General features: G+C 31.8%; 2 protein-coding genes across 2 annotated transcripts; one reads left to right on the forward strand and one right to left on the reverse strand.

Moving 5' to 3' along the window:
• Positions 1 to 5,435: 5,435 nt before the first annotated feature.
• Positions 5,436 to 6,131, reverse strand: LOC130818453 (secreted RxLR effector protein 161-like). Its single transcript, XM_057684625.1, has one exon. The coding sequence runs from the start codon at positions 6,129 to 6,131 to the stop codon at positions 5,436 to 5,438; it is 696 nt and encodes a 231-aa protein (XP_057540608.1).
• Positions 6,132 to 23,766: 17,635 nt separating this feature from the next.
• On the forward strand, positions 23,767 to 34,639 carry LOC130817614 (aspartyl protease family protein At5g10770-like). Its single transcript, XM_057683422.1, has 4 exons — positions 23,767 to 24,220; positions 29,421 to 29,744; positions 32,486 to 32,943; positions 33,890 to 34,639. Exons 1-4 carry the CDS (start codon positions 23,980 to 23,982, stop codon positions 34,403 to 34,405), a joined length of 1,539 nt encoding a protein of 512 aa, XP_057539405.1. The 5' UTR covers positions 23,767 to 23,979; the 3' UTR covers positions 34,406 to 34,639.
• Positions 34,640 to 72,089: the final 37,450 nt, after the last annotated feature.

Below are 72,089 nucleotides of genomic sequence, written 5' to 3' on the forward strand. Positions count from 1 at the left end.
TGATAAGCAGCAAATACGTTTTTTTTCACTAGTGTGCAATTTCGTTAGTTTTCAAGGCATAAACATTATCATGTCTAAGGGCAATAATAAATTTATCTCCGGTGTTAGGGTTTTTAACAACACATGTTTCTTTATCAAAGATTACTTGATTACCTTTATCATATAGTTGAGACACACTTAGCAAGTTAAATTTTAGCCCTTCAACCAAATAGACATTATCCATAGTTTTAGAGGGATTCTTACCAACTTTTTCAACACCTAAAAAGTTTAATCGAGCCATTGCATCTTTATCTCCTAAGGTGATCGAGCCATTGCATCTTTCTTTAATTTCAGAAAATAAAGAAACTTTACCACTCATATGTCTCGAGCATCTACTATCTAAGATCCACTTTTGCTTTTCCTACAAAACAAAAAATAAGCTTTCTCAACTTTACTTGGCTATCTAAGTGACAAATTTGGGACCACATTCGGGGTAGACCATGTTAGGTGGTCTTGTCCCTTTAGGAACCTATATTTGCTTTATCTGTCCACGTAATTGAAGAGGAAAGGAATTCTTGATAATATATTTGTCCTTACATCTGTACGGACGTGCAAACTTAATATGTCCTTCTTTGCAACAATATGAGCAAGTAGCTGTACGTCTATGTTTGTATGCTCTCTTAACAAATGTGGTTTTACTCTTATATTTATGTTTAACATTATTATAACCTATACCACGTTTATCATTGAATCCTTTTTGGCGTGTAAGCATTTTTTTGTAAATTTAGATTCAGAATTGTTTAGTTTAGTTAATGCTTATAAGTTTTTCTTAGATTCATGTCTCAGAGTCTTGAGCTTGAATTCAAGATCATTGTTTTCATTCTTAAGATCAATAAGCTTTTTCGTCTGGCTGATATTCTGTTCTTTCAAGACTTTGACAGTCTCTTCAAATTTTACCGTTTCAGCCTTTAGCGATTCATTTTTCTTTATAAGGTCTTCACTACCTTCAGCATAGTGACGTATTCTATTTTGCTAAAATATCTTTCTGATCTTTTAAGATCTTTTCACTTTGAAACATGTCAAAGAGAGCTTTAACTAATTCGTCTTTTGAACAAGAGTTAAGAAAGTCAAGTACCTGCTTATGATTTTGATCTTGATCATCATCTTTGTCATCATTAGCTATAAGACATAAGTGAGCTTGACTATCTTCACTTTCAGGTTCGGTTGATCCTTCGGAATCACTCCATGTAGCAACCATTGCTTGTTTCTTCTTGTTTTTCTTGTAGGATTCCCTTTTCTTCTTAGGGCATTCCTTTACAAGATGTTTTGTAGATCCACACTCAAAGCAAGCAAGTTTGTTAGTTTTAGAATTAGAGTTAGATTTTGAAGATTTACCTTTGTTTCTAGATTTAAATTTCTTAAATCTTTTGCGCATCTTCATGATTCCTTCTAGACCTCTAGTGATCAAGGAAAATGGATCTTCCTCATCATCACTTTCTTTATCATCTCTTGAGGATTCGTGATGTTTCTTTTCCTTTAGAGCAAGATTCTTCATGGATGGTATTACATCACTTTCTCCATCATCATGTAGGGTAAGTTCGTGCGTTGTGAGTTTTCCAAGGAGATCGTCAAGTGATAGAACTCTCAAGTCTTGAGCTTCTTCAATGGCGGTGACTTTTGGACCCCATTTGGATCTTGGAAGACACCTTAAGACCTTCTGGACTTTTTCTGCAATAGTAAAAGTTTTACCAAGAAAATTCAAACTGTTAGTAATCAATGTAAAACGAGTAAAGATTTCACTAATATTCTCATCCGTTTTCATCTTGAACATTTCGTATTGATGCATAAGGATGTTAATCTTTGTCTCCTTCACTTAACTTGTTCTTTCATACGTCACAACTAACTTATCTCATATTTCCTTAGCACTTGTGCATGAAAAAACTCTATTGAACTCGGTACCATTCAAAGCACAACACAATTGATTCATTGCCCTATAGTTCTTGGAAATGGACTCCAAATTACTTTGTGAATATTCGGATTCGGTTTTTAACACATCATTTCCTTGAGCGTACTGTTTTCATGGGTACCTTAGGTCCTTTAGTTATGATGTCCCAAAGTTCCATATCTTGATCAATCACAAACATGTTCATCAAAGTTTTCCAATCAGAGAAATTTGTTTTACAAAACAAGGGAGGCCTAGAGCATGATCGACCTTGAGTAAACAACCCTTCTCCTATCGGATCCATCACAAGATTTTAATCTTTATATGTGAAACTCAGCTCTGATACCAATTGAAAGTTGATAGGAGGTCGAATACTCTTTAGAGGGGAGTAAATAGAGAGTATGGTCCTTTAAAATTTTTGACTGGAAGGTTGTTTTAAGAGATTGAGTGACCTTTTAAAAACTGTTTTCTGGGAAAGTTTTAAGTCGATTTGTAAAACTATAACTTATGTGCAGAAAATAAACTTAAACAATAACACACGATATGTTAACGAGGTTCGGTTCTAAACAACCTACTCCCCGCCTATGGGTTCTCTTTCAACTCGTAGTATTTTAATGCCTTTTATTAATAGACTTTAAGACAAACTAGAAGATCTCACTATCTTCTCTCACCACGTTCTTCCCCTTGAAAAAACGTCTTATAAGTCCGTTTAATAAAAGCAAATCCCAATCTCTCAATAGAGAAGAATTACAACTCTTTTGAATGTTTAAAGAATACTAGATCTTAAGTCCACAGGAGAGAAAATTGTAAGAAAAGGTGCATTTTTAATTCTTGAACGAAGCCTTGTATTTATATATGTCACACCTCAACATATCATTGAAGAGCAAGAAAGTTTCATCCTTCAATTTCGTTGATGTGGATATTTTGTGCCAGTCTTCAAAACCTTGAGGTTTAAATCAAATTAACGTTGCATTAACAGCTTATATAATTTCGTCATTGTGTGTTGTAATTTGTTTTTGATAACCAATGTTGTGCTGCCACATTAGAACTCATACAAGATAATGAAAACTAAGCAAAAACCAGATAATATAACGTGTAAATAATTATTCAAATTAATTCTAATTTTTAGCACTAATTTAAATTGTCATTTCCTATTATTAGTATCAATTTAAATTATCATGTTATTTATAGTAAACTCTTTAATTAGCTTAACAATTTATTTTAAATTCAAATAAACACATATGCTAAATTCAAATTCAAATATGAAATATCCAAACGTTTATAATAAATCGTATAATAAAACTTAATTTCAACATTTTGACCTATTAAAATATTTCAAAGATAATTTTAATAAACCTTGACCTATTAAAATATTTCAAAGTTAATTACAAAACTAACCTTGTTATAAACATAATTATTTTAAAGACATTTAAACGTATTTCAAGGCTTATAAATTTAACCATAAGATAAACTTAAGCCATTTAAGCATATTTCAATATTTCGGACTTAAAATATATATATAACAATTATTCACTTTATATCAATATGATTTTAGACTGACTTAAACAACTAAATATAATTACTTAATTTATTTGTTTAATTAATATATGTTTTGAATTAACATCATTTAAGAGAGTTGAGTCTTCACCACTGATTATCGAACAGCCATAGGAAGCCTTCAATACCTCAAATTTACACGTCCCGACGTCGCATTTGCTATTAACAAATTGTCTCAATTTCTTCATACTCCAAGAACAACACACTGGGCTGCTCTTAAAAGACTTCTTAGATATCTTACAGGTACTCTCGAAAAAGGTCTCAATATCTTCAAAGACTCTCCAGTCTCCACTCATATTGCATGCCTTTTCGGATGCCAATTGGGGCGGCAACGAAGATGATTATACGTCAACAATGGTCACATTGTTTTTCTTTGTCGCAATCCACTCACATGGAGCTCAAAGAAATAACATTTTATATCCTAATCCTCCACTGAGGCAGAATATAAAGCAGTAGCTACAACAGCATCGGAGTTTATTTGTTTACATAATCTACTTAGTGAAATGGGTGTGCATCTGTTGGGTTCGATGGATGCTTAAAGCGGAATTTCAGGAAACACTTCCCTAACATCTATCTCAGGATCATAAACATAATTAGACATATGAATCATATAAAAGGATTAGTCTATATTACCTTTGTAGCGTGAAATCCACGAAATTAACGCGATAAGATAATATGGAGAGCCTCAAACATTGCTCCTCTATTCAGTCTACCAGAATCAATTGAATACCAACGTTTGCTAGAACGGAAGAGTATTGTTTCTCTTGCTTTTACTGGTTTTTGTTTCTGTGTGTGTGTATGAATAATTGAGAGTGAGAGTTTAAATTAAAAATATCATTAACACTCACACCCCCATTATCCCCACTTCTCCACTACTAGCATTATATCCTCATATAATACTAGTAACCTAGGTCAAAAGAAACCGATTCTTTTGTTAACCTAATTGGATCGCAAGCCCATAATCCTAATGGGCCCGAGTCATTTATCGTTCAATTGATTCTTTTGTAAGACCTTATAGGATTAATTATATTAGTTGTGGTCCAATTATTATTGACCCACCAATTATATTTATTCTCTAGCAAGCAAATATAATTACTAATAATAATTAACTTTATTATCTTCATAAATATCCTATATATTTATATTTAGTAATTGTCGGAAATGTCTACGGACATATTCCTTCAATCTCCCACTTGTCCGAAGACAATTGCACAATTATAAATTCCTTAAGCCACTTAATGTGAAATTTGACAACACAGTGTTATTTCTCAAATTATGTTTCTTGATCTCTGAGTTCGAATTGTTCAACTAAGGATTAACCATTTAATCTTATTCCGCATGGCCATGCAATTTTCAATTCTCGCTCATCAAGAGGCCTACACACCAATCCTATCACATAGGAGGACTTATTCAGTCTTGTATGACCATAACTCCCACTCAATTCTTAGCCCACCTGATCACTGCCTTTATAGCCTCCTTTTACAGCACGACGTTTAACAGCGTCAAGGTTAAACTAATTATTTCGTAGTGATTAAGACATACTCATGTCTAAGGAATCCACTAAATATAAGGATTCGATTCTGCCCTTTCGAATCAGATTAGGTCAAGTCTCAATGCATCAGGTATGCATCCATGTAATCGATTAAACATCTCTATGTTTCCATAGCTCATGGAACCGAGCTATCAATTAATTACATGCTAATCTTTAATAAACCACTTATGTCCAATTTAGTGATTTAGATTAGGGACATTATATAAATTGTGATTTCAGTTCACTTATAGGGTTCCATTATCGAAACGTTTCCAATAATCCTATTGAAAACACAAATTATATGGACATTTTATTTAATACTAAACCAAGCAATTAAATAAGAAACAAACTATTTATATTATTAATAAACATTCCAAACATATGATAAACATAATTCTTTATAATTGTAAACATGAAGTAAACAACCTAAAGACATTCTCCTATATGCTTAAGCCCCATGGACCTAGTATGACACTCATGCTTCGGCTGAGGGAGTGGTTTAGTCAACGGATCTGCTATGTTATCCGTGGTATCAACTCTACTTATTATTACATCCTGTCTTCCAACAATTTCTCGAATAAGATGGAATTTTCTTTCAACATGTTTAGATTTTTGGTGAGATCTAGGTTCCTTGGATTGAGCAATAGCACCTTCGTTATCACAATACAACTTGATGCCATTCTCAATGCTAGGAACTACACCCAGTTCACTACTGAACTTTTTAATCCAAACAGCCTCTTTTGCTGCTTCAGCTGCTGCTATGTACTCAGCCTCTGTTGTAGAATCTGCAACTGAACTCTGCTTGGAGCTCTTCCAGCTCACAGCTCCTCCATTCAGACAAAATATGAAACCAGATTGGGATCGGAAGTCATCTTTGTCAGTTTGGAAGCTTGCATCAGTGTATCTAGTGACAAACAACTCATTAGCTCCGCCATATACCAGAAATTTATCCTTTGTCCTTCTTAAGTACTTGAGGATATTTTTCGCTGCTATCCAGTGTGCATCTCCTGGATTGGACTGGTATCTGCTGCACATACTCAAAGCAAATGCAACATCTGGTCGAGTACATATCATAGCGTACATGATTGATCCTATTGCAGAAGCATAAGGAACATTATTCATACGCTTGAACTCTTCTGAACTCGATGGGCACAGAGTCTTGCAAAGTTTAATGCCATGTTGCATAGGAATAAACCCTCTTTTGGAGCTTTCCATTTTGAACTTTGTGAGAATCTTATCTATGTAAGTCTCTTAATTTAGTCCAATAAGTCTCCTCGATCTATCCCTATAGATCTTTATTCCCAGTATGTACTCAGCCTCTCCCAGGTCTTTCATGGAGAAATGACTTTTAAGCCATTGCTTGACCGACTCAAGTATGTTTTTGTCATTCCCAATGAGGAGTATGTCATCTACATACAGGACCAGAAAAGTGATATTACTCCCACTTAACTTCTTGTATACACAAGATTCCTCTTCATTTCTGAGAAAGCCAAACTCTTTGACTGCCTCATCAAATCTAAGGTTCCAACTCCTTGATGCTTGCTTCAATCCATAAATGGATCTCTTAAGCTTGCATACTTTCCTTAGATTTTTCGGATCTTCAAAACCTTGTGGTTGTGTCTTGTACACATCCTCTTTTAAGAACCCATTCAAAAAGGCAGTTTTGACGTCCATTTGCTATATTTCAAAGTCATGAAAGGCAACTATCGCAAGGATTATCCTAATGGATTTTAGCATGGCTACTGGAGAAAAAGTTTCATCATAGTCTATACCATGAATTTGTTTGAACCCTTTTGCTACCAACCTTGCTTTGAAAACACTAATGTTTCCATCCTTGTCTGTTTTCAGTTTGAAAATCCATTTGCATCCAATGGGTTTTACCCCATCAGGCAAATCAACCAAGTCCCAAACTTGATTTTCAGACATGGAATCCATTTCAGATTTCATGGCTTCAAGCCATTTTTCGGAGTCAGGACTCTCCAAAGCATCTTTGTGACTAGTAGGCTCTTCTGATTCTAACATGGTTATTTCAGAGTTTTCTGTCAAAAGGAAATCAATATATCTTCTTGACGGAATTATTGTCCTACTAGACTTACGTAGGGGAACAACAAGAGAAGTTTCTGCCTCATTAGGTAGAGTGACTTCGCGTGGATTTTCTCCACTTGGGGCGGTAGGAGGTAAGTGTGTTGAATGCATTTCCTCCTGGGCATTATCATGCTGGGGCGCCTCTGATGAGGTGTTAACCTTATCCATTTGTTGCTCATCTCGAACTTCTTCGAGATATACATTACTCCCACTTGTTTTTCTAGAAATAAATTCCTGTTCTAGAAAAACACCATTGCGAGCAACAAATACTTTGTTTTCGCTTTGGTTGTAGAAGTAGTATCCCTTTGTCTTTTTTGGGTAACCCACAAAAAGACATTTGTCAGATTTAGGTGCTAGTTTATCAGATATTAAACGTTTTACATAAGCTTCGCAACCCCAAATCCTTAGAAAAGACAACTTCGGAACTTTTCCCGTCCACATCTCATATGGTGTCTTTTCCACTGCTTTGGTAGGTGCTCTATTAAGTGTGAATGCAGCTGTATCCAATGCAAATCCCCAAAATGAAATAGGAAGATCAGCAAGACTCATCACTGATCGAACCATATCTAATAGAGTTCGATTCCTCCTCTCAGAGACGCCATTTAATTGTGGTGTTCCTAGTGTAGTCAATTGTGAGAGTATGCCTCGATTTTTCAAATGATCATCAAACTCGTGAGACAAGTATTCACCACCACGATCGGATCGTAATGCTTTTATTTTCTTCCCAAGTTGGTTCTCTACTTCATTTTGAAATTCCTTGAACTTTTCAAAGGACTCCGACTTATGTCTCATGAGGTAAACATATCCATATCTGCTTACATCATCAGTAAAGGTTATAAAGTAGCTGTAACCACCCCGAGCCATGGTGCTCATAGGTCCACATACATCAGTATGTATGAGAGCTAAGAGGTCATTGGCCCTTTCACTTGTACCTGTGAAAGGTGACTTTGTCATTTTTCCCATCAAACAAAACTCACAAACACCAAATGATTCAAAATCAAATGATTTTAGAATTTCATCTTTATGAAGTTTCTCTATGCGTTTTGAACTTATGTGGCCTAATCGACAATGCCATAGGTAAGTGGGGTTTGAATCATTTGTTTTACGTTTCTTGCTGTCTATGTTATAGATGTGAGTTTCTAAGTCTAGCACATACAACCCATTTAATAATTTAGCTGAAACATAGAACATATCATTTAAATATGCAGAACAACAATTATTCTTAATAGTAAATGAAAAACCTTCCGTGTCCAAAACCGGAATTGAAATAATGTTCTTGGTGATGGCAGGAACATAATAACAATTATTTAGTTCTAAAATTAAACCAGAGGGTAATGTTAAAATATAAACTCCAACAGCTAAAGCAGCAACTCTTGCTCCATTTCCGACTCGGAGATCCACCTCACCTTTGCTCAAGCTTCTACTTCTTTTTAGACCCTGCACATTACTAGTAATGTGAGACCCACAAGCAGTATCAAATACCCAAGAAGCCGAAGTCGCTAAATTAATTTCAATAACATATATACCTGAAGATAAAGCACCAGACTTTTTCTCTTCTAGATAGACGGGGCAGTTCCTCTTCCAATGGCCAATCTTGTGGCAGTGGTAGCACTCATGTAGTGCTGCTACTTTAGCCTTTGGAGTAGCCTTTGGTCTGGGAGAGGCATTAGTGGTAACTACCTTACCATTGCCATTCCGTTTAGGAACCCCTTTCTTCTTGAACTTTTTATTCTTTCTGACCATGAGCACATCTTTCAGTGCGGGTTCAGAAGGTAAGCTCCTTTCAGCTTGAATAAGCATACCATGCAATTCTGGCAAGGTTGCTTCCCCTCCTTGCATGTAAAAATTTAATCTGAAAGCATCAAAAGTTTCTGGCAAGGATCTGATCACAATATCAGTGGCTAGCTCTTTGGGATAAGAAAAACCCAACTTTTCCATGACTTGAAAATGCCCTATTAAGGCGAACACATGGGGTCCGACGGGTTTTCCCTTGCCCAGTTTGCATTCTAAAAGTTTACAATTAGCTTCAAATCTCTCTAATCGAGCATTCTTTTCGAACATTGTTCTAAGTTGCTGGATTATTGTGTAGGCATCAAGATTGTTAAAACGTTTTTGAAAATCATGTTCCATGCAAGCAAGCATCAGACATGTTACTTGCACAGAATTGGCCTCGAGATTTTGCCTAGCTCTTTTCTCTGCAACTGTTGCAGTTTCTGGCAGGGGTTCAGGGAGTGGAGTGTCAAGAACACTTTCCCTTCCTTCAGCTCTGAGAACAATTCTCACAGCCATTTCCCATTCAAGGAAGCTGTTTGCATTCAATTTGTCTTTTTCCAAGACACAGCGCAAGTTAAAAGCAGGAGTGTTGTTGTTAGTTGAACCAGACATGATTTCTACAACAATGTAATAAAGTAAAATTAATAGTCTATCAATAAGCAGTAATTAAACAAGTTTAATAATTTATTCAAAATTTTAAAATCCCCTTTTGAATAAATAACAACTAAGATCCTCTCCCACTACAGTTAAACGGACTTTGGCCCTGCCTTTAACTATAGTAGTTAAGGTAAGTAAACGTTTTACTAATTATAACTAATTATAATTCTTAGTAGATAGATTGATAATACTTGTTCAATCCTATCTCTTAGTTTCAAAATCCAAAACTTTGTTTTTGATGATTTTGTTGAGTGAAACCAAACATGAACCTGTAAATTTTCAAAAAATATTTACCCCATATCCCAAGAATTATGAGCAATACCTCGCTTTGGCAGAATGTATTATTCATTATCAAAGGCTTATAGGTGTTGTTTGGAAAAACAATAAAACTCAATATTATTTATGGGGATTCAAGTTAATTAACATGGTTAATATTAAGTGAACACATAGCATATTTAACCAATACATTAACTTATGCAAGCAAAGACCAAAATAAAATAAACGTTCAAAGCAAATAAAAGCATGAATAAAAGATGATCTAGTATGGCCCCTAAAAAAAAACTTCATGAAGCTTCCATGAATTTCCATTGATCACCTTCCTTGAAACTCCTTTCATTTGTGATTACATAATTTGAATAAAAAAAATTACGATACGCAGATCGTATTTAATTACATTCCAAACAAACGATTCGCAGATCGTATATAATTACATTCAAAACAAACGATTCGCAGATCGTATATACTCTTCTAATTTTATTTATAAACTTTGTTTTGGGCCATACTAGTCATAACATGTCAAAATAATATCAAATATTATAATTGGCAATAACAATGTAATATATCAAACTAAATGGTCATAACAATTAGCATATAAAATACCCTTTATGTTTAGTCAAACTTAACTAATTTAAGTGAGACTATTTAAGAGCAAATAATATATATATATATATATATATATATATATATATATATATATATATATATATATATATATATATATATATATATATATATATATGTTTAGTCAAACTTAACTAGTTTAAGTAAGACTATTTAAAGGAAAAAAAACACTTTAATCTATTTAAGGCTCATTAAAAGATATTTGCACATATGAAATTCAAAAAAAAAATAAAAGGTAGGTGGTCACCTTCATTGGGTCACCTTCATTTTACTTTCATGCTACAGGAAGAAATAATACAGATCCCAGAAAGGAGCCACGCAGCCGCCAGCAGCCGCCAGCAACCCGCCTCCCTCCGGCCATTATAGCCACCTAGACAGCCCGTGGTCTACGCTTCATCTCTGGTTATTGTTCTTTTTTTTTTTGATGTATTCGAACAAATTCGAATTGATATACCATTTTTGTGCATGAATTGCTTTAAATTTCAGGAAAAACAAGTTTTTCGCATTTAAATCTCAATCCAATTGTACAAATTTTGTGTTTTAACAATTAAAATTGAATTGGGGAAAAATTAGGGTATAAGCATTTTCGATCCAAAACACTTGAATACCATTACGAGAAACACAATAACAATGAACAAATTTTGTGTTTCATTTCATTGTTTGGATTTCGTGAATAATCAAAGCCCCAAGACAATTAACACAAAATATCGAATTTTCATAAAAAAAACTGATTTTTTTTTTTTTTTGATGAATTCGAACAAATTCGAATTGATATACAATATTTGGCATGAATGGCTTCAAATATCAGGAAAAACAAGTTTTTTTTTTTTTTTTTTTTTTTTTGCATTTATTTTTCAATCCAATAGAAAATGAATATTATAAATAACTTCCAAACAGTTAACATAAAAAAACTGATTTTCATGCAAAAAAATGGTTGTATATTGTTCCAAATTAATATAGATCATATGAATATTATTAATTAGGCTTAACTGATACCACTGTTGGGTTCGATGGATGCTTAAAGCGGAATTTCAGGAAACACTTCCCTAACATCTATCTCAGGATCATAAACATAATCAGACATATGAATCATATAAAAGGATTAGTCTATATTACCTTTGTAGCGTGAAATCCACGAAATTAACGCGATAAGATAATATGGAGAGCCTCAAACGTTGCTCCTCTATTCAGTCTACCAAAATCAATTGAATACCAACGTTTGCTAGAACGGAAGAGTATTGTTTCTCTTGCTTTTACTGGTTTTTGTTTCTGTGTGTGTATGAATAATTGAGAGTGAGAGTTTAAATTAAAAATATCATTAACACTCACACCCCCATTATCCCCACTTCTCCACTACTAGCATTATATCCTCATATAATACTAGTAACCTAGGTCAAAAGAAACCGATTCTTTTGTTAACCTAATTGGATCGCAAGCCCATACTCCTAATGGGCCCGAGTCATTTATCGTTCAATTGATTCTTTTGTAAGACCTTATAGGATTAATTATATTAGTTGTGATCCAATTATTATTGACCCACCAATTATATTTATTCTCTAGCAAGCAAATATAATTACTAATAATAATTAACTTTATTATCTTCATAAATATCCTATATATTTATATTTAGTAATTGTCGGAAATATCTACGGACATATTCCTTCAGCATCTTCCTTATATCTCTATTATATACTGTGATAATTTAGGAGCTAATAATCTCAGTGCAAATCTGGTATTTCATTCTCGAATGAAACATCATGCCCTTGCATTATCACTTCATTCGTTAACAAGTGCAAAATAAGTGTCTTCGCGTTACTCATGTCTCTACACGCGATCAGCTTGCCGATGCACTCATTAAACCTCTTAACCACCCTCGCATTAATCTTCTTATGTCCAAGATTGGCCTTTCACAATCGATTGTCCATCTTGAAGGGGCATATAAAGAATAATATCTCAAGATATTCAATCAATGATATTATTTCAATCAATGATATCAATATATATATATATATATATATATATATATATATATATATATATATATATATATATATATATATATATATATATATATTAGTACAAAATATTGTATTGTATAATCTTATATGGAATATAATCATGGATATTAAGAAATAATCTTCTATAAGAAATCATTTCACCATGTATATATATGCTGTACGATGCTCAATGGTAATATACACAACTGTTCTATATTTTATTCTCCTTCTAAACTAGACTTAATTTGGATATGTTCAGTTGCTTCTCTTCTTTACCAAACTAGACTTAATTTGGACTTTCACATTGGTAGTTGCATGGATTGGGCTATAATAGATTTGATGAGTGAATCGAGGATAGTACCATATGATCAATCTAACAATACAAGATTTTAGTGTTATATGCTATACATTTCAATATTATTTTTTATCAAATGATCCGAGTCATCAGCTAGGTAGATTCAAACCTAAATTTTTCATTTTAGTAGAAAAAACGAGAAAAATATTTTCCTAAAATCAATTTCTCTAGCCTTCAAGTTCGTCCATTTCATTTTAATTTAGACGTTTTCTAGTTTTATATGAGAACTTTTTAGTGAAAATAAATTGATTTAAATAGGACATAGAGTGCATACAAAAAAAAGGAGATATAGAACATTGTGAAGAGATTTTTTTTAAATGGTTTCAAGAGAAATCATCATTGATAAGTTGAAGTTGTAATAGGATTTCAAGTGTATTCTCATTAAAAATAATTTCAACAAATTGTACCGAAGGCTCGAAGATGCGACCCGCTGCCAAAGGTGAATCACAAGTTAATCTAATTTCAAATACCACTAAACAACAACATTCACATTTCACATAAATTCTATTAAAAGAATTGTAAAATGACAAATGACAACTCGTTAGACCTTTGACGTTAATGATAGCATTTTAGAACTTTGTTAAATATCATAATTTAACGGAACTTTTATTTGATTGCTTGGCATAAAGTTATCCAATTGGTAAATTTTTTTTGAAAATTTATGATTAAAAATTAAACATAAGTTAAAACTGTTAAAATTAACTTTGATTGAACTTAAAAATAAACATCTTTTATTTATTTTTTAATATATAGATATATTTAGATTTTATATAAGGAAATCGAATCATCTATGCAGGAGTTTAATGATATTTTGCAAATCTGCAAATTAATAAAATAATTATCTCTTTAAAAATGGAAATTTGACAATATAATTTAGTTAAATATTCTATATGAATATTAAATATTAGATATTCTATATACAATTGCAAACCTTTTCAATTAAATTAAATTTATTTATAAATAAAAATTTAAATATCCGTGCATTGTACGAGTTTTTATGCTAGTAATTTATAAGCTTATTATCATTAATACTTTATGATAGCAATTACAATTAATGACTATTAAAAGGAACAAAATTAATGATTGTTCAATTTGCTTAATCCTATGTCTCTGTCTTTCTCCATTCTCTGTTTTCGAAAGTGTTGCTGCTGCACGCTTGAAACATTGTTTCCGGCTGCCGGCCTAAGTCCCACTTCTGCCATTTTTTTGCCTTGCTGGTTGTAGTGTTGTACCATTGTCGTCGGTCGAGCGTGTATGAATTAAGTAAAAACTATTAAAATTGAATTATAATATAGAATTTAATTAAGCTTTGTATTGTGAATTTGAGTATGATTTAATTTGGATATAATTTGAATTTACTTTAAATTATGAAAATTTTAATTTTATTTGTGTATGGTTTGGCTATTATTTGTTTTGAATTAGAAATTTATTTTTCTTTAAATTATGATAATTTCAATTAAATTTGCTTTAAATTATGATAATTTCAATTTGGAATTAGAATTTATGTTTGTAGTTGTGTATGATTTCATGGATTGTAAGTCATGAATGAAATTAAAACTCATCATTGTAATTATAACTTTAATTAACTGATAAAATATCAAATTTATTTTAAAATTTGTTGTATTGATTTTAGGATGAAATCATTAAAAAATTCGCCAAATATATATTTGTTTTAAAGTAAAAGAATGAAGATTTTATGGAGACTCCTCAAACTTCAAATTCATTTCAAGAACCTTTTTAACACCAACTTACTCTTCACGTCAATCACCAAATTCTACCCCAATTCCTACACCAAGTAAAGAACCAGCACTACACCAATTTGTAGATCATTGGATTGACTAAGTGAAAATAATATTTTCTCTCTTGAATGTGATCCGTGATTAAGGGGAGAATTTAAGACTTTTATGTAGATGATAAGGAGATACTGATTCTTGAATACATTTGAAGAGTGTCAACAAAAAGATCATCATTTCCTGATATTTATGATGATTGTCTATTTTCTTAATGTAGATGAACACATGAACTAGATTGTGAACTTGAGGGCTAGGTGATCAAGAAATGCTCTAGAGTTAATTCTTGTATGATGACTCAACTACTTTAAGTGATGATAATTCAAAACACATATTAAATTACACAAATAAATTTAGAAATTATATTTAATTGTTTAAGTAGGTCCGAAATCATATTAAATATTACGGATATTTTATGATATATCACTGAGTTTCTTCAAAATTCACCATATACCACACGAAATGTTTTAATTCACCATATACCATTGAGTTTACGTTCGTTAGCACGGAATACCATTAATGACAACTGCTGTCAGTGTACCGTTTGTGGTTTACTACCAGTATGCCCTTACACATTCAACTGGCGCCATTGTTAGGCTTGACTTCCCCAAAAAAATCAAAAAATGACATCCTTATTTCCGAGGCAGGAGTCTTAGTGGTATGGTTCTTCTTGGTGGTCGAGTTGCTAACCTTTGAAAGATGTGGGGTTTCACTGGCTCTCGAACTTTCTGCAACCTGTGATTCCTTCTTCAGTTTTTTCACATTAACAACAAACAAACGGAATACATTTCCTAAACCAGGCAACGCCTATATCCTTCCCTCTGAAACAAGGTTATCTACTTTATCAAAAAGGTGTCTATGAAAGCTCTTGATAATCATTCTTGAACTTCGCAATTTTTTATCAACTGAAGAATTGTACTTATCTTAATGTGTAAGCTAAGATACTCATCGAGATGAACTGAATGGAACAATCCATAAGAAAGAATCTCCTCAACCAACTTGAACAGTTTTTGCACTAAAACAAGACTTTTATCTTAGGTTTGATCATGCAACAAACCCATAAGATGCAATAGTGGTTCAAGAAGTTTATCTACAAAATCACGAAAAGCATTTTTGCGACAAGGATGCAACCTCAAGAACTTGGAGAATGGCTCCAGCACCAAACAAGAAGATTCTGTGACCAAGTCTCGCACACCACTATCTTGGTAACTTTCTGTGTACAATCTGATTAAAAGTTCAAGCAGTGAGCTAACAGCCACTGCCCACACATCCAGATTTTCATTCAACAATCGGCCACGGAAAGAAAATAGCAATTTTAAGCAGTCATTCATAGTCTTAAATAATTGAATCTTTACAGAAGTAAAAGTGAGTTCTTTAATTTCTATATCAACAGAATTAGATGAATGCAAAGCACTCCTGGCCATAGATGCAGTAACCCTTAATATATCCCGTGACAAGCTCAACAGAACACACATTCTTTCTTATTCCTTCAAGCAAAATTTGAGTATCTCCCAGCACCTACAATCTAAAACAAACTTTGACACCTTCGAATCCTTGTCTCCAGCTCTAATGTTCTTTTCGGAAGTAATCAGTAACGATTGAATCCATTTACTAATGTGTGCTATCAACCTTGAAATACTCAAGGTGTTGAACTCCTCAACATCATTGTCCCATTTAGTGATCCTTGAACTCACAAAATTGTGAGTTAATTTACCACAAACGGCACACTGACGTCAGTTGTCATTAATGGTATTCTGTGCTAACGGACGAAAACTCAATGGTATATGGTGAATTAGAATATTTTGTGTGGTATATGGTGAATTTCGAAGAAACTCAGTGGTATATCATGAAATATCCGTAAATATTAAGTGATTGGTTGATAAATAATTTAAGTCCAAAATATATTGAATTTAGTTTAAATTTAAATGACTTAAGTTAATTGTATTTGGATAAGGTTGTATTTGAATTTGAATTTGAATATTGACGTGTATTTAAGATGTTTCACACGTTTTGTTATTTGAATTTTTGAATAAATATTTTACTTGGTAATCAAGCTATACTAATTATAGGTTTTCCTATAAGCGTGAGATATTTTGAATCTTAACTAAAAATAGGAAAAAGAATTCAAATTAAGCTAAAATATAGAAATTTAAGTTGAATTATATTTACACGGTATTATTATTTGAATTATTGAATTTTAAATACGTGGAAGCACATCAAAGATTTGAAATAGCGAAAAATAGCATCCAAAAACTTGTTTGAATAAGTGTCAAGTGGGGCGTCAGTTTTGCTTGCGTCTCAAGGTTTTAAAGACTGGCCCAGATTAATTAGATTGGAGAGGGTTCCTTGGTTTGCTAGATTATGTTGAGGCGTGGCAAATATACTTGAAGCTTCATTCAGGGATTAAGATTGCAACACTTCTCATAAAATTTCTCTTCTTGCATTAAGATCTAGTATTCATAAAGCGTTGTAAAACTTAATTCATCTAACTCTTTCATTTGTAATAGGTTTTAGAGTTAGAAAGAGTTAGAACTTTTGTTATTAACTACGCCTGAGTTTGGAATACTTTTTAAAGTATTCAATTTGTTTTGTCTGTTGTGAGATTGGGATTTGTACTTTTATTAAGAAAACTTATAAGACGTTCTTCAAGTGAAAAAATGTGCTGAGAGAAGATAGAGAGATATTCTAAGTTGTCTTAAAGTTCATTAATAAAAGCGTTGAATAGGTTGGTAGAGAACCCATAGGCGAGGAGTAGGCTATTAATAGTTGAATCTCATTACCAAATCCCTTGTTCTATTTAAAGTTTATTTGGGCACATATTTCTTAGCTCTATCATTCGACCTAATATAGTTCTAGAAAACTGTTTTGAAAGGTCTCCCAAGCTCTTGAGCTTACCTTCCAGAGAAAAATTTTAAAAGGGCATAATCTCTATTCACCCCCTTTAGAGAGTATTCGATCTCCAATCAATCTTCATTGTAATGGGTCAGTTGCGTTTTCTTTGTTTTACATTATTTATCTTTCAAGTTATGCTTTACTTTGTGTCGCTTGGATTGAATATAAATATTTAGGGGGTTAAAAAGTCAAACAGTGAAATAAAGGTAAGTAGAGGTGTAAATAAAGTAATTAAAATACTTGTGAAAGATGTAGAATGAGAGTAAAGTAAAATAGATGAATAAAAAAGAATGATGATTTCTCTCATTTGGAGTAAATATTCCCCCACCATCCTCTAGGGTAAATTTATACCCCCAATATGAGGGAAATAACTATTATTTAATCCATTTTCATTACCTTCTAACCAATTCTTCTACCTTTCTAACAATTAAATTCCGTTAAACTTCTATCTAATTAAATTTATTTTCCTACTTTGACTTTTATTTACCCCTTAAATATTTACACTCAATCCAAGTGACCCCTCGATGAAAACTAAGATGTTTTTATTAAGCTGACAACCCCATATTTCGAATCATACGTCTGCCCCTATATATATATAGATATTTTCGAAGTTAACATAATATAATAAATTCAACTTTGTTTGAATTCTTAACACCAATATCAGTTGAGACCTTGTATTTGTGAATTTCAATCCAAAGCAAAGAGATCAATCCATGAATAATTAAGAATAAAGACATGAGGATAAAGTAACGTTGTTGATTTGTAGTTCATTGTTGTTGACACTATGAAAGGTTTTAATAAGTGGAAACATAGTAATAAAATGAACACTATTGTTGGTCCATACATTCCAATTGTTAGTGTTTACAGTCGGTGGAAGTGAGGAAGTGAGGAAGTATGTAGTTAGATAATATTAAGATATAGACGTAGAATTGACGTAGTACAATTTTGAATAAAGTAGTGGTGGAAGGTGGACTTAAATGGCCAAATAAAAGAAAGTTGTATAGAAGAATAAATAGTAACGTGTAAAAAGGAGGAGATTATGTCAATGTGGATGGTGAACAAAATATTAATGCTTAGCGCATTATATGAGGATATGATTTATATATGCATAATAATAAGAACTGTAACACCAACAACGTATAGTAGGGTATTTGATTCCGAACATCAAATAGATTACTAGTATTTTTTTAAAAAGTAATTGGAGTTCATCGTTAGTAATTTCAAGGAAAATTTATCGTTAATGACAGCAAACAAGTACTCCCATGGCTAGTTCTTGGGGTATCCGGGGTAGAAAATTGCCTATGGCAGGGGCCTCAAATATTAAATCACGCTATTTGGATCTGGTTCTGAACAACACTTTTTAAGTGATTTATTTGTAAATTATTTTTATATTTGAAGTAATATAATGTTACAATACATTTTATTTTTCTTGAGGTATAAATTTTTTTTATCTTTAGTTCGCTAGGAATTGAGTGTCTATATTGGTAGCATTGTGGGGGATTTATCAGAAGATAAGTGTTACCTTCTTCTAAGGCTTGTGATCTTGAAGAACTCTAGGTGAAAGTGAATAAAAAGACTTTACCCAAATCCTACGAGCAATAGAAAGCTCAAGGGTAGAGATTAGGTACTATTAGAGAACTAAACTCCATAATTATTGTGCTCTTTATCTTTGTACTTTTACCTTCTGTTTTCATTTGCTCAAATAAGTCTCAAACGTATTCTATAAAACACATTTTTGTTATAATTTTAAGGCCCTTACTTGTTATCAGCAAAATGTTGTCATCCTCAATTCAAGCCGCCTTCTAGAGTATTCCGTCACCCTTATTAATGCTTCAATTTGTATCAGAGCCTAGCACATACAATCTTCTTTTAATCATTAATGAGGTACTTCATAATGAATTTACAAGGTGATGGCAGTTTTATTCAAAGACGTGCTTTTAATCGTCCTCCTCTATTATGTGGAAACAACATTGTTAATTAACATTCTTTAACGCAAATGTTCATTATTGATCAAGACCTTGAAATATGGGTGATAAGTACAATATTTTATGCTTATTGCATCTACTTTCACTATAAAAAATATTGTATCTATCCACACTCATTTGCCTACGCTTAATTTAGTGTGGGCATAATATTTAATTTAGCCACGCTTTCTAAGCGTGGGGAAATAAGCCTACTTATAAGAGTGGAAAAAAGAAAGTTAAAGATAAAAACTCAATTATGAGCTAAACATTACCCAGGCTTATAAATATGAATATAACTCTAATTAACCACACATATAAACGTGGATATTTGCCTACTAAATATAAATTATTCGAATTACTTTAATTAACAAATTAAAAAACTCTATATTTTCCAAATTTGAATTTCATTTATGCGCTGCTTCTTATTCTGCCCCAGTTTCCTCCATTGTAGAGGGATCTCAACTTTAGCTTCTTATTCTTTAATACATTGGTTCCAGGTAGGATTTCTCCTTCTTTCCTAATTTATTAGACTATACCTCATCCTTTGTCGTTATCGGCTTAACTGCTCACGACGACACTTCTTTCTCTTCAGTGTTACGTTGGATCATAAGACATCTCCTCCTCAACTATGACTTCAGCTTGACGACATATATGATTTTAGTATGATTTTTTGGCACAAAACCTCTATAAGTCAATACTCACACTTTCTTCAACCAATAATTAATGCTTGCCTTATATTTTCTCAGCCAATCCATACCCGAAACTTATCCATTGGAAACTCCATAAAATCTAATTTGATCCCAAAAAATTCTAGTCGTATATCCCTAAAAACTCTATCAAATCAAATAAAATATATGCAGGGAATGTGTTGACTAAGAACGTACCCGTCACAACTCCCTATGTAGTCTCAACTTCATCCCTCTTAAGAGCCATACACTTCCTGGTAGCTTTGGTGCCACTGGCTGGTGTATCGAAAAATGCTCTCGAGGAGCCTTTTAAAGTGGAACCCTGACTCTGCTGAGCGCGCTCGAATGATGATTGTGGTTGACTGTGTCGTCTATCTTGAGCAACACTAGCCTGACTCATTGTTGGTCTCTAAGATGAACCCTAAGGTGTCCCTATGAATCCTTGTTCGCGAAGGAATTTGTAGCAATCGAACCTTTTGGGACCTTTCTTCCCACAATCTACGACCATGAGAAGGGCTCAATGATGGGCTTCCAAAACTAGATCCCTACTCCCTAAGTGACTGGGTAGGAGCTAAATATCATCAACCCCTTGCACTCTGTGATATCTCATAAGAGTCCTCTCTTTGTCGTTTTACACATAGGTGGCCTTTTATTCATCCCATAAACATTCAGCCTCACACGTCTCTAACTAACTCATGCCTTAAATTCCTCATACGCTCTCAGATGTCAATGTTCAACCCCGATAAGAATCTCTAAGCTCTGAACCTCTCCCTTATCCTCATATCATCAACGTAGCCAACTCCATGAATCGGACGTAGTAGTGATGAACAGTCTGGTTACCCTTAATACGCCTAGAATACTTGTTGAACATCTTCCACTAATGGTGCATAAGGAAGAACTCATCTCAAAGCGTTGATACAAAGAGGCTCCAAGAAGGAGAAGGAACTGTAGTGGTATGCTCTAATGAAAAAGCGGAGGAAGCTGGCAGAAGGGCATCTCTATGGATGACCCACTAAGTATCGGCATCACCAGTTAAGTAGTCTACAGCTGTCTCTACCCTTATATCCTTAAGTGACTTTAGTATTTCAAACACCTTTTCTATCTCCTAAATCCAGTAATCAAGTCTAGTTGGAGAACCTTTACCATCATACTTTTTAGGTTCCATTCTCTGAATAACCATAGCCTATCGGCCCTATGTCATTTCACAAATCATCCCTCGGAGTACTATAGGTATGAAATTGGAGAATCTGTTGTTGCTGAAGAAACTAAAGCTGCTGCTCTGTGTGGAACATGTTCAACATAGTCTCAATCTATTTCACTATGGCTGTGACCATGGGATAGCAGTCACAGTAGGATCATACCTCACATGCGGTGTTCTATTTGACGTTATCGTACGCTCCAAACCAAAGGAGTCCGGAGACTATCCTAACCTCATCAAAATTAGGTCGCTCTTCATGACCAGCTGCGTGAGGCTAACGATTCTTGTTGATATCTATACATACATAGACAAGCAAAGAAAACATAGTTTAGCAATAATATACAACTTGGTGAAGGTATATGTAATTATATATACTAATGTCTAAATTGCTGTAAAAAGATAACTAAGCCAAACGTTTGCGTCTCGATATTCTATTGATTATCACTACCCTAGACTCTAACTTCACACGTAATGACTTCACTCTACCACATCTTTAACTTATATACTTATTGCCCATTGTTAGCTGCATTTTATTCATATTTTATTCCAATCAGTTGGCTTCTTTATATTGGGATTTTGCATAACTGTGCTTGCTTTATTTGGGATTTTACGCTTGGTTGGGTATTTTGGTGTTTTGTGCATTTTACGTAATATTCAACAAAATCGATCACAAACCAAGTACATTTAGCGCATACAATACTCACTTAACTTCGAAAGCTCAAGTAATTAAAGCCTTGATGACCCAAGTCAAGGAAATAAGGCCAAAAGGAGCTAAAGTAGACCCTTCTAAGCCCACTCGGCCAAAACTAGGTCGAGCCAAGCTTTCTCGAACATAAAAAGACTTGTATTAGAGATAGAAGCTGAGCAGGACCATCCTGAAGGCCGCTCGACCCGGTCGAGCGATGTTGGCTTGGGTCGAGTGAAAGTACCATTCACTTCAAGTAGCTTCAAAATGTCGAGATAAGCATTTTAATTGGGTCGAGCGAGCTCGTTCGGTCGAACGGACAGGTCGAGCGGAGCCTTTTTTTGGTGACTGCTTTGTTTTTAAAGATTTTGACCTGTGTGCCCGATGCTCGCTCGACAGGTCGAGCAGATTGGCTCGGGTTGAGCGATCTAGGCGATCAGAAATAATTACGCTTTTAAAAGCTGCTGATTAGATGTCCTACCCATTTTCTTATGCCTCTCATACTCTACTGCTCCACCACCCCTATTTGCCACCCATCTATAGCCTACCTATCTTACACATAGGGTGGTGGAGAAATCATGAAGTCACCACCCACCACTTGTCCTCCCTCCTTTAAACAGAGAAGAAGGCTCAAGCAAATCATCCATTTTCTTCTACAACTCATGTTCTGAATTTTAAGCTTTCATTAGTTAGTTTTAATCTTCCTTTATGTATTTTCCTTGATTTATTCTTGTACTCTTTGTTGCAATGTCTATTCAAACACTTATTAGAAGGTTCCAGCTTTTGATTAGTTCATTTTTGAAGATCATTTGATATATTCATGTAATTGAGATTAAGTCAATCTATTGAAGCATTTCATCAAACATTTGGATTGCATTTGGAGCTTATGGTGTTTATCATTGGAACTTTAGTTCTTCAATTGATTATTTTCTTTGGATTGAATTCCAAGCTAGTAATTTCTATTCCCAACATTTAATTGCTTTTGATTTTACATGGTCAAGTATTTAAAATAATTCTCTTAAAACATTTCTTATATTTTCATTTAATTTGTATGTCCTAAAATATGTCTGCCCAATTATATAAGCATTTGCATTTATATACTATTCTTGTCCTCCTACAATATAATGATCATTTCTAAAGATCAACACCATGAACCATATAGTTGTGATGATCTAATGGTTACATATTATAAATCTTATATTTTGACTTATAAGGAACAAAACAAAATTACATAATATTTTAATAATCGCTCGTTATTTTATTATTATTTTATAGGTAACGTATTACTCCTTTCGTTCTTTTTTGATCTTCCACATTAATATAACGGGTATTTTCAAAAGTTCTTTCACATTAATATAACGGGTAATTTCAAAAGTTCTTCCACTTTGGAATACTTTCTATTTTTAGAAAGTTTTTATCTCACTTCTACCCCTTAAAACTCCCCCTTTTCTTTTAATGTACCCATTTTCTTTTATTTATAATTATTTTCTCTCTCTCGTAGTTTCAATACAATCATTACTTCACACTACTATTTAATTAAAATAATACCCATTACAACCTCATATTTTCAATACAATCATTACTTCACACTACTATTTAATTAAAATAATACCCACTACAACCCAAAGATTCTATCTTCCTTGATATGTGTGAAAAACCCAAAGTGAAAGATAAAAAAACAACGAATGGGTATTAAAAATCCAAATGCAAATAAAGAAATAAATAAATAAATTGAGCTATATATACTCAACCCTTATTTACTAAAATGTTGTGTGTATGAAATTAGGATAATAAAGGGCAAGGAGGTGACGTGCAAGTACAAGATTAATTAAATGATATATTAACACAATGGAAGAGTCTCAAACCCTATATATACAAGTAGGCCTCCAAGAACAGAATTTCGGATTTGGATCAAACCATACAAAGAGAGAAAAGAAACCAGATAAGTAGATAGCATTAAAGAGAGTGAGTGGTGGGGCTAATACATTATGGCCTCTACTTTTCTGATTCAAACTATCAAGTTGGGGAAATGCTTCATTTGTCTTTCTATGGTTGTTGTTCTTCATGTTTGTTTTAGTAATTCTCATTGGTTTGTTGATGCAAAAGATGTAGTTTTTAAAGCTACGCATAGTGAACTTAATTTGGACCTTCAAAATCACTTTCACACTGTTGAAATTAGCTCTCTTCTTCCTGCTTCTGAGGATGAAAGTTGCAATGCTTCCCCAAAAGGTTTGCTCCACTCTTTCTACCTATATCAATTTTATATTAAATTTGCAATTTCTTTCTTCACTTTAATTTAGCTGATAAATATATCTTCAAACACCAATTTAAATATATATAGATTATTTTAATCATAACTATTTCATAATTATATTTAAAAAATAAGTTCTATTTCCAAAAAAGTTAAATTTAGACAAAATAAAGAGACTAATTTTTTTATTCATTATTTTATATTATTTATAATTGTTTCTTATGTTCGACAACTATAATATACTCTCTTAACTTTTTACTAACAACTTGATTTTCTTATTTTGACTTGTACGTATGTTTTTTATGATAAAAGTATCACTTAAAAGATAAATCCGATCTGTAAAAAATGTATGTAAATGATGATGTATGTATTATGATGTAAATAGAGTGAAGACAATCCCAAGTATGTATAGTGATAACAAAAATAAATAATTATAAATTATAAATACTAATAAAAGAACTGTAAAATAAATAACATACGGCGACTTGTTAGAGTTTTCATAAGTAAATTTTTTTTTTGAAAGTTCATAAATAAATTTAAAATTGAGTTATTTTTAATAAGGCCATAATTGAGTGCGTGGAAATTTATTTTCCTCATTAAATTTAAAACTAAATATGATAACTATTAAAAAATTTAATTCATTGTACCAAAATAAAAGTCTTTAAAAAATTAATTGTTCAAAAAAAAAACATTTTATACGTAAGTAACAAAATATTTTTTTAAAAACTATATTTATTTAAATTATCAAATGTTGTTCGAATTAGGCAAAATTAAAACGAACTAATTAAATTAAATTTTATCAATTCAATATAAGCTCAATTCATTCATAAATAATACTAGTTTATTTTATTTTATTTTATTTTATTGAATTTTAGAAGACCACAAAAAATATCTTTTAGTCAAATTTACGAACTAAATTAAATTAAATACTTTATTAAGTTATATTGTTGTCCAAAGTATTATTTTATTAAAATATATATTATTTACAAAAGAGTATTTTTATTATTGCATTATTCAGTGAAATTTTATTTAAATATATCTATAAACTAAACTATGTGCATTATACGAGCTTCTAAACTAGTTTGAACTATTTCATTTCTAATTAATAAGTGACGCTAAGCAAAGCTAGTGTTTATGATGGTAGATTTTTTAGAAAAATTTAGTTCGTAAAAATTGGTTATGAATAATTATATTCTTCCGTACAGCTTGTTCAATTATAGTAATTATAAGTATGTTTGATAATATTTGATGCAAGTTAATTTTTGAAACTATTCATGTATTATAAGACGATGTTGATGGGCTATCTAATTCATTTTTTTAATCATTTATGCAGCTCCTAATAATTTCCTCCTTTATGAATACATCCTCTGCCTAATCTTTTTCTTAAACTTAAATATTTGCAATCAAATGTTTCCATCTTCATAAAAAATGGTGTTACAAAATATTCAGAGTGATAAAATTTTACTCCCTCCTATTTATGTTAAGTGTCCCATTTACTTTATGCACTCTATCCAATGCACTTATTCAATCCTTAATATATCGAGTTATGTATAATTAAAAATTATAAAAAATTGATATTAATAATCTTTACATCAAAACGAATCAAATAAGATCTCACATGACTATGTTTTAACTTATAGATTAATAATAAAATGCAATTTAAGAGTGATAAATGAACAGTGTCTCAAAAGTAGATGGGACACCTAAATTAAATAGGAGGGAGTATATATAATCCTATAGACTATTACTTATGGTTTTTTGTTGAGGTGATTATTTATGGTTTAATTAACCTAATAATTGATAAAATATTATTATTTTCTTTTTTCTTAATTTCTCTCTTAAATAAAAAAATCGCAAGATATAAATTAAAAATCAACAAATATCCGTTATAAAAATCACATCAAATGCAATCTTAGTAAATAAAATGAGAGTAAAATAAAAAATATTGGACCGTAGCTCAAACACAATACATAGAAATCGAGAGTGGTTACACCTGTGCCAATTAGATTGGTAATCAATGTAGTGATAACAACTCAATATACAATGTACATGTAATTAGATTGGTCAATCTTGATCAAGTCCGGCACAAGTAGACCCCATGATGCAAATGGAATTGAACAAAATTTGGTATTCAATTATTCATGCTTAATCACATAACGCGTCTTATTAATGAAATTGTACCATTTAAGTGACTTAATTTAAGTTTTATAAATTTTGGTAAATCATGTTTCAATATAATTCAAGTTATTACTAATATTTTACTTAAAAAGTCTCATTCTTTTAACACTTTCTGAAACAAATTTCTAAAAGACAAATTATAATAAAAATTTGATAAATTAAAGACAATTAAAATTATAATAATAGCAAAAAATACGCATTTCATGTGATCATCTACAACAATAAATTGATGTGCAACTACTAAAAATCAATTTCCCAATTACGTTAGCAATTTAAAGGCAAAAAAATCAAAGTAAATAAACTATTAAATCTACAAGAGGTAATTAAAAAGACAAAAAGTAAATACTAAAACCCAAAATACCAATTATACGGTACACCCAGCAAATTTCAACAATAGTTTGAAAGACTCGGCAAATCTAAATAAACAAATAATTTATCAATTTATGTCATTATTAGTGTGAAATAATTGTTACTGTAATTTTCTTTGATATTGAGATTTTAGAATTATATTAAAAAAAAACAAAGAAATTGATGTGATTTACTTGAAACAAAAAAGAATCTTTGGCCTTCGATAATCACTAAAATAAAGAGAATAATCTTGAGGAAGAAGACAACCAAGAATAGAAAGAGTCAATTTTGAAAACAAGAATCAATTATTCTACTTGTATTATTTGGAAACATAAATTATCATTATTATACTAGTAATTTACAATATAATAGAAATTTTGCGTCCTTAAATATTTTGTTGATTTTGAGGCCCTGTGCTAAAGCCAAGATTACCGTCCTTATTAGCCGGGCCTGTTTGGTATTGCTACACGAAATTTGAGACTTGTTTGAAAGTGATCAAGTTTCTTGATGGTGAATCAAATTCAGCAATCATATATATATATATATATATATATATATATATATATATATATATATATATATATATATATATATACATATATATATATATATACATATATATACATATATATACATATATATACATATATACATATATATACATATATACATATATATATATACATATATACATATATACATATACATATATATACATATATATACATATACATATATACATATACATATATATACATATACATATATATACATATACATATATATACATATACATATATATACATATATATATATATACATATATATATATATATGTATATATATATATATATATATGTATATATACATATACATATGTATATATACATATACATATGTATATATACATATACATATATGTATACATATACATATATGTATACATATACATATATATATGTATACATATATATACATATATATATGTATACATATATATACATATATATATATATACATATATATATATATATAGTGGTTGATCATAATAATGAAATTAAAAGATATAAGATGATAGTGTCCACTTAATAGGTAGGTATTCAAGCAGGGGCATGGCCAACCTGTTTTCTTTTTCACAAGCAAAAGGCAGCCAATAAAATTATTCCTCCTTTTTCTTTACACTTCATACTTTATTCCATCTTTTATGGATAGTAGGTTTTTAGTAAGCAGTCATTATTGAAGAACTCTTCATTTTAAATTTGTTATATGCAGCAGTTGAAAGTCGTTATAATAAATTCTTGATCAATTATGAAAACCATAATCTGTAAGTGTCAATTTATAACCCCAAATAAATTTTTACAAAACTTGAAGCACAATTCATTTAATATGGCTTATTTTCCGAATATATTTAAATACCAAGTCGATATTTATAGGTTAGAACTGCGTACTATTTTCCATGACTTATGTCATTATTTTACTAGTCGTGACTTGAAAAACCTTTTAGACTTTTATAGTGATTTTGAAAAAATAAAAATGCTTAATATGTGATATTAATAACAATTGATCCTAAACCGCACATCGAATTAGCTGAATCCCCACCATTACATTTGTGCTAAACAAAATTAGCTAATATTATATTATGTGTTACATATGCTAGAGTATATTATATAAAATAACATACGGCATGATTTATGCTGACTCAAACCTAAATCGTTTTCCTTTATTTCTCTATGTGGTGACTATTTTAAAAAATAACAACCATCTAATGACCTAAAAAATAAATAGATTACTCAAACTATTGTTACCATTCATTTGATGACTTGTTTATCAGATGTACTGCAAAAAAAATTCTCACATCATATAGAAATTTTAGGATGTAAATAAAAATTGAATTTAACATGTATTGTATTTTATATTTATTACTATGAAAGGATAAAATTGTTCTATTTTTAATATACCTTAACAATCATAAATTATCATAATAATTGAAAATTTAACCCTTTTTCTTCATGATAAAATTTTAATTTGGACTATACTTATGCAAAGATACAAGTGAAAGAAGGAATAGACAGAATATGTAATACTCCCTCCGTTCCTTTTTGATCTTCCACATTACTATAACGGGTAGTTTTAAAAGTTCTTCCACTTTAGAATACTTTTTATTTTTAGAAAGTTTTTATCTCACTTTTACCCCTTAAAATCCCCCTTTTCTTTTAATGTACCCATTTTCTTTTATTTATAATTATTTTCTCTCTCATACTTCCAATACAATCATTACTTCACACTACTATTTAATTAAAATAATACCCACTACAACCTCATACTTTCAATACAATCATTACTTCCCACTATTATATAATTAAAATAATACCCACTACCACCAAAGATTCTCTTTTCTTAATCTTTGTGAAATACCTAAATAGGAAGAACAAATAGGAACGGAGGGAGTACTTTCTAATTTTCTTTTTATCCTCAACTTATTAAAAAATATCATAAAAATGTATCTATCTAAACCGACTTATAGTTATTGAAGTACCTCATATAAGAATGTTAGTTTTTAAAGATTGTAAGAAAGAAAAAACATAAATACAAAGACAGAGGGATTAACCTAATTTTATTTTGGCACTTTTGGAATATAACACTAAAAATCAGAGAAGAGAAAGGAGAGTTCATTAGAGGTGAGGCATAAATATGGGCCCTGCTCCACCTTGGATTTGGACAAAACAAGCCGCCCTAGCCATGTGGAAATCCTAAGACACGATGAAGAGCGAGTTCAATCAATAAGAGAGCGAGTCAGACCCAAAACGGTTGAGGTTGACTCGTTCGAGTTGTACAATGTACCTAAAAAGGACAGGATGAAACAGAAGGCAGTGGGCCTCCCAGCAATGTCCGGAAGCACAATTGGGTCTGGAAATTATATCGTCACTATTGGGCTTGGGACTCCTAAGAAGGATCTCTCTCTTATATTTGATACAGGTACAAGTTTCAATTTTTTTTTTTTAATTTTATGTTTAGAAAATTTTAACACTAATTTTTGAATGAGACATTATCACGGTAAGATAATTTCTATTAGGCTGACTCAATATATATTTATTGTCTTAAAGTGATCACTTATAACGTTAAAATGATCACTTACAATCTTAAAATATTCACTTTTACTTACAATCTTAAAATATTCACTTTTTATAGTTTTAGAGTGTTTACTTATAACCTTAAAATAATCACTTACGATCTTAAAGTAATCAATTAAAGAAATGGGCTAATTATATGGGCCCGTCTCATGTAAGATGGTCTCATATAAGACGAGCTGGTTTTTTAAACATTAATAAAATAATAATTTGCATATTACAGCTATAAAATTTACTTTTGCGAATTATCGCTTCAATGTTTATTTTTTGTGAATTAGAGCCACCAAATTATCAATGTTTACATGTTTAGGCCAAAAATACAAAACTCTGACAACTTAATCAAAAATTTCGACCACCAAAATGGTCGAAATTCTATGTTTTGGCCTGAAAATTTTGATACTTTAGATGTTGTAATTTCCAAAAATAAATAATAAAATTATAATTGACAAAAATGCTAAACTTAAAGGCAGTATTTCGTAAAATTTGAAAAATTGACTATAAACAGTTTGGCATTATGTTCTAGTGTATTATTCCAATCGTAATTAATCCCACCTATTGATTAATCATAAATAATTAGGGTATTTTCCTAGAATAAACTTTGGTACCCGATAACCTGCTATAGTAGGTAATTCAGCAAAAAGCCTAACCGAAAATTAATATAAAAATAGAGAAAAGTTTTTAAATTTTACATAAAAAATATCATATATTTTTTTTTAACATTTTGTCTACAAGTTATTTAATTTATTATTTTTTTTAAAACAATTTGCTATTACAAGTTATCTGGTTACCAAGTGTACTATAGGAAAATACTCCAAAGTTGAGATTATTTATGGTTAATCAATAGGTGGAATTATTATAGAAAAATCATGAAAATGTTTTATTATTCTAGGTAATTTTTCTTAATTAATTTTTGTTATTAAATCCATTTTTAGTTATAGAATTGATTAATTGAACTTGTTTTTATAAAATTCTATGTAATTGCTTATGTTTGTGCTTTTCAAATGCATTTATTTGACCTAAACTACAAAATTAAATAAAATTGACGTATTGATTAGTCATATATCACAAAAATTAAATAAAATTGACGTATTGATTAGACATATATTTATTGCATAAAATGATGGCAAAGAAATTTGTGTAATGACTTGGTTGTTGATGGTAATTGAATTAAACTAATTAATTTAGATGTACATATCTCTCGTATAAAGCATGCATGACACATGTATTTAATAGGTCCTTTTTTTCCTTTTCTACGTCTACTTTAAAATTATTTTTACTTTTAAGAGAAAAAAATTTTATTATTATTTTTAGAGATATATTAAAAATAAAATATATTCAGATAAGATTTTGTTAAATTATTTAATTAGATAATATTTTATTATACACCTTTTATAATTTTTTATGATTCATATATAAACTCATTGACGTTTAAAATTTGTTTTGTAAAAGCGAACAAATCAAAAAAAAGTAGGTAGTATTAAAGAAGTCTAAAAGCACTACACTTATTGTTGTTTCAATCTATATAAATAAATAATAAAATATACTAGCTACATGTCAAATTATGAATAAATTTTTTCTTTATTTTAAATTTCTAAGAGTAAGTATTTCAGAATAGAAAATATATTTCTTTATGATGTTGAGTAGGGATAGATATGGGTCGAATTTAGGTTGGTTCTCGCTCGATTCAGATCTAGGACTTTTTTTAATTGGATTCAAATCCATGGGGTGTAGAATTAAAAATATTATGTTTTATTGGACTTACTTCTATAGGGATGGGCATGAGTGGGATCTAGTATAGGTATGTGTTTTTTTTGGGTTGGGTCTCTCTAGATCCAAATCCAGACCCTATAAATAAATAATAATAACATTTTGTATAATTTTTTTCAATTTGTATAAAGAAAATTATTGAATATAATTATTTTAAGTTAACAAGGATTTTATAATACTGTATAATAATTGAGAAAGTAAATACACAAAATTTTTCAACATTCAAGTTTGTAAAATAAAATATTCACCAAATCTTTTGATTTTCAAAGTACAAATTAAACCACTACATTTTAAAGCATATAACGTGATAAAATTTTGAATGAAACAAACAAATACATATAATAGTTTTTATATAATTTAAAAAAAATGTAAAAGGGTTCATGGATCAAATCTTGGTCTTAAAACTAAAGACCCGAACCAGATTCTAAGCTCATAGACCCAAATCTAATTCGAGCCCTTAGGGCTCAAAAGTAAAGAGATTCAAACCTTTAAATTAGGATTGAGTCGAGTCGAATGTAGACCCCTTAGGGTACAAGACCTATCCACATTCCTAATGGTGACTAGTGAGATTGTTAACAAGTAATTCGTTATATAATATGGTGTTTAATTGGTTGTTATGTTATTATTTGGGAAAAATTTGTCAAGTCAATTTGCATTTACATAGGATTCCAGCGTTGTGGTCTATTTCAATATTTCATTGGACATACACTAAAAACTTATTTCATTGCACACTTTTGATTGCCATTAGGCCCAAAGAATAGTAATTTGATGATTTTCTTTAGCACATTTGGTACATACTAACAAATCGTTCAATGAATCCAGGCAGTGATTTCACATGGACACAATGTGCACCATGCAAAAAGAGTTGTTACAAGCAAAAGGATCCCATCTTCGATCCCACAGAATCATCAACATATTCGAACATTACGTGCTCCTCCCCCCTATGCTCAAAGGTGAGATCGGCCACCAGTGCTTCGCCAGGATGTTCTTCCTCGACTTGCATCTATGGTATCCAATATGGGGACTCATCCTTCTCAGTTGGGTTCTTTGCCAAAGATACGCTAAGTTTAGGCTCTTATAATACTATTCCAAACTTCTATTTTGGATGTGGGGAGAACAATCAAGGCCTTTTTGGTGGGTCTGCTGGGCTTCTTGGGCTTGGACGGAACCAATTGTCGTTTATGTCACAATGTGCACCAAAGTATGGCAAGTATTTCTCTTATTGTTTGCCTTCCAGATCTACCTCTACTGGACACCTTACTTTTGGTAAAGGAGGCACGGTAAGTATTTTAAAACTTCATTGGTTTTGTAATTTGCATACGAATTTATCGGGTGTGATTAGCAAAATTTCAGATAAAACTTATCTAACACTCAATAGCATGATCGTAAGTAGAAATCGAAAAACAACCTTTAAAGCTTGAATGAAGCGGTTTGTAGGCAATGAATACTTCAAAGTATTATTTGGCTATCGATCTCTTCAAGTGACATCAATGTCGTTTTTGACATATTATGTGAGATAGGTAAATTAAAAGAAACGAGCCCTCTCTATAGAGGTTTGTTTGGTAAATATTGAAACAGACTTCTAAATATTATAATTATCATAACAAATATAGACGGGTTATATATTTCTACATTGATAGAAGAACTATAAATATAATTTTCAGATAATTTTATAATAAGCAAAATATAATGTAAACTTTCGTGAATGTCCAATCTTATTGGCCCAATTATGTATAAAATTTATAAATTACTAAAATAGTGTTTCCTCCGTTCTTTTATGTTGTTATTGTTTACTTTTTGCACAGTTTTCAAAGCAAATTTTAAACTTCACATACATTAAGACGAATCTAGAGAAATCTTATATGAATATATTTTATCTTTTCTAAATATGTGTCAAAAATATGAATCAAATTTCTTTTTTCTTAAGGTGGAATATTCAAAATGGGAAGAACATTAAAAAAACGGAGAGAATACTATTCTTATTTCTATTATTTATTTCAAACTATATTTAGTAATTGTTGAAAATGTCTTATGACGCAATTTCCTTCAATTTCTGTTTTCATATTTCTACAATGATTTTCTTATATCCTTCTATACAAATGTGTGTAGTTTTTTTAACATTCTTTTATGTATTATCAATTCTTTTTTTTGAAAAGCCCGTGAATAAAATTCAATATTTATTGATAATATATTAAAACCTTAAAATTTAATATTTGTTGATAACAGATCTCAAAAACTATCACCTACACACCTCTTTTATCAAGTTCAGCAGGACCATCCTTCTATTTCATATCGTTACAAGGCCTAAGAGTTGGTGGCCAAAAACTCCAAATATCTCCCACGGTTTTCTCACAAGGTGGGACCCTTATCGACTCTGGCACCGTCATCACTCGTCTTCCACCTGACGCGTACTCAGCATTACAAGGCGCCTTTAGCAAAGCTATGTTTAAGTACCCAAAGGCACCAGCATTATCAATCCTAGATACCTGCTATGATCTAAGCAGCTACCCCACGGTGACAGTGCCCAAAATTGGACTTCTTTTTAATGGTGGAGCTGAAGTTGTTATACCTCCTTCTGGAATTTTTTATGTCAAGAATTTGTCACAAGCTTGTCTTGCATTTGCTAGTAATGAGGATCCTAGTGATGTTGGTATTTTAGGGAATGTTCAACAACTTACTTTTGATGTTGTTTATGATGTTGCTGGTGGTAAACTTGGTTTTGGTCCTGGTGGATGTCTTTAGAATCTTACTCATGTCTCATACTTAGCATGCATATTACTTAAAATTGTGGAAAACTTTGATTGTATTCTACTCTACTTAATGATTTATAGTAATCATTACAAGGAAAATCCTTGGAATTGTATCTGTTACATTTATGTATTTGTATTTTCACAATCTTTTCAGATTATGAAAGAAAACAAGTTTTAAGGTGAAAATTTCAACCATATATTAAATAAAAATTTAAAAGTTTTTCTAGTTGGTTGTGTTCATCTTATTAAAATAATATATCTTATTTTTATGGTAAGTTTATTTATAATTTTGTACTTGTAAAAGCAAATGTTTAAAAGAGTAAAGGAAAACTACCTCTCAAATAAAGAGTTGATCCTACTGTTATTATTACGGACGTAATAAGAGATGTAAATGCGGAAGAATTAGTTGGCTTAGATGCAAATGAAGAAGTTCTTGATCCTACTGTTGTTTTTATATAGATAATTTTATTGTTATTTTTTAGAGAGAAAAGAAAATAAAGAAATAGAAGAACAATTGTTGTCAAAAAGACATGGTAGAAGAAATAAAATTGTTGCTTCTAAAAAGAAAAACAAGAGTAGTATTTCAACAACATCTACAACCATTCCAAAGGAAAAGTAAGTTGTTTAAGCTCGACAACTATTCTATTTAATAAGCATGTGATGCTTTCTTGTTAAAAATGTGATGCTCTATTGATAAAAATATGATGCTTTTAGAGTACAAGTAGTTGTTTCTATAAGAGAAGAAAATAACAAGAGGAATATTGCACCAAGTTCTACATCAACACCAAAGAAAAAGTAAGCTTTAGCTGGATAAACTACTTTCTTTTAATAAACATATGATATGATGTTTTTTTCCTAATAATGTCTGATTAAATAAAAATGTGATTCTGATCGAACATGTGATTCTGATCAAATGTGATGCATGTGTTCTGATACATGTGATTCTGATCAAATGTGATGCATGTGTTCTGATACATGTGATTCTGATCAAATGTGATGCTTTCTGTGCTACTAATTTCTGAACACATAGTGAACCTATACTGAACTGTGATGCTTCCTTGATTAATATGTGATGTTTTCTTGTTCATATTGTGATGCTTTCTTCATAAACATGTGATTCTTTCTTGATTAACATGTGATTCTTTGTTGATAAACATAATGCTTTTCTAAGTAAAAATGTGATGCTTTCATGGGTTACAGGAGTGAAGGTCAACTTCATATGCTTTCATCTCCTTCTCAAATGGTTTTGTTGTGTGAGAATTTGAATGATAAACAAAGGACTGATTTGAAAGATATTGGCTTTGATGGTCTACTTATGTTGAATATTAAGAAGAGTTATCACAGTATGGCCAAGTATTTTATCGAGTAGTATGATATTAGTTCTTCAGTTGTTATTGTGAATCAAACATGCAAGTACAGTATCACTGAATATGATGTTTGTGATATCTTTTGCTTGCCTTTAAGTGAGAATGTTGTTCTTAAACAAAGTAATGACATTTCATAATATGATTTGTTTCAGGAATGGAAAAAAAAAGTGGATTGTATTGGTGAAAAAGATATATCTGCTAATGTACTACACACAAAATAGTACATGAGTTAATTGATGAAGGGGATGATTTTAAGAGATATTTTGTAATGTATTCTATGATAACATACTTGACTCCCAATTCACATAAAACAGTCACTAGTGGAAAAAAACCTCATTTGCTGCGGTTTTTTGGCCAATATACTGCGTTATGGCCCCAAGCATTAGTGCTAACAGCAGATGGCCTATTATAAATGCTGCGGTTTAAAATAGCAACAGAAAAGTGCACTATATGCTGCGGGCCTCCCTAAAACCGCAGCATATAGTGCAAAACTATATGCTGTGGGCCTCCACAAAACCGCAACATATAGATTTGCTCTATATGCTGCGGTTTTACAGAAGGCCGCAGCATATATATATATATATATATATATATATATATATATATATATATATATATATATATATATATATATATATATATATATATATATATATATATATTCTCTTTTTGTTTAATGCTAATAAATAATCTAATAATGTACAATGTAAACAATGATTAATCCAACAATCCAATGATAATCACCAATTATCACCAATAATCTCTTTGTAAATACTCCATCGTATATATAATAATATGTATATATACAAATTCAAGTCCTAAATCTAAAACCTATAATATAATATTAAATTTAATGATACATAAACATTATTAGATTTTATCAATAGTAAATATATAATATTATAATTTAACAACGTAACAAATACTTATGACGTCAACGTTTTCGACTCAAGGCTCCTTCATGGATTGTAAGATATCGTCCATGTATTTGAGAGTATAGTAGCCGCAATCAACAGTATTATCAACTTGTCGGGAGCACAAAGAGAAAAATAGATGTTAGTGCCAAAAAAGCTTAAAACCCATAAAATCGCAACTTAGCACGTATATTCAAGCATATGACAATTATTTTCAAATCTAAACACTTCCACATAATAATATATACCAAATAGTGTTGTGTGCCAAGTTTCGTGCAAAACAAACCAAGTTTGAACTATTTTATGCGCGAAAGTGCAAAAAAAGCTTAAAAACCCATAAAATCGCAACTTAGAATGTAATTTCTAGCATATGACTAATATTTTCAATTCTAAACACTTCAACGCAATAATATATACCAAATAGTGTTGTGTGCCAAGTTTCCAGCAAAACAAATCAAGTTTGAGCAACTTTATGCGCGAAAGTCCCAAAAAAGCTTTAAAGCCCATAAAATCGCAACTTAGCACGTAATTTCTAGCAAATGGAGATTATTTTAAATTCTAACCACTTCCACATAATAATATATACCAAATAGTGTTGTGTGCCAAGTTTCGTGCAAAACAAACCAAGTTTGAGCTACTTTATGCGCGAAAGTTCAAAAAAAGCATAAAAACCCACAAAATCGCAACTTAGCACGTAATTTATAGAATATAACTATTATGTTCATTTCAAACCACTTCAACACAATAATATATACCAAATAGTATTGTGTGCCAAGTTTCGTGCCCAAAAAAAAACCAAGTTTGACCTACTTTATGTGCGAAAGTCCAAAAAAGGCTTAAAAACCCATAAAATCGCAACTTAGCACGTAATTTTTAGCATATGACTATTATTTTCAATTATAACCACTTTAACACAATAATATATACCGAATAGTGTTGTGTGCCAAGTTTCGTGCAAAACAAAACAAGTTTGAGCTACTTTACGCGCGAAAGTCCAAAAAAAGTTTTAAAACCCATAAAATCGCAACTTAGCACGTAATTTCTAGCATATGACAATTATTCTCAATTCTAACAACATCAACACAATAATTTATACCCAATACAATTGTGCGCCAAGTTTCGTTCAAAACAAACCAAGTTTGAGATACTTTATGTGCAAAAGTTCAAAAAAAGCTTAAAAACCCACAAAATCGCAACTTAGCACGTAATTTCTAGCATATGACTAATATTTTCAATTCTAAACACTTCAATGCAATAATATACACCAAAAAGTGTTGTGTGCCAAGTTTCTTGCAAAACAAACCAAGTTTGAGATACTTTATGCGGGAAATTCCAAAAAAGCTTAAAAACCCACAAAATCGCTACTTAGCACGTAATCTCTAGCATATGACCATTATTTTCAATTCTAACCACTTCAACACAATAATATATACAAAATAATATTGTGTTCCGAATTTCGTGCAACACAAACCAACTACTTTATGCACGAATGTCTAAAAAAGCTTAAAAACCAATAAAATCGCAAATTAGCATGTAATTTCTAGCATATGACAATTCTTTTCAATTATAAACACTTCAACGAAATAATATATACCAAATAGTGTTGTGTGCCAAGTTTCATTAAAAACAAACCAAGTTTGGGCTATGTTATGCACGAAAGTCCAAAAAAAGCTTAAAAACCCATAAAATCGCAACTTAGCACGTAATTTGTAGCATAAGACCATTATTTTAAATTCTAACCACTTCAACACAATACTATATACAAAATAGTGTTGTGTGCCAAGTTTCGTGCAAAACAGACCAAGTTTGAGCTACTTTATACACGAGAATCTAAAAAAAGCTTATAAACTCACAAAATCGCAACTTAGAACGTAATTTCTAGCATATGAAAATTATTTTCTATTATAAACACTTCAACGCAATAATCTATACAAAATAGTGTTGTGTGCCAAGTTTCGTGAAAAACAAACCAAGTTTGAGCTACTTTGTGCGCGAAAGTCTAACAAAAGCTTTAAAACTTATAAAATCGCAACTTAGCACGTAATTTCTAGCATATGAAAATTATTTTTAATTATAAACACTTCAACGCAACAATATATACCAATTAGTGTTTTGTGCCAAGTTACGTGCAAAACAAACAAAGTTTGAGCTACTTTATGTGCGAAAGTCAAAAAAATTCGTACAAACCCATAAAATCGCAACTTAGCACTTAATTTCTAGCATATGACTATTATTTTAAATTCTAAACACTTCAACGCAATAATATACACGAAATAGTGTTGTGTGCCAAGTTTCGTGCATAACAAACCAAATTTGAGCTACTTAATGCTCGAAAGTCCAAAAAAGATTAAAAATCCATAAAACCGCAACTTAGCACGTACTTTATAGCATATGAAAATTATTTTCAATTCTAAACACTTCAACGCAATAATATATTCCAAATAGTTTTGTGTGTGATGTTTCGTGCAAAAAAAAACCAAGTTTTGAGCTACTTTATGCGCGAAAGTCCAATAAATGCTTAAAAACCCATAAATCGCAACTTAGTAGGTAATTTCTAACATATGACTATTATTTTCAATTCTAACCACTTCAACACAATAATTTATACCAAATAATGTAGTGTGCCAAATTTCGTGCAAAACAAACCAAGTTTACTTTATGTTCGAAAGTCTCAAAAAAGCTTTAAAACCCATAAAATCGTAACTTAACACGTAATATCTAGCATATGACAAGTATTTTCAATTCTAAACATTTTCAACGCAATAATATATACGAAATAGTGTTGTGTGCCAAGTTTCATGGAAAACAAACCTAGTTTGAGATACTTTATGCGTGAAAGTCCAAAAAAAGCTTAAAAAACCATAAAATCGCTACTTAGCACGTAATTTCTAGCATATGACTATTATTTTAATTTCTAAACATTCAACGCAATAAAATATAACAAATAGTGTTATGTTTCAAGTTTCGTGCAAAACAAACTAAGTTTGAGCTACTTTATGCGCGAAAGTCTAAAAATGTTTAAAAACCCATAAAATCGCAAATAGCAGGTAATTTCTAACATATGACTATTATTTTTAATTCTATCCACTTCAACACAATAATATACTCCAAATAGTGTTGTGCGCCAACTTTCGTGCAAAAAAAAAATCAAGTTTAAGCTACTTTATGCGCGAAAGTCCAAAAAATGCTGAAAAACCCATAAAATCGCAACTTAGCACGTAATTTCTAGCTTAAGACAATTATTTTCAATTCGAAACACCTCAACGCAATAATATAAACCAAATAGTGTTGTGTGCCAAGTTTGGTGCAAAACAAACCAAGTTTGAGCTACTTTGTGCGGAAAAGTCTAAAAAAAGCTTAAAAACTTATAAAATCGCAAATTAGCACGTAATTTCTAGCACATGACAATTATTATTAATCATAAACACTTCATCGCAATAATATATACCAAATAGTGTTGTGTGCCAAGTTTCGTGCAAAACAAACCAACTGTGGGCTATTTTATGCGCGAAAGTCCAAAAAAAGCTTAAAAGCCCATAAAATCGCAACTTAGCACGTAATTTCGAGCATATGACCATTATTTTCAATTCTAACCACTTCAACACAATAATATATACAGATTAGTTTAGTGTGCCAAGTTTCGTGCAAAACAAACCAAGTTTGAGCTACTTTATGCGTGTAAGTCCATAAAAAGCTTAAAAACCCATAAAATTGACACTTAGCACGTAATTTCTAAAATATGACTATTATTTTCAATTCTAACCACTTCAACACAATTATATATACCAAATAGTGTTACGTGCCAATTTTCGTGAAAAACAAACCAAGTTTGAGCTACTTTGTGCGCGAAAGGCTAACAAAAGCTTTAAAACTTATAAAATCGCAACTTAGCACGTAATTTCTAGCATATGACAATTATTTTTAATTATAAACACTTCAACGCAACAATATATACCAATTAGTGTTTTGTGCCAAGTTTCGTGCAAAACAAACAAAGTTTGAGCTACTTTATGTGCGAAAGTCCAAAAAATTCTTACAAACCCATAAAATCGCAACTTAGCACTTAATTTCAAGCATATGACAATTATTTTCAAATCTAAACACTTCCACATAATAATATATACCAAATAGTGTTGTGTGCCAAGTTTCGTGCAAAACAAACCAAGTTTGAACTATTTTATGCGCGAAAGTGCAAAAAAAAAGCTTAAAAACCCATAAAATCGCAACTTAGAATGTAATTTCTAGCATATGACTAATATTTTCAATTCTAAACACTTCAACGCAATAATATATACCAAATAGTGTTGTGTGCCAAGTTTCCAGCAAAACAAATCAAGTTTGAGCAACTTTATGCGCGAAAGTCCCAAAAAAGCTTTAAAGCCCATAAAATCGCAACTTAGCACGTAATTTCTAGCAAATGGAGATTATTTTAAATTCTAACCACTTCCACATAATAATATATACCAAATAGTGTTGTGTGCCAAGTTTCGTGCAAAACAAACCAAGTTTGAGCTACTTTATGCGCGAAAGTTCAAAAAAAAGCATAAAAACCCACAAAATCGCAACTTAGCACGTAATTTATAGAATATAACTATTATGTTCATTTCAAACCACTTCAACACAATAATATATACCAAATAGTATTGTGTGCCAAGTTTCGTGCCCAAAAAAAAACCAAGTTTGACCTACTTTATGTGCGAAAGTCCAAAAAAGGCTTAAAAAACCCATAAAATCGCAACTTAGCACGTAATTTTTAGCATATGACTATTACTTTCAATTATAACCACTTTAACACAATAATATATACCGAATAGTGTTGTGTGCCAAGTTTCGTGCAAAACAAAACAAGTTTGAGCTACTTTACGCGCGAAAGTCCAAAAAAAGTTTTAAAACCCATAAAATCGCAACTTAGCACGTAATTTCTAGCATATGACAATTATTCTCAATTCTAACAACATCAACACAATAATTTATACCCAATACAATTGTGCGCCAAGTTTCGTTCAAAACAAACCAAGTTTGAGATACTTTATGTGCAAAAGTTCAAAAAAAAGCTTAAAAACCCACAAAATCGCAACTTAGCACGTAATTTCTAGCATATGACTAATATTTTCAATTCTAAACACTTCAATGCAATAATATACACCAAAAAGTGTTGTGTGCCAAGTTTCTTGCAAAACAAACCAAGTTTGAGATACTTTATGCGGGAAATTCCAAAAAAGCTTAAAAACCCACAAAATCGCTACTTAGCACGTAATCTCTAGCATATGACCATTATTTTCAATTCTAACCACTTCAACACAATAATATATACAAAATAATATTGTGTTCCGAATTTCGTGCAACACAAACCAAGTTTGAGCTACTTTATGCACGAATGTCTAAAAAAGCTTAAAAACCAATAAAATCGCAAATTAGCATGTAATTTCTAGCATATGACAATTCTTTTCAATTATAAACACTTCAACGAAATAATATATACCAAATAGTGTTGTGTGCCAAGTTTCATTAAAAACAAACCAAGTTTGGGCTATGTTATGCACGAAAGTCCAAAAAAAAGCTTAAAAACCCATAAAATCGCAACTTAGCACGTAATTTGTAGCATAAGACCATTATTTTAAATTCTAACCACTTCAACACAATACTATATACAAAATAGTGTTGTGTGCCAAGTTTCGTGCAAAACAGACCAAGTTTGAGCTACTTTATACACGAGAATCTAAAAAAAGCTTATAAACTCACAAAATCGCAACTTAGAACGTAATTTCTAGCATATGAAAATTATTTTCTATTATAAACACTTCAACGCAATAATCTATACAAAATAGTGTTGTGTGCCAAGTTTCGTGAAAAACAAACCAAGTTTGAGCTACTTTGTGCGCGAAAGTCTAACAAAAGCTTTAAAACTTATAAAATCGCAACTTAGCACGTAATTTCTAGCATATGAAAATTATTTTTAATTATAAACACTTCAACGCAACAATATATACCAATTAGTGTTTTGTGCCAAGTTACGTGCAAAACAAACAAAGTTTGAGCTACTTTATGTGCGAAAGTCAAAAAAATTCGTACAAACCCATAAAATCGCAACTTAGCACTTAATTTCTAGCATATGACTATTATTTTAAATTCTAAACACTTCAACGCAATAATATACACGAAATAGTGTTGTGTGCCAAGTTTCGTGCATAACAAACCAAATTTGAGCTACTTAATGCTCGAAAGTCCAAAAAAGATTAAAAATCCATAAAACCGCAACTTAGCACGTACTTTATAGCATATGAAAATTATTTTCAATTCTAAACACTTCAACGCAATAATATATTCCAAATAGTTTTGTGTGTGATGTTTCGTGCAAAAAAAACCAAGTTTTGAGCTACTTTATGCGCGAAAGTCCAATAAATGCTTAAAAACCCATAAATCGCAACTTAGTAGGTAATTTCTAACATATGACTATTATTTTCAATTCTAACCACTTCAACACAATAATTTATACCAAATAATGTAGTGTGCCAAATTTCGTGCAAAACAAACCAAGTTTACTTTATGTTCGAAAGTCTCAAAAAAGCTTTAAAACCCATAAAATCGTAACTTAACACGTAATATCTAGCATATGACAAGTATTTTCAATTCTAAACATTTTCAACGCAATAATATATACGAAATAGTGTTGTGTGCCAAGTTTCATGGAAAACAAACCTAGTTTGAGATACTTTATGCGTGAAAGTCCAAAAAAAAGCTTAAAAAACCATAAAATCGCTACTTAGCACGTAATTTCTAGCATATGACTATTATTTTAATTTCTAAACATTCAACGCAATAAAATATAACAAATAGTGTTATGTTTCAAGTTTCGTGCAAAACAAACTAAGTTTGAGCTACTTTATGCGCGAAAGTCTAAAAATGTTTAAAAACCCATAAAATCGCAAATAGCAGGTAATTTCTAACATATGACTATTATTTTTAATTCTATCCACTTCAACACAATAATATACTCCAAATAGTGTTGTGCGCCAACTTTCGTGCAAAAAAAAAAATCAAGTTTAAGCTACTTTATGCGCGAAAGTCCAAAAAATGCTGAAAAACCCATAAAATCGCAACTTAGCACGTAATTTCTAGCTTAAGACAATTATTTTCAATTCGAAACACCTCAACGCAATAATATAAACCAAATAGTGTTGTGTGCCAAGTTTGGTGCAAAACAAACCAAGTTTGAGCTACTTTGTGCGGAAAAGTCTAAAAAAAGCTTAAAAACTTATAAAATCGCAAATTAGCACGTAATTTCTAGCACATGACAATTATTATTAATCATAAACACTTCATCGCAATAATATATACCAAATAGTGTTGTGTGCCAAGTTTCGTGCAAAACAAACCAACTGTGGGCTATTTTATGCGCGAAAGTCCAAAAAAAGCTTAAAAGCCCATAAAATCGCAACTTAGCACGTAATTTCGAGCATATGACCATTATTTTCAATTCTAACCACTTCAACACAATAATATATACAGATTAGTTTAGTGTGCCAAGTTTCGTGCAAAACAAACCAAGTTTGAGCTACTTTATGCGTGTAAGTCCATAAAAAGCTTAAAAACCCATAAAATTGACACTTAGCACGTAATTTCTAAAATATGACTATTATTTTCAATTCTAACCACTTCAACACAATTATATATACCAAATAGTGTTACGTGCCAATTTTCGTGAAAAACAAACCAAGTTTGAGCTACTTTGTGCGCGAAAGGCTAACAAAAGCTTTAAAACTTATAAAATCGCAACTTAGCACGTAATTTCTAGCATATGACAATTATTTTTAATTATAAACACTTCAACGCAACAATATATACCAATTAGTGTTTTGTGCCAAGTTTCGTACAAAACAAACAAAGTTTGAGCTACTTTATGTGCGAAAGTCCAAAAAATTCTTACAAACCCATAAAATCGCAACTTAGCACTTAATTTCAAGCATATGACAATTATTTTCAAATCTAAACACTTCCACATAATAATATATACCAAATAGTGTTGTGTGCCAAGTTTCGTGCAAAACAAACCAAGTTTGAACTATTTTATGCGCGAAAGTGCAAAAAAAGCTTAAAAACCCATAAAATCGCAACTTAGAATGTAATTTCTAGCATATGACTAATATTTTCAATTCTAAACACTTCAACGCAATAATATATACCAAATAGTGTTGTGTGCCAAGTTTCCAGCAAAACAAATCAAGTTTGAGCAACTTTATGCGCGAAAGTCCCAAAAAAGCTTTAAAGCCCATAAAATCGCAACTTAGCACGTAATTTCTAGCAAATGGAGATTATTTTAAATTCTAACCACTTCCACATAATAATATATACCAAATAGTGTTGTGTGCCAAGTTTCGTGCAAAACAAACCAAGTTTGAGCTACTTTATGCGCGAAAGTTCAAAAAAAGCATAAAAACCCACAAAATCGCAACTTAGCACGTAATTTATAGAATATAACTATTATGTTCATTTCAAACCACTTCAACACAATAATATATACCAAATAGTATTGTGTGCCAAGTTTCGTGCCCAAAAAAAAACCAAGTTTGACCTACTTTATGTGCGAAAGTCCAAAAAAGGCTTAAAAACCCATAAAATCGCAACTTAGCACGTAATTTTTAGCATATGACTATTACTTTCAATTATAACCACTTTAACACAATAATATATACCGAATAGTGTTGTGTGCCAAGTTTCGTGCAAAACAAAACAAGTTTGAGCTACTTTACGCGCGAAAGTCCAAAAAAAGTTTTAAAACCCATAAAATCGCAACTTAGCACGTAATTTCTAGCATATGACAATTATTCTCAATTCTAACAACATCAACACAATAATTTATACCCAATACAATTGTGCGCCAAGTTTCGTTCAAAACAAACCAAGTTTGAGATACTTTATGTGCAAAAGTTCAAAAAAAGCTTAAAAACCCACAAAATCGCAACTTAGCACGTAATTTCTAGCATATGACTAATATTTTCAATTCTAAACACTTCAATGCAATAATATACACCAAAAAGTGTTGTGTGCCAAGTTTCTTGCAAAACAAACCAAGTTTGAGATACTTTATGCGGGAAATTCCAAAAAAGCTTAAAAACCCACAAAATCGCTACTTAGCACGTAATCTCTAGCATATGACCATTATTTTCAATTCTAACCACTTCAACACAATAATATATACAAAATAATATTGTGTTCCGAATTTCGTGCAACACAAACCAAGTTTGAGCTACTTTATGCACGAATGTCTAAAAAAGCTTAAAAACCAATAAAATCGCAAATTAGCATGTAATTTCTAGCATATGACAATTCTTTTCAATTATAAACACTTCAACGAAATAATATATACCAAATAGTGTTGTGTGCCAAGTTTCATTAAAAACAAACCAAGTTTGGGCTATGTTATGCACGAAAGTCCAAAAAAAGCTTAAAAACCCATAAAATCGCAACTTAGCACGTAATTTGTAGCATAAGACCATTATTTTAAATTCTAACCACTTCAACACAATACTATATACAAAATAGTGTTGTGTGCCAAGTTTCGTGCAAAACAGACCAAGTTTGAGCTACTTTATACACGAGAATCTAAAAAAAGCTTATAAACTCACAAAATCGCAACTTAGAACGTAATTTCTAGCATATGAAAATTATTTTCTATTATAAACACTTCAACGCAATAATCTATACAAAATAGTGTTGTGTGCCAAGTTTCGTGAAAAACAAACCAAGTTTGAGCTACTTTGTGCGCGAAAGTCTAACAAAAGCTTTAAAACTTATAAAATCGCAACTTAGCACGTAATTTCTAGCATATGAAAATTATTTTTAATTATAAACACTTCAACGCAACAATATATACCAATTAGTGTTTTGTGCCAAGTTACGTGCAAAACAAACAAAGTTTGAGCTACTTTATGTGCGAAAGTCAAAAAAATTCGTACAAACCCATAAAATCGCAACTTAGCACTTAATTTCTAGCATATGACTATTATTTTAAATTCTAAACACTTCAACGCAATAATATACACGAAATAGTGTTGTGTGCCAAGTTTCGTGCATAACAAACCAAATTTGAGCTACTTAATGCTCGAAAGTCCAAAAAAGATTAAAAATCCATAAAACCGCAACTTAGCACGTACTTTATAGCATATGAAAATTATTTTCAATTCTAAACACTTCAACGCAATAATATATTCCAAATAGTTTTGTGTGTGATGTTTCGTGCAAAAAAAACCAAGTTTTGAGCTACTTTATGCGCGAAAGTCCAATAAATGCTTAAAAACCCATAAATCGCAACTTAGTAGGTAATTTCTAACATATGACTATTATTTTCAATTCTAACCACTTCAACACAATAATTTATACCAAATAATGTAGTGTGCCAAATTTCGCGCAAAACAAACCAAGTTTACTTTATGTTCGAAAGTCTCAAAAAAGCTTTAAAACCCATAAAATCGTAACTTAACACGTAATATCTAGCATATGACAAGTATTTTCAATTCTAAACATTTTCAACGCAATAATATATACGAAATAGTGTTGTGTGCCAAGTTTCATGGAAAACAAACCTAGTTTGAGATACTTTATGCGTGAAAGTCCAAAAAAAGCTTAAAAAAACCATAAAATCGCTACTTAGCACGTAATTTCTAGCATATGACTATTATTTTAATTTCTAAACATTCAACGCAATAAAATATAACAAATAGTGTTATGTTTCAAGTTTCGTGCAAAACAAACTAAGTTTGAGCTACTTTATGCGCGAAAGTCTAAAAATGTTTAAAAACCCATAAAATCGCAAATAGCAGGTAATTTCTAACATATGACTATTATTTTTAATTCTATCCACTTTCAACACAATAATATACTCCAAATAGTGTTGTGCGCCAACTTTCGTGCAAAAAAAAAATCAAGTTTAAGCTACTTTATGCGCGAAAGTCCAAAAAATGCTGAAAAACCCATAAAATCGCAACTTAGCACGTAATTTCTAGCTTAAGACAATTATTTTCAATTCGAAACACCTCAACGCAATAATATAAACCAAATAGTGTTGTGTGCCAAGTTTGGTGCAAAACAAACCAAGTTTGAGCTACTTTGTGCGGAAAAGTCTAAAAAAAGCTTAAAAACTTATAAAATCGCAAATTAGCACGTAATTTCTAGCACATGACAATTATTATTAATCATAAACACTTCATCGCAATAATATATACCAAATAGTGTTGTGTGCCAAGTTTCGTGCAAAACAAACCAACTGTGGGCTATTTTATGCGCGAAAGTCCAAAAAAAGCTTAAAAGCCCATAAAATCGCAACTTAGCACGTAATTTCGAGCATATGACCATTATTTTCAATTCTAACCACTTCAACACAATAATATATACAGATTAGTTTAGTGTGCCAAGTTTCGTGCAAAACAAACCAAGTTTGAGCTACTTTATGCGTGTAAGTCCATAAAAAGCTTAAAAACCCATAAAATTGACACTTAGCACGTAATTTCTAAAATATGACTATTATTTTCAATTCTAACCACTTCAACACAATTATATATACCAAATAGTGTTACGTGCCAATTTTCGTGAAAAACAAACCAAGTTTGAGCTACTTTGTGCGCGAAAGGCTAACAAAAGCTTTAAAACTTATAAAATCGCAACTTAGCACGTAATTTCTAGCATATGACAATTATTTTTAATTATAAACACTTCAACGCAACAATATATACCAATTAGTGTTTTGTGCCAAGTTTCGTGCAAAACAAACAAAGTTTGAGCTACTTTATGTGCGAAAGTCCAAAAAATTCTTACAAACCCATAAAATCGCAACTTAGCACTTAATTTCTAGCATATGACTATTATTTTAAATTTTAAACACTTCAACGCAATAATATACACGAAATAGTGTTGTGTGCCAAGTTTCGTGCATAACAAACCAAGTTTGAGCTACTTAATGCTCGAAAGTCCAAAAAAGATTAAAAATCCATAAAACCGCAACTTACCACGTACTTTATAGCATATGAAAATTATTTTCAATTCTAAACACTTCAACGCAATAATATATTCCAAATAGTTTTGTGTGCGATGTTTCGTGCAAAAAAAACCAAGTTTTGAGCTACTTTATGCGCGAAAGTCCAATAATTGCTTAAAAACCCATAAATCGCAACTTAGTAGGTAATTTCTAACATATGACTATTATTTTCAATTCTAACCACTTCAACACAATAATTTATACCAAATAATGTAGTGTGCCAAATTTCGTGCAAAACAAACCAAGTTTACTTTATGTTCGAAAGTCTCAAAAAAGCTTTAAAACCCATAAAATCGTAACTTAACACGTAATATCTAGCATATGACAAGTATTTTCAATTCTAAACATTTTCAACGCAATAATATATACGAAATAGTGTTGTGTGCCAAGTTTCATGGAAAACAAACCTAGTTTGAGATACTTTATGCGCGAAAGTCCAAAAAAAGCTTAAAAAACCATAAAATCGCAACTTAGCACGTAATTTCTAGCATATGATTATTATTTTCATTTCTAAACATTCAACGCAATAATATATAACAAATACTGTTATGTTTCAAGTTTCGTGCAAAACAAACTAAGTTTGAGCTACTTTATGCGCGAAAGTCCAAAAATGTTTAAAAACCCATAAAATCGCAACTTAGCAGGTAATTTCTAACATATGACTATTATTTTTAATTCTATCCACTTCAACGCAATAATATACTCCAAATAGTGTTGTGCGCCAACTTTCGTGCAAAAAAAATCAAGTTTAAGCTACTTTATGCGCGAAAGTCCAAAAAATGCTGAAAAACCCATAAAATCGCAACTTAGCACGTAATTTCTTTCATATAACTATTATTTAGAATTCTAAATAGTACAACGCAATAATATATACCAAATAGTGTTGTGTTCCATGTTTCGTGCAAAACAAACAAAGTTTGAGCTACTTTATGCGCGAAAGTCCAAAAAAAGCTTAAAAACCCATAAAATCGCAACTTAGCACGTAATTTCTAGCATATCACTATTATTTTTAATTTTAAACACTTCAACGCAATAATATTTACCAAATAGTGTTGTGTGCCAAGTTTCGTGCAAAACAAACTAAGTTTGAGCTATTTTATGCGCGAAATTCGAAAAAATGCTTAAAAACATTTAAAATCGCAACTTAGCATATAATTTCTAGCATATGACAACTATTTTAAATTCTAAACTCTTCAATGCAATAATATATACCAAGTATTTTTGTATGCCATGTTTCGTGCAAAACAAACCAAGTTTGAACTACTTTATGCGCGAAAGTCCAAAAAATGCTTAAAAACCCATAAAATCGCAACTTAACAAGTAATTTCTAGCATATGACAATTATTTTCAATGCGAAACACTGCAACGCAATAATATATACAAAATAGTGTTGTGTGCCAAGTTTCGTGCAAAATAAACCAAGTTTGAGTTACTTTATGCGCGAAAGTCCAAAAAATGATTAAGAACCCATACAATCGCAACTTAGCACGTAATTTCTATCATATGACTATTATTTTCAATTCTAAACACTTCAACGCAATAATATTCACCAAATAGTGTTGTGTGCAAAGTTTCGTGCAATAAAAACCAAGTTTGAGCTACTTTGTGCTCGAAAGTCAAAAAAATGCTTGAAAACCCATAAATTCGTAACTTAGCACGTACTTTTTAGCATAAGACAATTATTTTCAATTCTAAACACTTCAACGCAATAATATATATACCAAATAGTGTTGTGTGTGTTGTTTTGTGCTGTGTGCCAAGGTTCGTGCAAAACAAACTAAGTTTGAGCTATTATGTGCTCGAAAGTCCAAAAAAAGCATAAAAACCCATAAAATCGCAACTTACTACGTAATTTGTAGCATATGACTACTATTTTCAATTCTAGCCACTTCAAAACACTAATATATACCAAATAGTGTTGTGTGCCAAGTTTCGTGCAAAAAAAAACTATGTTTGAGCTACTTTATGCGCGAAAGTCCAAAAAATTCTTAAAAAACCAAAAAATCGCAACATAGCACGTAATTTGTAACTTATGACTATTCTTTTATTCTAACCACTTCAACACAATAACATATACCAAATAGTGTTGTGTGCCAAGTTTCGTGCAAAACAAACAAGGTTTGAGCTACTTTATGCGCGAAAGTCTAAAAAAAGCATAAAACCCATAAAATCGCAACTTAGCACGTAAATTCTAGCATATGAATATTATTTTCAATTCTAAACACTTCAATGCAATAAGTTATACCAAGTAGTGTTGTGTGTCAAGTTTCATGCAAAACAAACTAAGTATGAGCTACTTTGTGCGCGAAAGTCCAAAAAAAAGCATAAAAACTCAAAAAATCGCAACTTTGAACGTAATTTCTAGCATATGACCATCATTTTCAATTCTAACCACTTCAAAACATTAATATATAGCAAATGTTGTGTGCCAAGTCTCGTGCAAAACAAACCAAGTTTGAGCTACTTTATGCGTGAAAGTCCATGAAAAGCTTAAAAACCCATAAAATCGACACTTAGCACGTAATTTCTAGCATATGACTATTATTTTCAATTCTAACCAATTCAACACAATTATATATACCAAATAGTGTTATGTGCCAATTTTCGCGCCAAACAAACCAAGTTTGAGCTACTTATGCGCGAAAGTCCAAAAAAAAGCTTAAAAACCCATAAATTTGCAACATAGCACGTAATTTCTTAGCACGTAATTTCTACCATATGATTATTATTTTCAATTCTAAACACTTCAACGCAATAATATATACCAAATAGTTTTGTGTGCCAAGTTTCGTGCGAAACAAACCAAGTTTGAGCTTCTTTATGCGCGAAAGTCCAAAAAAAGCTTAAAATTCCATAAAATCGCAACATAGCAAGTAATTTTTAGCATATGACTATTATTTTAAATTCTAAACACTTCAACACAATAATATATACCAAATAGTGTTGTGTGCCGAGTTTCGTGCAAAACAAACCAAGTTTGAGCTACATTATGCGCAAAAGTCCAAAAAACGCTTAAAAACCCATAAAATCGTTACTTAGCACGTAATTTCTAGCTTATGACTATTATTTTTAATTCTAACCACTTCATCACAATAATATATACAAAATAGTGTTACGTGCCAAATTTCGCGCAAAACAAACCAAGTTTTAGCTACTTTATGCGCGAAAGTCCAATAAAAGCTTAAACGCATAAAATCTCAACTTAGCACGTAATTTCTAGCATATAACTATTCTTCTCAATTCTAAGCACTTCAACACAATAATATATACCAAATAGTGTTGTGTGCCAAGTTTCGTGCAAAACAAACCTAGTTTGAACTACATTATGCGCAAAAGGCCAAAAAAAGCTTAAAAACCCATAAAATCGAACCTTAGCACGTAATTTCTAGCACATGACTATTTTTTTCAATTCTAACCACTTCAACACAATAATATATACCAAATAGTGCTATGTGGCAAGTTTCGCGCAAAACAAACCAAGTTTTAGCTACTTTATGCGCGAAAATCCAATAAAAGTTTAAACGCATAAAATCTTAACTTAGCACGTAATTTGTAGCATATGACTATTCTTTTAAATTCTAAGATCTTCAACACAATATATACCAAATAGTGTTGTGTGCAAGGTTTCGTATAAAACAAACCATGTTTAAGCTATTTTATGCGCGAAAGTCCAAAAAAAGCTTAAAAACCTATAAAATCACAACTTAGCACGTGATTTCTAGCATATGACAATTATTTTCAATTCTAAACACTTTAACACAAAAATATATACCAAATAGTATTGTGTGCCAAGTTTCGTGCAAAACAAACCAAGTTTGAGCAACTTTATGCGCGAAAGTCCAAAAAATGCCTTAAAAACCATAAAATCGCAACATAGCACGTAATTTGTAGCATATGACCATTATTTTCAATTCTAACCACTTCGTCACATTAATATTAACCAAATAGTGTTGTGCGCCAAGTTTTGTGCATAACAAACCAAGTTTGAGATACTTTAACCGCGAAAGTCCAAAACATTCTTAAAAACACATAAAATCGCAACATAGCACGTAATTTCTAGCATATGACTATTATTTTCAATTCTAACCACTTCAACACAATAATATATACCAAATAGTATTATGTGCCGATTTTCGCGCAAAACAAACCAAGTTTGAGCTACTTTATGCGCGAAAGTCCAAAAAAAGCTTAAAAACCCATAAAATTGCAACATAGCACGTAATTTCTAACATATGACAATTATTTTCAACTCTAAACATTTCAACGCAATAATATATACCAATTATTATTGTGCGCCAAGTTTCATGCAAAACAAACCAAGTTTGAACTACTTTATGCGCGAAAGTCCAAAAACTGCTTAAAAACCATAAAATGGCAACTTAGCACGTAATTTTTAGCATATGACCATTATTCTCAATTATAACCACTTCAACACAATAATATATACCAGATAGTGTTGTGTGCCAAGTTTCGTGCAAAACAAACCAAGTTTGAGCTACTTTATGCGCGAAAGTCTAAAAAAAGCTTAAAAAACCATAAAATCGCAACTTAGCACGTAATTTCTAGCATATGACAATTATTTTCAATTCTAAATACTTCAATGCAATAATATATACCAAGTAGTGTTGTTTGCCATGTTTCGTGCAAAACAAACTTAGTTTGAGTTACTTTATGCGCGAAAGTCCAAAAAAGCTTAAAAACCCTTAAAATCGCAACTTAGCACGTAATTTCTAGCATATGACCATTATTTTCAATTCTAACCACTTCAACACATTAATATATACCAAATAGTGTTATGTGCCAAGTTTCGTGCAAAACAATCCAAGTTTGAGCTACATTATGCGCAAAAGTCCAAAAATGCTTAAAAAACCATAAAATCGCAACTTAACACGTAATTTCTAGCATATGACTATTATTTTTAATTTTAACCACTTCAACACAATAATATATACCAAATAGTGTTATGTGCCAAGTTTCGCGCAAAACAAACCAAGTTTTAGCTACATTATGCGCGAAAGTCCAATAAAAGCTTAAAGGCATAGAATCGCAACTTAGCACGTAATTTATTAACATATGACTATTCTTTTCAATTCTAACCACTTCAACACAATTATATATACCAAATAGTGTTGTGCGTCAATTTTTGTGCAAAACAAACCAAGTTTGAGCTATTTTATGCACGAAAGTCCAAAAAAAACTTAAAAACCCATAAAATCGCAACTTAGCATGTAATTTCTAGCTTATGACAATTATTTAGATTCTAAACACTTCAATGCAATAATTTACACCAAATAATATTGTGTGCCAAGTTTCGTGCAAAACAAACCAAGTTTGAGCTACTTTATGCGCGAAAGTCCAAAAAATGCCTTGAAAACCATAAAATCGCAACATAGCACGTAATTTGTAACATATGACCATTTTTTTCAATTCTAACCACTTCAACACATTAATATTAACCAAATAGTGTTGTGCGCCAAGTTTCGTGCAAAACAAACCAAGTTTGAGCTCCTTTATACGCGAAATTCCAAAAAATTCTTATAAACCCAGAAAATCATAACGTAACTCGTAATTCTAGCATATGACTGTTATTTTCAATTCTAACTACTTCAAAACATTAATATATAACAAACTAAGTTTGAGCTACTTCATGCGCGAAAGTCCAAAAAAAGATTAAAAACCAATAAAATCGAATCTTAGCACGTAATTTCTAGCATATGACTATTATTTTTAATTCTAACCACTTCAACAAAATAATATATACCAAATAGTGTTATGTGCTAAGTTTCGCGCAAAACAAACCAAGTTTGAGCTACTTTATGCGCGAAAGTCCAATAAGAGCTTAAACGCATAAAATCGCAACTTAGCACGTAATTTCTAGCATATGACTATTATTTTCAATTCTAAACACTTCAACGCAATTATATATATACCAAGTAGTGTTGTGTTCAAAGTTTCGTGCAAAACAAACTAAGTTTGAGCTATTTTATGCACGAAAGTCCAAAAAAAGCTTATAAACCCAGAAAATCGCAACTTAGCACGTAATTTCTAGCATATGAACATTATTTTAATTTCTAACCACTTCAAAACATTAATATATACCAAATAGTGTTGTGTGCCATGTTTCGTGTAAAACAAACCCAGTTTGAGGTACTTTATGTGCGAAAGTCCAAAAAAAGCTTAAAAACCCTTAAAATCGCAACTTAGCACATAATTTCTAGCATATGACTATTATTTTCAATTCTAACCACTTCAACAATATAATATATACCAAGTAGTGTTATTTGCCAAGTTTCGCGCAATACAAACCAAGTTTGAGCTACTTTATGCACGAAAGTCCAAAATAAGCTTAAAAACCCTTAAAATCGCAACTTAGCACATAATTTCTAGCATATGACAATTATTTTCAATTCTAAACACTACAACGCAATAATATATACCAAATAGTATTGTATGCCAAGTTTCATCCAAAACCAACCAAGTTTGATTTACTTTATGCGCGAAAGTCCAAAAAAAGCTTAAAAACACATAAAATTGAAACATAGCACGTAATTTCTAGCATATGACAACTATTTTCAATTGTAAACACTTCAACGCAATAATATAAACCAAATAGTATTGTGCACCAAGTTTCGTGCAAAACAAACCAAGTTTGAGCTACTTTATGCGCGAAAGTCCAAAAAATGCTTAAAAACCCATAAAATCGCAACTTAGCCCGTAGTTTTTAACATATGACCATTATTCTAAATTATAACCACTTCAACACAATAATATATACCAGATAGTGTTGTGTGCCAAGTTTCGTGCAAAACAAACCAAGTTTGAGCTACTTTATGCGCGAAAGTCCAAAAAATGTTTAAAAACCCATTAAATCGCAACTTAACACGTAATTTCTACCATATGACTATTATTTTCAATTCTAAACACTTCAACGCAATAATATATACCAAATAGTATTTTGTGCCTAGTTTCGTGCAAAACAAACAAAGTTTGAGCTACTTTATGCGCGAAAGTCCAAAAAAAGCATAAAAATCCATAAAATCGCAACTTAACACGTAATTTCTTACATATGACTATTCTTTTCAAATCTAAACACTTCAACACATTAATATATACCAAATAGTGTTGTGTGCCAAATTTCGTGCAAAACAAACTAAGTTTGAGCTATTTTATTTGCGAAAGTCCAAAAAAAGTTTAAAAACCCATAAAATCGCAACTTAGCACGTAATTTCAAGCATATGACTATTATTATCAATTCCATACACTTCAACGCAATAATATATACCAAATAGTATTGTGTGCCAAGTTTCGTGTAAAACAAACCAAGTTTGAGCTACTTTATGCGCGAAAGTCCAAAAAATGCCTTAAAAACCATAAAATCGCAACATAGCACGTAATTTGTAGCATATGACCATTATTTTCATATCTAACCACTTCAACACATTAATATTAACCAAATAGTGTTGTGTGCAAACTTTCGTGCAAAACAAACTAAGTTTGAGCTACTTTATGTGCGAAAGTCCATAAAATGTTAAAAAATCAATAAAATCGCAACTTAGCACTTAATTTATAGCATATGCCTATTCTTCTAAATTTTAACCACTTCAACACAATACTATGTACCAAATAGTGATGTGTGCCAAGTTTCGTGCAAAACAAACCAAGTTTGACCTACTATATTCGCGAAAGTCTAAAAAAAGCTTTAAAACCCATAAAATCACAATTTAGCACGTAATTTTTAGCATATGACCATTATTTTCAATTATAACCACTTCAACACAATAATATATACAAGATACATTTGTGTGCCAAGTTTCGTTAAAAACAAACCAAGTTTGAGCTACTTTATGCGCGAAAGTCCAAAAAAAGCTTAAAAATCCATAAAATCACAACTTAGCACGTAATTTCTTACATATGACAATTATTTGCAATACTAACCTCTTCAACACAATAATATATAGCAAATAGTATTGTGTACCAAGTTTGAGCTACTTTATGCGCGAATGTACAAAAAATGCTTAATAACCTATAAAATCGCAACTTAACACGTAGTTTCTAGCATATGACTATTATTCTTAATTGTAAAAACTTCAACGCAATAATATATACCAAACAGTATTGTGTGCCAAGTTTGAGCTACTTTATGCGCGAAAGTCCAAAAAAACGCTAAAAATGCTTTAAAATCGCAACTTAACACGTAATTTTTATCATATGACTATTATTTTCAATTCAAAACACTTCAACGCAATAATATATACCAAATAGTATTGTGTGCCAAGATTCGTGCAAAACAAACCAAGTTTGAGCTACTTTATGTGCGAAAGTACAAAAAATGCTTTAAAAACCTATAAAATTGCAACTTAACACGTAATTTCTAGCATATCACTATTATTTTCAATTCTAAACACTTCAACGCAATAATATATACCAAACAGTATTGTGTGCCATGTTTCGTGCAAAACAAACCAAGTTTGAGCTACTTTATGCGCGAAAGTCCAAAAAAAGTATAAAAACCATAAAATCGCAACTGAGCACGTAATTTCTAGCATATGACTATTATTTTCAATTCTAAAAACTTCAACGCAATTATATATATACCAAGTAGTGTTGTGTGCAAAGTTTCGTGCAAAACAAACTAAGTTTGAGCTACTTTCTGCGCGAAAGACCAAAAAACGCTTAAAAAACCATAAAATCACAACTTAGGACGTAATTTCTAGCATATGACAATTATTTTCAATTCTAAACACATCAACGCAATAATATATACGAAGTAGTGTTGTGTGCCAAGTTTTGTGCAAAATAAACTAAGTATGAGCTACATTATACGCGAAAGTCCAAAATATGCTTAAAGACCCATAAAATTGCAACTTAACACGTAATTTCTAGCATATGACTATTATTTTCAATTCTAAACACTTCAACGAAATAAAATCGCAACATAGCACGTAATTTGTAGCATATGATTATTCTTTTCAATTCTAACAACTTCACCACTATAATATAAACAAAATAGTGTTGTGTGCCAAGTTTCGTGCAAATCAAACCAAGTTTGAGCTATTTTATTCGCGAAAGTCCAAAAAAAGTTTAAAAACCCATAAAATCGCAACTTAGCACATAATTTCAAACATATGACTATTATTTTCAATTCTAAACACTTCAACCCAATAATATATACCAAATAGTATTGTGTGCCAAGTTTCGTATAAAACAAACCAAGTTTGAGCTACTTTATGCGTGAAAGTCCAAAAAAAGCTTAAAAATCCATAAAATCGCAACCTAGCACCTAATTTCTAGCATATGACTATTATTTTCAATTCTAACCTCTTCAACACAATGATATATACGAAATAGTGTTGTGTGCTAAGTTTCATGCAAAACAAACCAAGTTTGAGCTGTTTTATGCGCGAAAGTCCTAAAAAAACTTAAAAACCCATAAAATCGCAACTTAGCATGTAATTTCTAGCATATGACTATTATTTTCGATTCTAAACACTTCAACACAATAATATACAGCAAGTAGTGTAGTGTGCCAAGTTTCGTGCAAAACAAACCAAGTTTGAGCTACTTTATGCGCGGAACTCCAAAAAATGCTAAAAAAACCTATAAAATCGCATCTTAACACGTAATTTCGAGCATATGACTATTATTTTAAATTCTAAACACTTCAACGCAATTATATATATACCAAGTAGTGTTTTGTTCTAAGTTTCGTGCAAAACAAACAAAGTTTGAGCTACTTTATGCGCGAATGTCCAAAAAAAGCATAAAAATCCAGAAAATCGCAACTTAGCACGTAACTTCTAGCATATGAACATTATTTTCGATTCTAACCACTTCAAAACATTAATATATACCAAGTAGTGTTGTGTTCCAAGTTTCGTGTAATACAAACCAAGTTTGAGCTACTTTATGCGCGAATGTCAAAAAAAGCTTACAAACCCATAAAATCGCAAATTAGCACGTAATTTCTTGCATATGACCATTAATTTCAATTCTAACCACTTGAACACATTAATATATACCAAATAGAGTTGTGTGCCAAGTTTCGTGCAAAACAAATCAAGTTTGAGCTACTTTATGCGCGTAAGTCCAAAAAAAGCTTAAAAACCCATAAAATCGCAACTTAGCACGTAATTTCTAACATATGACTACTATTTCAATTCTAACACCTTCAACACAATAATATATAACAAATAGTGTTGTGTGCCAAGTTTCGTGCAAAACAAATGAGGTTTGAGGTACTTTTTACACGAAAGTCCAAAAAATCTTAAAAACCCTTAAAATCGTAACTTAGCACGTAATTCTAGCATATGACTATTATTTTCAATTCTATAAACTTCCATGCAATAATGTATAACAAGTAGTGTTGTGTGCCAAGTTTCGTGCAAAATAAACTAATTTTGAACAACTTTATGCGCAAAAGTCAAAAAAAAGTTTAAAAACCCATAAAATCGCAACATAGCACGTAATTTCTAGCATATGACCATTATATTCAATTCTAACCACTTCAACACATTAATATATACCAAATAGTGTTGTGTGCCATGTTTCGTGCAAAACAAACCAAGTTTAAGATACTTTATGCTTGAAAGTCCAAAAAAGCTTAAAAATCCATAAAATCGCAACTTAGCACGTAATTTCTAGCATATGACTATTATTTTCAATTCTAACCACTTCAACACAATAATATATACCAATTAGTGTTGTGTGCCAAGTTTCGTTCAAAATAAACCAAGTTTATGCTACTTTGTGCAAGAAAGTCCAAAAAAAGTTTAAAAACCCATAAAATTGCAACTTAGCAGGTAATTTCTAGCATATGACCATTATTTTCAATTCTAACCACTTCAAAGGATTAATATATGCCAAATAGTGTTGTGTGCCAAGTTTCGTGTAAAACAAACCAAGTTTGAACCACTTTATACGCGAAAGTCCTAAAAAAGCTTAAAAACCCATAAAATCATAACTTAGCACGTAATATCTTGCATATGACTATTATTTTCAATTCTAAACACTTCAACGCAATAATGTATACCAAGTAGTGTTGTTTGCCAAGTTTCGTGCAAAATAAACTAAGTTTGAGTTACTTTATGCGCGAAATTCAAAAAAAAAGCTTAAAAACCCATAAAATCGCAACTTAGCACGTAATTTGTAGCGTATGACTATTATATTCAATTCTAACCACTTCAACGCAATAATATATACCAAGTAGTGTTATGTGCCAAGTTTCGCGCAACATAAACAAAGTTTGAGTTACATTATGCACGAAAGTCCAAAAAAAGCTTAAAAACCCATAAAATCGCAACTTAGAACGTAATTTCTAACATATGACTATTAATTTCAATTCTAACTAATTCATCTCAATAATATATACCAAAGAGTGTTGTGTGCCAAGTTTCGTGCAAAACAAACGAAGTTCGACCTATGTTATACGCGAAAGTCAAAAAAAAGCTTAAAAACCCATAAAATCGCAACTTTGCACGTAACTTCTGGCATATGACAATTATTTTAAATTCTAAACACTTAAACGCAATAATATACACCAAGTAAGGTTGTGTGCCAAGTTCCGTGCAAAACAAACCAAGTTTCAGCGACTTTATGCGCGAAAGTCCAAAAAGCGCTTAAAATCCATAAAATCGCAACTTAGCAAGTAATTTTTATCATATGACTATTATTTTCAATTCTGACCACTTCTAAATAATAATATATACCAAACAGTGTTGTGCGCCAAGTTTCGTGCAAAACAAACCAAGTTTGAGCTACTTTATGCACGAACGTCCAGAAAAAGCTTTAAAACGCATAAAATCGCAACTTAGAACGTAATTTCTAACATATGACAATTATTTTCAATTCTAAACACTTCAACGCAATAATATATACCAAATAGTATTGTATGCCAAGTTTCGTGCTAAACAAACCATGTTTGAGCTACTTGATGCGCGAAAGTCCAAAAAAATGCTTAAAAACCCATAAAATCGCAACTTAGCACGTAATATTAAGCGTATGACCATTATTTTAAATTCTAACCACTTCAACACAACAATATATACCAAATAGTATTGCGTGCCAAGTTTCGTGCAAAACAAACCAAGTTAAAGCTACTTTATGCGCGAAAGTGCAATAAGAGCTTAAAAACCTATAAAATTGCAACTTAGCACGTAACATCTAGCATTTGGAAATTATTTTAAATTCTAACCACTTCAACACAAAAATATATACCAAATAGTGTTGTGTGCCAAGTTTCGTGCAAAACAAACCAAGTTTGAGCTATTTTATGCGCGAAAGTCCAAAAAAAGAATAAAAACTCATAAAATCGCAACTTTGCACGTACTTTCTAACATTTGACTATTATTTTCATATCTAAATACATCAATGGAATAATATATACCAAGTAGTATTGTGTGCCAAGTTTTGTGCAAAATAAAAAGTTTGAGCAACTTTATGCGCGAAAGTACAAAAAATGCTTAAAAACCTATAAAATCACAACATAAAACGTAATTTCTAGCATATGACTATTTTTTTCAATTCTAAACACTTCAACGAAATAATATATACCAAATAGTATTGTGTGCCAAGTTTCGTGCAAAACAAACCAAGTTAGAGCTACTTTATGCGCGAAAGTCAAAAAAATGCTTAAAAACCTATAAAATAGCAACTTAACACGTAATTTCTAGCATATGACTACTATTTTCAATTCTAAACTCTTCAACACAATAATATATTCCAAATAGTATTGTGTGCCAAGTTTCGTGCAAAACAAACCAAGTTTGAGCTACGTGATGCGCGAAAGTCCAAAAAAATGCTTAAAATGCTATAAAATCGCAACTTAACACGTAATTTCTAGCATATGACTATTATTTTCAATTCTAAACACTTCAACGCAATAATATATACAAAATAGTATTGTGTGGCAAGTTTCGTGCTAAACAAACCAAGTTTATACTACTTTATGCACGAAAGTCCAAAAAAATTTTAAAAACCCATAAAATTGCAACTTAACACGTAATTTCTAGCATATGACAATTATTTTCAATTCTAAACACTTCAACGCAATGACATATCCCAAGTAGTGTTGTCTGCGAAGTTTCGTACAAAACAAACAAAGTTTGAGCTACTTTATGTACGAAAGTCCAAAAAATGCTAAAAAACCTATAAAATCGCAATTTAATAGGTAATTTCTAGCATATGACTATTATTTTCAATTCTAAACACTTCAACGCAATAATATATACCAAATAGTATTGTGTGCCAAGTTTCGTGCAAAACAAACCAAGTTTGAGCTACTTTATGCGCGAAAGTCCAAAAGAAGCTTAAAAACTCATATAATCGCAACTTAGCACATAATTTCTAACATTTGACCATTATTTTCAACTCTAACCACTTCAACACAATAATATATACCAAATAGTGTTGTGTTCCAAGTGTTGTGCAAAACAAAACAAGTTTGAGCTACTTTATGTGCGAAAGTCTAAAAGGAGCTTAAAAACCCATAAAATCGCAACTTAGTAAGTAATTTCTAGCATATGACTATTTTTTTAAATTCTAAGCGCTTCAACGTAATAATATATACCAAATAGTGTTGTGTGCCAAGTTTCGTGCAAAAAAAACTAAGTTTGAGCTACTTTATGCGCGAAGGTCCAAAAATGCTTAAAAACCCATAAAATCGCAACTTAGCAAGTAATTTTTAGCATATGACTATTATTTTCAATTCTAACTACTTCAACACAATAATATATACCAAATAGTGTTGTGTGCCATGTTTCGTGCAAAACAAGCTAAGTTTGAGCAACGTTATGCGCAAAAGTCAAAAAAATGCTTAAAAACCTATAAAATCGCAACTTAACACGTAATTTCTAGCATATGACTATTATTTTCAATTCTAAACAATAACAAAGAATTAAAATGAAGGAAACCTCATGTTTCACTTCAGCAAGAACTAACAATTTCAATTCCTACCAAAAGAACACTTCCCATTCCTATTCTAAAGCCCCTTCGCAAGATTCAAAAGCTTTGAAAAACAATCATTTAAAGCAGCCCCTTAGCGTCCCCAATACACCCAAAACAAACACCAATTCATTCACACTTAGGAGATGTTTTAAGTGTCAAGGCCTAGGAACATATTTCTTCTAAATGCCCAAACCGAAAAATGGTGAACTTGGTTGAGTTTGAAGAACTACTGGTCAAGATATATCAAGGAGAAAACGGGGAGGATTTCGTTGACAATGAAGAACTTGATTAGGAAATGATATATCCAGATGAAGGAGAACTACTGGTCATGCAGAGAGCTCTTAGTGGGGTCAAAGCTAAAGATTTATTCGCTTATTATTGATGGAGGAAGTTGCTCTAATATCGCTTCAAAGACTTTGGTTGACATGTTTAATCTCACAACCACTCCACACCCCGAGCCATACAAGATTCAATGGTTGAATCAAAACAACGGTATTCCTGTAAAGTCTCAAGTTTTACTATCGTTTTCAATAGGAAATATTTATAAGGAGAGTCTCTTATGTGATGTTATACCTATGGATGCTTGTCATGTTTTATTAGGTAGACCGTGGCAGTATGATAGGAAAGTTATGCATGATGGTTTTAAAAACACACATACTTTTGTTTAAAATAACAAAAAGATAATTTTAGCACCATATGCACCTAACGCTAATTCTAAATTACAAGCAACTTTAACTAATTTTCATTCTTTAATTCCTATACTTAAAAGTTAACAACATGACTTTATGGAAAGAAAAGAATTGTTATTGTTAAATGAACAAACCAAAACTGTATTGCATGATCACCCTTTGATTGAACCTTTGCTTGATGAATTTGCATATGTTTTTCCTAATGAAATACCAAATGGACTTCCACCTAAAAGGGATATACAGCATAAAATTGATTTCATTCCCGATTCCTCATTACCTAACAAACCAGCCTATAGGACTAATCCTAAGAAAACCGAAGAAATTAGGAGACAAGTTGATGATTTGTTAGCTAAAGGTTTTATTAGAGAATCCATAAGTCATTGTGCCGTTCCTACTTTACTTGTGCCTAAAAAGAATGGAGAAATGAGGATGTATGTGGATAGTAGAGCCATCAATAGAATCACAATCAAGTATAGATTTCCCGTACCTAGACTTAATGATTTGTTGATGATCTATATGGTCCTAAAGTTTTGTCTAAGATTGACCTTAGGAGTGGATATCACCAAGTTAGAATCCATGAGGGGGCTGAGTGGAAAACCACATTTAAGACTAAGGAAGGACTTTATGAAAGGTTAGGTATGCCCTTTCGTTTATCTAATGCACCTTCAACCTTTATGAGACTTATGAACCAAATCTTGAAGCCTTTCTTAGGTCACTTTGTAGTGGTTTATTTTGATGATATTTTGGTGTATAGTCAAAGTGAAGATGAACATGTTGATCATTTACGTCAAGTGTTTAGTGTGCTAGCTAAGGAGAATTTATATGGTAACTTGGAGAAATGTTAATTCTTTTCGGAGTCAGTTAAGTTTCTTGGGTTTATTATGTCAATTGAGGGGATAAAAGCGGATGAAAAGAAAGTTGAAGCTATTAGAGACTGGCCTATTCCTACCACCATTCACTAAGTTAGATCATTTCATGGTTTAGTTTTTTTTTTTATAGGAGGTTTGTCCCAAACTTTAGTTCAATCATGGCCCCTATCACTGAACTCACAAAACTTAAGACTTTTAAGTGGAATTCTAAAGCACAAGTAGCCTTTGACACCATCAAAAACAAACTTACCACCGCACCTGTTCTAGCTTTGCCTAATTTTGATGATATTTTTGAAGTAGAGTGTGATGCATCTAGGTAGGTATTGGAGGTGTCCTTACTCAAAACAACAAACCCCTTGCTTACTTTAATGAGAAGCTCAATGATGCTAAGAGGAAATACTCAACTTATGATAAGGAGTTTTATGCTATCATTAGATGTTTAGAGCATTGGAGACACTACTTGATTGCCAAAGAATTTGTGTTACATTCTGACCGTGAGGCCTTAAAGTTCATTCTAAGCCAACACAAACTTCAATCTAGACATGCTAAGTGGGTCGAGTTCCTACAAACCTTTCATTTCACCATTAAACACAAAGCGGGTAAACTAAACACCGGAGCTGATGCTTTATCTAGAAGATATTTTCTTTTGAGTACTTTGAATACTAAGGTTGTTCGGATGGAATTGTTAAAAGAATGTTATATTGATGATGTTGATTTTGGAGAAATATTTGAAAAATGTCATAACAAACATCAACGACTTTTTTACATCTTTCAAGGATGTCTCTTTCGAGGTAATCGATTATGTGTGCCTAGACATAGTGTTAGGGAGACCTTAATTAAAAAATATCATGAGGAAGGACTTTGAGGACTTTTGGGGAAGAAAAGACCATAGCTTTAGTGATTGAGACCTTTTATTGGCCCAAACTCGCTAAAGATGTCATTCATATTATTAAGAGGTGTGTGCAATGCCTAAAAGCCAAAGCTCACAAAACGTCTCAAGGTCTTTACCAACCTCTACCTACACGACAAAACCTATGGGAAGATGTGAGCTTAGACTTCATAACCGGAATTCCTAGAGCCTCTAACAATAAGGATTCCATTATGGTTTTTGTTGATAGGTTTTCTAAGATGGCCTATTTCATTGCTTGTCATACTACACATGATGCCGTTAACATTGCTAATCTTTATTATAAAGAAATAGTAAGACTACATGGGATAGCAAGAAGTATGGTAAGTGATAGAGATTCAAAGTTTCTTAGTCATTTTTGGCTTACTTTGTGGAGAAAAATGGGAACAAAGCTTAACTTTAGTAGTTCTAGCCACCCCCAAACTGATGGTCAAACCGAAGTAACCAATAGGATCATAGGAACCTTGTTGTGTGCCCTCATTACTAAGAATCCTAAACAATGGGAGCAATTGCTACCACATGCTGAATTTGCTTATAATCGTGTTCCTAGCAAGACCACCGGGTTTTCTCCTTTCTTTGTGGTTTATGCCCTCAATCCATTAACCCATATAGATCTTATGCCTTTTCCTACACCTTTGAAGTTTAGTCATGATGCCGAGTCTAGAGCCAATGAGATTCAAAAGGTGCATAAGCAAGTTGTGGAAAGGATTGAGAAAATGAATGTGAAGGTTAAGGAAGGAGTGGATCAAAAGAGAAAAGAAGTGATTTTTAAAGAAGGCGACTTAGTATGGATTTACTTGAGAAAGGATAGGTTTCCCACACAAAGGAAATCAAAGTTAATTGCTAGAATTGATGGACCGTTCGAAATTTTGGGAAAAGTAAATGACAATGCTTACAAACTAGAGCTACCTAGTAGCTATGGTGTGTCTTCTACTTTAAATGTTGCAGATTTGATTGCTTTTCATGAGGAGGACATGTTAGCAAGCTTGAGGTCAAGCTTTCCTAAACAAGGGGAGGATGATGTAGGATCACCTACATCTAATTCTCATGAGCTAGCTAGGATCAATACAATGATACATCAAACGGAAGATGTTCAAATTCAAAGTCTGAATGTCAAGACCTTTAATTTCGTAGTCACGAACTAAGTCTTCATTAATTTGAGTCTTTTATTTCGTTTCAAATATTTGAGTCCTTTAGAAATGATTAAGCCAGGTTTAGGATCAAGCTTAATCATGTCTCATGTTTAGTTAGTTGAGTTGTAATTTTCTTTTAAGTCTAGTATTTATTTTTGCCTCAAATGGGTTCAAAATTTACAAAGCGTGCGAAGCAAGAATCGAAGCAAAACATTCAGTCATAAAATCAACAAAATGGCTGAAAATCATCAAGGATATTTGAAGATTATTGAAGGACATTTGCAAATCAAGTCAAATCAAGCCAATCACTTTATTTCAAAATATCCTCTAGATTTCAAAATATAGCTGTTGGAGACTTGCTTTTATCCACTAGATTTAAAAATATAGCTGTTGGGAGCTTGCTTTTGTGTAATATTCAGATTTTTCTTGCAAATTGTAATCTTTGGTAGCTGAATTCTTTGGTATAAATAGGTTACTTGCTCTCTTGTAATTCATTCACTTCCATTACATCTTTAATACAAACAACCTTTGAGCATTTCTTGTTCTTTCTTTCCAATTTATTTTTAAATTTGAGTAGTTGAAAGTAAGTTGAAGTTCTTTTGCTTTTCATTCTTTTGGCTAAAGATTGAATGTGTTCTTAGGAGCCCATAACTTTAATTTCGTGGTGAATTCTGTATCGAAATTAAACCTTTGATTCAGTCATTTTTAAGTTGTTCAATCAACATATCTTTCTTAATTTTCCTTGTTTCAAACCACAAAAATCACAAAACAATTCCATTACAATAGAAACTAATCAGCCTTATTTATTGAATTCGAAACTTCAAAATACAAACGTGAGTTTATATTTTGGTTCTTGTTTAATACATAGCCAACCTGTATCACCTTAGTCCATGTGCTTTGGAAGCTATACTAAAGGATATGGACTATAAACCAATAGTTCGTACTTTCCATCTCCTTTAGAAGGTATAAACTTAGCTTAATTGACTAAAAATAACACAGATTTAACCTAGACAGGTTGAATAATGGTCTATCCTTTACAAGAGATAATATTAACTTTTCCCTGCCTTGGCCTTTTAGTCCAAACTTATTAGCTTAAGAGACCTAGCTCTTTTAGAGGTGCAAGACTTTAAGGACCATGTTTGTCTATATAGCATTTGGAACAAACTCGTAAGGGTATTTGATAATCTTCCTTAAGAGTATTCACCCAAGTATTATAAGCCTTAAAGTTATTTTAGTTACTTTCTTAAAGAGGTGCTTTGTCCACGAATGGCAAATCATTATGTTTGGTATCTAAAACATTCTTATCAGGGTATTTTAGTTTCTTTCCTGATCAATGTTGACCCAAGTACTATAAGCCAGAATTATTGCTGTCACTTGGCTTTTAAGAAAATCTCTATCACTTTAACTTATTTAATTAGTAATGAAAATCTATTTGGCCTGATGCCATTATTGGTTAACGTTCAAGACTTTAGGGTCTCTCTGACTGAAAATTTTTAGTTTTTAAGGTTAAGGTACTAAGCTTTACTTTCCTGGTTACTCTTTCGGATAACACCCAGGTTTATCAGGCTCTTTCTTATTTGAAAACTTAAGTTTTCCGATTGAGGCTAGGTTTTATTTGCCTGGTCTATCTTTTAGGTAACATCTAGTTATTTCGAATTTTTGATGTGCACATTTTTGGAGCACGTTTACAACCGCATTATAGTGTCAAGTCTTGCGATTTTAGATTGATTTTATACACTTCACGCATGATTTTACCTTGCTCTTGTCTTCGACGTGTTTTGAGTTTGTTTCAAGTGTTTTCGAAGATTTTAAGGTCGATTGCGTTGAGTTTGAGGCTTAGACACTATCATCGATGTTTAAGTGCGCATATCGGAGCTTTGGCACACATTCCAAGTCATTACCAAAGATCCCACAAAGTTCAAAAGCCATTAGACTCTTCAACGAAGTTGTAAAACAAGGATCAAAGCCCCATTCGATCGAATCTATGCTCTATTTGGGGGAATGAATGGGTAGCAACTCAAAGTAAAGACTTAATCTCTCTAGAAAGGGCGAATGGACCCCTATTCGAGCGAATTACATACAATTAAGGAAAATGGGATTCTTGTTCGGGCAAATGAATACGCAAAGCTCAAAGTAACACTTAAGATTCACTGTTTTGGCCGAATCAAGCTCCATTCGAGCGAATGGCCTTGCATTCGGTCGAATGGACCCCTAGACTGCGTGTTTTGTTTTATTCGCAAGCCTTCTTTTGTGGATTATTTTTAGGGCTTCTTTGCCTTATGCTTTAGGGCTATAAATACGCTAATTTCTATACATAACCCTATGCCTACTTTGAGAGTTCATTCCCTCAACTTAGAATATCAAATCTTTATTGCTTTCATTTCATTAATGCCGTAGTTTTAAATTTAGGCTTTCCCTTTATTGCTTTCTTTTACATGCTAGTATTTATTTGCAAGCTTTGTATTAGGATTCAGATTATTTACTTTTAAGTACCTTCGTTTATGTAAGTTTTCATTCCTTTATGCTTTTATTGTCATTTAATGCGTTCATTTATGGTTGTTTGATTTTATTGCCTTCTTTATTGCTCTTGTTCATCATTCATTGCATTGATAAAATAGCTGTTAGTTTCATTTATTGCTCTCTCTATTGCTTTCTTACTATCTACATTCAAGTTTTTCATGTTTCCATTAATGGCTTTGTTTATTACTTTTCCTCTAGTTATTTCTAGTATGTATGAGTAGTTCTTTTAGGGGTTTGATTAGTGAAACCCTAGGATTGGTCTTGTTCTTCATGTGTAGGGTTAGGGTTTGAGATTGTTGATGATTGGTTGATGGATATTCGATGTGAATCTTGTCCTGCCGCTCCTTATGAGCCATAGGGCGATTATAGGTTGTTCGTGTGATTTATATGGTCACAAAGTTTCTCTCATGATCTAGATTGTCTTGATTGATTGTTGTGCAATTTCCCTTGACCTGGCTTATCATGTGTTCATATCGACCTTTCTAGGGTGGATCTAATCCATCCCCGCTAGACTTTCATTAGTTATCATCATTTTAGTCTTGCTATACTATCTTGTCATTAGTGTAGTCCAATACCTAACATTTCATATAATCTCCCTACATTAAGTCTAAAGTCTTCTAAGTCTAGTCCTTGTGGTTCGATACCCTCTACCGCTATACTATGTGTAGTGTCTAGGAAGTTTATAAATATTATTTGCATAGCTTGGCCTTTAGTTAACAACAGATAAAGCCGGTTATGAAAATGGCGTCGTTTTCGGGGACAAGGCGTTCATATCGACCTTTGTTTTTGTTCATTGTTTAATAATCTTGCTTATCATAGCTTACGCTTTGTTCCTAGAATTTTTTGCAAGCACCATAACACTCGTAGATTGCAGCTACTGCTCGTTCCTTACAATTTTAAGATTAAAAGGTGAGAAGACAATCTCCACCTCTTGTTCAGTCACAACCAACCACACCCAATCCTCTTACACCACCTCTGGCCGAAAATTAACAATTATTTAGCCAGTTTAGGACACCTAGGTTCTATGAGTTTCAACGCGGTGTTGTATTACCCATAGCCCTAGCTACATACCAAATACACTACTAGTTCATGCGGATGGTAAAGGAGACCCCATTTTGTTGTTTGAAGAATAAATGCCTTTTTAATCACTTGGAGTCATTCTCAGATATTTGTGGGCTCATTCCTCCATGCGCAAACAATCCAAACTATGTGCGGATGCACCTCTTTCAGTTGACTCTAGTCGGCGACACCAAAGAATGGTACATATTCTTATAGCCCACTCTATCACTACTTGGGCCCAATTGAAGACAACATTCCGAGAAAGGTTTTATCCTACGGTTTGAATGTAAGATTGGCGCAAGAAAATCGCGTCATTCACTCAAGATGATGATGAAAACCTTAGTGAAACTTGAAGTCGGTATAAAAGGATGATTAGAGCTTGCCCTCCATCAAGAATACAAGAGTGAACCATCTCAACACCTTTTTCTATGATTGTCTTAGTGACTCCACCAAAGCACTTCTAGATTCGGCGATTGGTTAATAACTCTCAAAAGTCCCATGCAATCAAGTGAATGCCATGATTGAAGAGGTGGCCAAAAATAGCTCTTGGGGAAGAGCAAGGAGTACTGGACAACCTAGGGGGATGATTGACACAAGCAACTTGGACTCTATTGGTGCAAAAATCGAAGGAATCATGGATAAGAAACTTTCCAAGTTCATGCTAGCTTAAGTTAATGCCAATATATCTTCTGCAAATGAGAAGTCCTTTTCATGTAGAATCTGCGGGGGCACCAATCACGATGCATTATACTGTAGGAGCTCGAATTCTTAACATGTGGCAGTTGTTGACTATAGGGGGATCAAGAAGGGGCTTCGGTCATGAACTGCGATGGTTATAGGTATAATCCCGAATGTGTGATGGCCGTGGGTTATGATCGTTACAATCAAGGGTATGTTCATCAAGGTTCCTATAACAACTAACCCTTGATCTCCCTTCAATCCCAATCCTAGTTAAGGAAATTTCAACAAAGGTTAGAACTCCAACAACCATGTGCCTTATAGCAACCAAGTTGGTGGGAGTTTTCCTAGGCACAGTGGGCATAGACCGTACCTCTAAGTTCCAAAACCAAACCCCAACCTACCATATCCACATGCACAACTACCACCAAACCCCACTCCAAATCATGATATTTATCCTCTCAAGTGAGCTCTCTTGCTTAACAAAACTAAACCCTCTCCCAAATCAATCAAACATTGATTATTTAGATGTAAACGACTTTAAGCATAACAAAAGTTGTTTGGGTCTCAGCTTGCTCAGATAGCCGATCCACCTCCACCATTACTATTTCCATCCAACCTTCAACTTAACGCACCCACACAACCTTCATCACGAAACAGCCCAAAATACAACCCTAACCATCATACTCCGCTCCGGTTGTGGCTTCAGGGATGATTGTGGGGAAGGTTCTTTTACGGATAATGATTCAACTAAACATGGAGGAAGCTTTTGAAGAGGGGATTGAGAAGAAGGATGATGAAGTTGAGGAGAAGAACAATGATGTGGTTGAAGAGAAGAAAGATGAACTAGAAGAGGGAAGACAAAAGAATGAGTTAGATGAAGAAGAGAAGTGAAAGAAAATTCAAGAGAGAAGGAAACTTGAGCACCAACATACCCCACCTCTACCTTTTCGATATAAAGCGGTGGAAAAACGATTGCAAGAAAAGTTCATGAAATTCCTTGAGCATATGAGGAAACTTGAGATGAAGATCTCATTCTTGGAGGCAATGAACAAATGCCTCAATATGCCAAGTATTTGAAGACTTTCTTGGGAAACAAAAAGAAGCTTGAGAGTGACGTGGTGAATTTGCCAGAGCAAGTGAGTGCCATCATCCAAGGCACATGGGCCAAGAAAGAAAAAGCTAAAGAACCCTTTGTGCTCCTAGTCACCATTGGAAAGCTCAATTCTAAAGGAGCACTTGCTGATCTTAGGGCCTCTAGTAGCCTCATGCCAACGTTTATTGTTAAGCAACTAGCCTTTGAGCTCAAGCCATCAAAGAAAACCATCTAACTTGCCAAATGTCGACCGTAGCATTAAACTTCCAAGTAGGGAATTCGAAGATCTACCTATCTAAGTAGAAACATTGTAGTCCCATGTGATTTTGTTGTGCTTCACATGGCTGAGGATCCTTACACTCTCCTCATCCATGGGAGAGATGCTCTAAAGAACCTGGGTGCCTTGATCGATTGTTAATTAGGGAGTATTACTATAAGGGTAGACCAGGAGAAGGCATGGTCGAGCATATTT

This window comes from Amaranthus tricolor, chromosome 7 (genome assembly GCF_026212465.1).
Source record: "Amaranthus tricolor cultivar Red isolate AtriRed21 chromosome 7, ASM2621246v1, whole genome shotgun sequence".
Lineage (NCBI taxonomy): Eukaryota > Viridiplantae > Streptophyta > Magnoliopsida > Caryophyllales > Amaranthaceae > Amaranthus > Amaranthus tricolor.

Coding starts and splice junctions, on each gene's coding strand:
- LOC130818453 (XM_057684625.1), bottom strand. CDS start 6,131: ATGAATAATGTTCCTTATGCTTCTGCAATAGGATCAATCATGTACGCT.
- LOC130817614 (XM_057683422.1), top strand. CDS start 23,980: ATGGCCTCTACTTTTCTGATTCAAACTATCAAGTTGGGGAAATGCTTC. Junction 29,745..32,485: donor CTCTCTTATATTTGATACAG/GTACAAGTTTCA, acceptor CAATGAATCCAG/GCAGTGATTTCACATGGACA. Junction 32,944..33,889: donor CTTTTGGTAAAGGAGGCACG/GTAAGTATTTTA, acceptor TGTTGATAACAG/ATCTCAAAAACTATCACCTA.